At 45.9% G+C, this 52,168-nt stretch overlaps 3 protein-coding genes and 1 pseudogene across 4 annotated transcripts in view; 2 read left to right on the top strand and 2 right to left on the bottom strand.

The window, feature by feature from the left end:
- Positions 1 to 354: 354 nt before the first annotated feature.
- Positions 355 to 22,763, bottom strand: LOC106574628 (eukaryotic translation initiation factor 5B). Its single transcript, XM_045699006.2, has 22 exons — positions 22,603 to 22,763; positions 19,397 to 19,519; positions 19,175 to 19,241; positions 16,448 to 17,291; positions 15,714 to 15,934; positions 15,367 to 15,616; positions 15,179 to 15,265; positions 14,970 to 15,041; positions 14,561 to 14,862; positions 14,256 to 14,474; positions 12,180 to 12,247; positions 11,952 to 12,093; positions 11,568 to 11,699; positions 10,912 to 11,094; positions 10,385 to 10,546; positions 7,965 to 8,096; positions 7,151 to 7,282; positions 6,949 to 7,025; positions 6,660 to 6,824; positions 1,998 to 2,136; positions 1,724 to 1,885; positions 355 to 1,495 (listed from the first exon to the last, which is right to left on the bottom strand). The coding sequence occupies exons 1-22, from the start codon at positions 22,635 to 22,637 to the stop codon at positions 1,388 to 1,390; spliced, it is 3,822 nt and encodes a 1,273-aa protein (XP_045554962.1). The 5' UTR covers positions 22,638 to 22,763; the 3' UTR covers positions 355 to 1,387.
- Positions 22,764 to 24,020: 1,257 nt separating this feature from the next.
- LOC106574630 (lipoyl amidotransferase LIPT1, mitochondrial-like) lies at positions 24,021 to 25,320 on the bottom strand (annotated as a pseudogene).
- Positions 25,321 to 26,070: 750 nt separating this feature from the next.
- On the top strand, positions 26,071 to 35,175 carry tsga10 (testis specific, 10). The gene is made up of 20 exons (XM_014150623.3): positions 26,071 to 26,159; positions 26,640 to 26,843; positions 26,953 to 27,018; positions 27,140 to 27,296; positions 27,387 to 27,595; positions 28,518 to 28,673; positions 28,796 to 28,981; positions 29,118 to 29,195; positions 29,325 to 29,476; positions 29,636 to 29,751; positions 29,913 to 30,067; positions 30,234 to 30,289; positions 30,447 to 30,615; positions 31,014 to 31,124; positions 31,537 to 31,722; positions 31,944 to 32,111; positions 33,874 to 34,055; positions 34,252 to 34,356; positions 34,432 to 34,584; positions 34,771 to 35,175. The coding sequence occupies exons 5-20, from the start codon at positions 27,515 to 27,517 to the stop codon at positions 34,799 to 34,801; spliced, it is 2,085 nt and encodes a 694-aa protein (XP_014006098.1). The 5' UTR covers positions 26,071 to 26,159; positions 26,640 to 26,843; positions 26,953 to 27,018; positions 27,140 to 27,296; positions 27,387 to 27,514; the 3' UTR covers positions 34,802 to 35,175.
- A 5,185-nt stretch (positions 35,176 to 40,360) lies between these two features.
- LOC106574634 (uncharacterized) overlaps positions 40,361 to 52,168 on the top strand; it is a 12,725-nt gene continuing 917 nt past the window's right edge. Inside the window, exons 1-10 of one of the 2 annotated variants that reach the window (XM_082963506.1) lie at positions 40,361 to 40,571; positions 46,712 to 46,789; positions 47,003 to 47,159; positions 47,296 to 47,431; positions 47,529 to 47,690; positions 47,949 to 48,017; positions 48,148 to 48,342; positions 48,484 to 49,885; positions 50,172 to 50,216; positions 51,646 to 52,168. The exon at positions 51,646 to 52,168 is cut by the window's right edge and continues 97 nt beyond it. In XM_082963506.1, coding sequence (XP_082819632.1) covers positions 46,741 to 46,789; positions 47,003 to 47,159; positions 47,296 to 47,431; positions 47,529 to 47,690; positions 47,949 to 48,017; positions 48,148 to 48,342; positions 48,484 to 49,885; positions 50,172 to 50,216; positions 51,646 to 52,168 — 2,738 coding nt within the window. In that variant the 5' untranslated portion in view covers positions 40,361 to 40,571; positions 46,712 to 46,740. Of the gene's footprint in view, positions 40,572 to 46,711; positions 46,790 to 46,996; positions 47,160 to 47,295; positions 47,432 to 47,528; positions 47,691 to 47,948; positions 48,018 to 48,147; positions 48,343 to 48,483; positions 49,886 to 50,171; positions 50,217 to 51,645 lie in introns of both variants that reach the window. The other variant, XM_014150627.3, reaches the window with a different exon arrangement.

Genomic DNA, 52,168 nt, shown 5'->3' with positions numbered 1-52,168 from the left:
GGAACTCGACCTCACTAATAACAGCATATGAAACCAGGGGAACTCGACCTCACTAATAACAGCATATGAAACCAGGGGAACTCGACCTCCCTAATAACAGCATATGAAACCAGGGGAACTGGACCTCCCTAATAACAGCATATGAAACCAGGGGAACTCGACCTCCCTAATAACAGCATATGAAACCAGGGGAACTCGACCTTACTAATAACAGCATATGAAACCAGGGGAACTCGACCTCCCTAATAACAGCATATGAAACCAACTTCATATGTATTTTTCATAGAATTGAATTCAATGCATATTCCATTCATACCATTATCCAAAATATACAAGGAGGCAGAGGGGGCAGAGTTTGCGACTTCTATAAATAGGTCTTTATTGATGTAGATTTGTTATTATCTTTTACATTTTGAACTCAAGTATAGAGGAGAGGGACCGCCTATTTTGTCACCTAGTTCATTCATGGTAAAAAACATCCGTAGGCACCAGTCGAACTGCGCTGACAGGGGGGGCTGGTGATGGGTGGTGGTGATGTCAGAGAGGGAGGGGCTTTTTAAAAGGACCATAAAATAACTGCATTCAAGAAAAGAGAAAACACTGACAAGGTCGTATTATTCAGACGTCTAAAACTTCTGGTAAGAATGCCTCCCCTCTCCCCTCTTCTAATTGGCTCAGGCCTTTGGCGCACAGCTCCCCTTGATCCGTGATAGATATAAAGAGTTCAGCAAACTAGCCTCCGTGTTGGCAACCAACGTGTCAAAACAATAAGCTTCTCATTTGCATTCTCAGTGGAATGTCATTCTCCTTGCGACTTCCGGTGCCAACATGGCGCCCACGGAAACTTGTCAAACCCAGTTTGCTGAATTCTGTAGATCTGTGGTTCCGGTGATGCCTGACCCAGCTTTCTTCACTCCCACTCGCCCCCTCTCCTGTCTCACCCCAGCCTGAACACCAGAGGGATTACAGGGGGCAGGACTCCAGCAGCAGACGGATGTGGAGAGTGAGAGAGAGCGGCAAAATGAAAAACAACACTCAAGATGATTCCAAACAACAGGCACGTTGGAATAGTGTGTGTGTCGATGCTGTCTAAACTGTCACTGTTAACAACAGCAGGAAATAGTTTGGTTTCTCACAGAAAAACACTGTTTTCCCCTCTAAAAATACACTCCCCCACCCACCAGAGGGGAGGGGATGGGGGAGAGGGGGAAAGTGGGACACCGCACTGCTCCCACCATTTATGAATGTATGTATACGTGGGTGTGATGAACAAGTGTGTGTGTGTGTGTGTGTGTGTGTGTTTGATCAGGTGTCACATGATCAGTGGTGTGTGTGTAAGTGTGCTGCGGCCGCCTGAAGACATGAAGGTGTGTATCCGTTCTTCCGTTCAGATGATTTCAAAAGTCTTCTTGAGCTCCATGATGAGCTGCCAGTCAGATTTGCCCATCTCGTCTCTGAACCAGTTCTTCAGGGCATCGATGGACGCTCTGGTGATCTGGAGAACAAACAAAAAACCACATTCAGAACTCCTAAGTCTCCCTGTTCTCATTATGGTCCACTAGTTCTAGTACAGAACCCAATGTTGTTAGAGTTTGGGTACCTGTCAGTACAATGTAACAGTGAGTACTTACACCTGATACCCTGTATTGACCTGAAAACCCACCACACGGTAATTTGAACATTGCAAAGAAAAGTGTTGCCTTTTTCCTCTCTGTGACTGTACCTTGCTGACGAGGATGTCGGTGGCCTCAAAGTGTCGGCCGAACATCTTGGGTGCCTCTCCGGGGATCGGTTCGATCTTTATACAGATCTCCTGGCCCTTCTTGGCACTGTCCACCATCTTGTGGTTGATCTCAATGCTGGTCACGATGCCAATGTCCACAAACTGACAGGGAGGAAATCAGTGAGATAATAATATTACACGTTTCTATGTCCTACCAAGATAGAAACAGGTCCCACAAACACACACTGCACTCTACACATACACACACACTCACCCCCTTGCTGGGCACACAGAGTGGGGTTCCCTGTCTGAGGACCCCAGCCTCCACGTTGACTCCCATGACTATGGGGTCTCTAGAGTTGAAGATGAACTGAGGCAGGATCTTCAGCTTAGTGGGGAACACAGCAATGTGTCTGTGGAGAATGACAGAGAAAACAACTGTTACTACACCACAAACCTACTGTCCTGTCTGGAAACCTGAACCGGGCATACCCCACGCCTACTGTCCTGTCTGGAAACCTAGCCCAGGCATACCCCACGCCTACTGTCCTGCCTGGAAACCTAGCCCAGGCATACCCCACGCCTACTGTCCTGTCTGGAAACCTAGCCCAGGCATACCCCACGCCTACTGTCCTGCCTGGAAACCTAGCCCAGGCATACCCCACGCCTACTGTCCTGCCTGGAAACCTAGCCCAGGCATACCCCACGCCTACTGTCCTGTCTGGAAACCTAGCCCAGGCATACCCCACACCTACTGTCCTGTCTGGAAACCTAGCCCAGGCATACCCCACGCCTACTGTCCTGTCTGGAAACCTGAACCGGGCATACCCCACGCCTACTGTCCTGCCTGGAAACCTAGCCCAGGCATACCCCACGCCTACTGTCCTGCCTGGAAACCTAGCCCAGGCATACCCCACGCCTACTGTCCTGCCTGGAAACCTAGCCCAGGCATACCCCACGCCTACTGTCCTGTCTGGAAACCTAGCCCAGGCATACCCCACGCCTACTGTCCTGTCTGGAAACCTGAACCGGGCATACCCCACGCCTACTGTCCTGCCTGGAAACCTAGCCCAGGCATACCCCACGCCTACTGTCCTGCCTGGAAACCTAGCCCAGGCATACCCCACGCCTACTGTCCTGCCTGGAAACCTAGCCCAGGCATACCCCACGCCTACTGTCCTGCCTGGAAACCTAGCCCAGGCATAACCCACGCCTACTGTCCTGTCTGGAAACCTAGCCCAGGCATACCCCACACCTACTGTCCTGCCTGGAAACCTAGCCCAGGCATACCCCACGCCTACTGTCCTGTCTGGAAACCTGAACCGGGCATACCCCACGCCTACTGTCCTGTCTGGAAACCCTGTCCTGCCTGGAAACCTAGCCCAGGCATACCCCACGCCTACTGTCCTGTCTGGAAACCTAGCCCAGGCATACCCCACGCCTACTGTCCTGTCTGGAAACCTGAACCGGGCATACCCCACGCCTACTGTCCTGCCTGGAAACCTAGCCCAGGCATACCCCACGCCTACTGTCCTGCCTGGAAACCTAGCCCAGGCATACCCCACGCCTACTGTCCTGTCTGGAAACCTAGCCCAGGCATACCCCACGCCTACTGTCCTGTCTGGAAACCTGAACCGGGCATACCCCACGCCTACTGTCCTGCCTGGAAACCTAGCCCAGGCATACCCCACGCCTACTGTCCTGCCTGGAAACCTAGCCCAGGCATACCCCACGCCTACTGTCCTGCCTGGAAACCTAGCCCAGGCATACCCCACGCCTACTGTCCTGTCTGGAAACCTAGCCCAAGCATACCCCACGCCTACTGTCCTGCCTGGAAACCTAGCCCAGGCATACCCCACGCCTACTGTCCTGTCTGGAAACCTAGCCCAGGCATACCCCACGCCTACTGTCCTGCCTGGAAACCTAGCCCAGGCATACCCCACGCCTACTGTCCTGCCTGGAAACCTAGCCCAGGCATACCCCACGCCTACTGTCCTGTCTGGAAACCTAGCCCAGGCATACCCCACGCCTACTGTCCTGCCTGGAAACCTAGCCCAGGCATACCCCACGCCTACTGTCCTGCCTGGAAACCTAGCCCAGGCATACCCCACGCCTACTGTCCTGCCTGGAAACCTAGCCCAGGCATACCCCACGCCTACTGTCCTGCCTGGAAACCTAGCCCAGGCATACCCCACGCCTACTGTCCTGCCTGGAATCCTAGCCCAGGCATACCCCACGCCTACTGTCCTGCCTGGAAACCTAGCCCAGGCATACCCCACGCCTACTGTCCTGCCTGGAAACCTAGCCCAGGCATACCCCACGCCTACTGTCCTGCCTGGAAACCTAGCCCAGGCATACCCCACGCCTACTGTCCTGTCTGGAAACCTAGCCCAGGCATACCCCACGCCTACTGTCCTGTCTGGAAACCTAGCCCAGGCATACCCCACGCCTACTGTCCTGCCTGGAAACCTAGCCCAGGCATACCCCACGCCTACTGTCCTGCCTGGAAACCTAGCCCAGGCATACCCCACGCCTACTGTCCTGTCTGGAAACCTAGCCCAGGCATACCCCACGCCTACTGTCCTGTCTGGAAACCTAGCCCAGGCATACCCCACGCCTACTGTCCTGTCTGGAAACCTAGCCCAGGCATACCCCACGCCTACTGTCCTGTCTGGAAACCTAGCCCAGGCATACCCCACGCCTACTGTCCTGCCTGGAAACCTAGCCCAGGCATACCCCACGCCTACTGTCCTGCCTGGAAACCTAGCCCAGGCATACCCCACGCCTACTGTCCTGCCTGGAAACCTAGCCCAGGCATACCCCACGCCTACTGTCCTGCCTGGAAACCTAGCCCAGGCATACCCCACGCCTACTGTCCTGTCTGGAAACCTAGCCCAGGCATACCCCACGCCTACTGTCCTGTCTGGAAACCTAGCCCAGGCATACCCCACGCCTACTGTCCTGTCTGGAAACCTAGCCCAGGCATACCCCACGCCTACTGTCCTGTCTGGAAACCTGAACCGGGCATACCCCACGCCTACTGTCCTGCCTGGAAACCTAGCCCAGGCATACCCCACGCCTACTGTCCTGTCTGGAAACCTAGCCCAGGCATACCCCACGCCTACTGTCCTGCCTGGAAACCTAGCCCAGGCATACCCCACGCCTACTGTCCTGTCTGGAAACCTAGCCCAGGCATACCCCACACCTACTGTCCTGCCTGGAAACCTAGCCCAGGCATACCCCACGCCTACTGTCCTGTCTGGAAACCTAGCCCAGGCATACCCCACACCTACTGTCCTGCCTGGAAACCTAGCCCAGGCATACCCCACGCCTACTGTCCTGTCTGGAAACCTAGCCCAGGCATACCCCACGCCTACTGTCCTGTCTGGAAACCTAGCCCAGGCATACCCCACGCCTACTGTCCTGTCTGGAAACCTAGCCCAGGCATACCCCACACCTACTGTCCTGCCTGGAAACCTAGCCCAAGCATACCCCACACCTACTGTCCTGCCTGGAAACCTAGCCCAGGCATACCCCACGCCTACTGTCCTGTCTGGAAACCTAGCCCAGGCATACCCCACGCCTACTGTCCTGCCTGGAAACCTAGCCCAAGCATACCCCACACCTACTGTCCTGTCTGGAAACCTAGCCCAGGCATACCCCACGCCTACTGTCCTGTCTGGAAACCTAGCCCAGGCATACCCCACGCCTACTGTCCTGTCTGGAAACCTAGCCCAAGCATACCCCACGCCTACTGTCCTGCCTGGAAACCTAGCCCAGGCATACCCCACGCCTACTGTCCTGTCTGGAAACCTAGCCCAGGCATACCCCACGCCTACTGTCCTGCCTGGAAACCTAGCCCAGGCATACCCCACGCCTACTGTCCTGTCTGGAAACCTAGCCCAGGCATACCCCACGCCTACTGTCCTGTCTGGAAACCTAGCCCAGGCATACCCCACGCCTACTGTCCTGCCTGGAAACCTAGCCCAGGCATACCCCACGCCTACTGTCCTGTCTGGAAACCTAGCCCAGGCATACCCCACGCCTACTGTCCTGCCTGGAAACCTAGCCCAGGCATACCCCACGCCTACTGTCCTGTCTGGAAACCTAGCCCAGGCATACCCCACGCCTACTGTCCTGCCTGGAAACCTAGCCCAGGCATACCCCACGCCTACTGTCCTGTCTGGAAACCTAGCCCAAGCATACCCCACGCCTACTGTCCTGCCTGGAAACCTAGCCCAGGCATACCCCACGCCTACTGTCCTGCCTGGAAACCTAGCCCAGGCATACCCCACGCCTACTGTCCTGTCTGGAAACCTAGCCCAGGCATACCCCACGCCTACTGTCCTGTCTGGAAACCTAGCCCAGGCATACCCCACGCCTACTGTCCTGCCTGGAAACCTAGCCCAAGCATACCCCACGCCTACTGTCCTGCCTGGAAACCTAGCCCAGGCATACCCCACGCCTACTGTCCTGTCTGGAAACCTAGCCCAAGCATACCCCACGCCTACTGTCCTGTCTGGAAACCTAGCCCAGGCATACCCCACGCCTACTGTCCTGTCTGGAAACCTAGCCCAGGCATACCCCACGCCTACTGTCCTGTCTGGAAACCTAGCCCAGGCATACCCCACGCCTACTGTCCTGTCTGGAAACCTAGCCCAGGCATACCCCACGCCTACTGTCCTGCCTGGAAACCTAGCCCAGGCATACCCCACGCCTACTGTCCTGTCTGGAAACCTAGCCCAGGCATACCCCACGCCTACTGTCCTGTCTGGAAACCTAGCCCAAGCAGGACAGGTGTAGCCTTACAATGGGCTGAGTGTGGATCACTTGTGCTATGGCCTATGACATCAAAACAAAGTTATGGTTGGTATCATGTAGTGTGTGTGTGTGTGTGTGTGTGTGTGTGTGTGTGTGTGTGTGTGTGTTCACATACTTGAACTCGTCCTGCTTGGCCTTCTTGTAGTCCTCTCTGTACTTGGTGAAGGCATCAAACAGGTGGTAGATGATCTCAGCGCTGAACACCCTGACCCCCAGACTATCAGCCATCTCCTGAGAGTCCCTCTCCACCTTCACATCAAACGCCAGGATCGTTGCATACCTACAACAGAACAGCATCGATTTGTTATTGTCCAGTTTACACAGACAGGGTTAATTACGCTGCGACAGTAACCAATCAAACAAATGTATGACAGGGTATAGGAAGGAGAGAAGAGGTGACACACTGTGGGTCATGCTCCAGCATAGTGGAAGCTTTCATCACGTCTTTCTTGTGGACTGGACCGATGTTGATGCCAGCGTACTGTTGGAGGAGACGGAAAAACATGAACATTACAGCACATTATCTCATTACTCTATTTTAGTTTGATACGGTGTGTGTGTGTGTGTGTGTGTGTGTGTGTGTGTGTGTATGTGGGTGATACTCACAGGCACTTTGGACACTCGTAGGAACTCGAGCAAGGCTTCCAGGGATCCGAGAGTGGAGGCCTGGACGTACACACCCTTCTCCTCCAGCTTGATGGAGTTCAGCGTCTGTTTCAGCTCCCGCACCAGCTCATCCTGTAGGGGGATCACAACGCAGAGGATCTCAATACACCGTGTGTGTGTGTGTGTGTGTGTGTGTGTGTGTGTGTGTGTGTGTGTGTGTGTGTACACTAGTAACTAACTCAGAGATGGAAAAAAAGACAAGGAGAGGAAGCTGGGAGCCATTCATAACTATTGACATGTAGCCGTAGGTGGCAGAGGGATCCAGTCTAACACTATTGAGACACAGCCCTGTTATCATACACAGCAGGGTTTCTTCAACTATGGGTCGGGTTCCAAGTGGGTCGCGAATTATGAGAATACATCTATAATCCCACACTATTTCTTCTTAATTTGGGTCGTTGGAGGACGATTTGCTTCTCGAGCTGAACATTTTTAAGAACCTCTGATATACAGTACATTATAAACTGGGTGGTTCGAGCCCTGAATGCTGATTGGCCGAAAGCTGTGGTATATCAGACCATATACCCAGGGTATGACAAAACATTTATTTTTACTGTTCTTATTATGTTGGTAACTAGTTTATAATAGCAATAAGACACCTCAAGGGTTTCTGGTATATTGCCAATATACCACGGCTAAGGGCTATATCCAGGCACTCTGCGTTGCGTCGTGCTTAAGAACAGCCCTTAGCCATGGTAAATTGGCCATATACCACACCCCCTCGGGCCTTATTGCTTAAATGTGCCAGTCTCACCCTGAGCACGGCCACCTCGTCCTCCTTGTGGGCCACCAGCAGGGGGAGCCCTGCCAGGGTCTTCTCCAGGTCTTTCCCCAGGATCTTCACTCCCTGGGCCGTACACACCTCCTTATGCTTCTCATACTGGTTCTAAAGAGGACAGGGGTTCAGATAATTCATTAATACTACCTACTGGTTCTAAAGAGGACAGGGGGTCAGATCCTTCATTAATACTACCTACTGGTTCTAAAGAGGACAGGGGGTCAGATCCTTCATTAATACTACCTACTGGTTCTAAAGAGGACAGGGGGTCAGATCCTTCATTAATACTACCTACTGGTTCTAAAGAGGACAGGGGTTCAGATAATTCATTAATACTTCCTACTGGTTCTAAAGAGGACAGGGGGTCAGATCCTTCATTAATACTTCCTACTGGTTCTAAAGAGGACAGGGGGTCAGATCCTTCATTAATACTACCTACTGGTTCTAAAGAGGACAGGGGGTCAGATCCTTCATTAATACTACCTACTGGTTCTAAAGAGGACAGGGGGTCAGATCCTTCATTAATACTACCTACTGGTTCTAAAGAGGACAGGGGGTCAGATCCTTCATTAATACTACCTACTGGTTCTAAAGAGGACAGGGGGTCAGATCCTTCATTAATACTACCTACTGGTTCTAAAGAGGACAGGGGGTCAGATCCTTCATTAATACTACCTACTGGTTCTAAAGAGGACAGGGGGTCAGATCCTTCATTAATACTACCTACTGGTTCTAAAGAGGACAGGGGGTCAGATCCTTCATTAATACTACCTACTGGTTCTAAAGAGGACAGGGGGTCAGATCATTCATTAACACTACCTACTGGTTCTAAAGAGGACAGGGGTTCAGATAATTCATTAACACTACCTACTGGTTCTAAAGAGGACAGGGGGTCAGATCCTTCATTAATACTACCTACTGGTTCTAAAGAGGACAGGGGGTCAGATCCTTCATTAATACTACCTACTGGTTCTAAAGAGGACAGGGGTCAGATCCTTCATTAATACTACCTACTGGTTCTAAAGAGGACAGGGGGTCAGATCCTTCATTAATACTACCTACTGGTTCTAAAGAGGACAGGGGGTCAGATCCTTCATTAATACTACCTACTGGTTCTAAAGAGGACAGGGGGTCAGATCCTTCATTAATACTACCTACTGGTTCTAAAGAGGACAGGGGGTCAGATCCTTCATTAATACTACCTACTGGTTCTAAAGAGGACAGGGGGTCAGATCCTTCATTAATACTACCTACTGGTTCTAAAGAGGACAGGGGGTCAGATCCTTCATTAATACTACCTACTGGTTCTAAAGAGGACAGGGGGTCAGATCCTTCATTAATACTACCTACTGGTTCTAAAGAGGACAGGGGGTCAGATCCTTCATTAATACTACCTACTGGTTCTAAAGAGGACAGGGGGTCAGATCCTTCATTAATACTACCTACTGGTTCTAAAGAGGACAGGGGGTCAGATCATTCATTAATACTACCTACTGGTTCTAAAGAGGACAGGGGGTCAGATCCTTCATTAATACTACCTACTGGTTCTAAAGAGGACAGGGGGTCAGATCCTTCATTAATACTACCTACTGGTTCTAAAGAGGACAGGGGTCAGATCCTTCATTAATACTACCTACTGGTTCTAAAGAGGACAGGGGGTCAGATCCTTCATTAATACTACCTACTGGTTCTAAAGAGGACAGGGGGTCAGATCCTTCATTAATACTACCTACTGGTTCTAAAGAGGACAGGGGGTCAGATCCTTCATTAATACTACCTACTGGTTCTAAAGAGGACAGGGGGTCAGATCCTTCATTAATACTACCTACTGGTTCTAAAGAGGACAGGGGGTCAGATCCTTCATTAATACTACCTACTGGTTCTAAAGAGGACAGGGGGTCAGATCATTCATTAATACTACCTACTGGTTCTAAAGAGGACAGGGGGTCAGATCCTTCATTAATACTACCTACTGGTTCTAAAGAGGACAGGGGGTCAGATCATTCATTAACACTACACACATCATCATTATGGGGCCAAAAAAGGTTTTATTGTCACATACACCAGATAAGTGCAGTGAAATGTGTTGTTTTACAGGGTCAGCCATAGTAGTACAGCGCCCCTTGCTCAAAGGCACAGACAGATTTTACACGTTGTCGGTTTGGGTATTCCAACCAGCGACTTTTCGGTTACTGGCCCAATGCTCTAACTGCTAGGCTACCTGCTGCCATTGACATCAGTGAATTATTTAGTGAAAATGAGACGTGGAAGTTAGGATTAACCCCTAGCCAAGTCATGGACAGCATGACATTCCTGTTGAAATCAGGTCATAACTGTTTGCTGCTCCTACAAGTGCACTTTAATAAAGAAAGGTCCAACAAACATTTCCTCCATACCTTGACCCTGAGCTCCTTCATGGGTGGAGGCAGCAGCAGCCCCCTGATCTGGGTGACGATGGGTCCCTCCACCCCCGGGACGATGACAGTCATGCCCTCCCGGAGAACCCCGTTGATCAGGATCACGTCTATCGTGGTGCCCATACCAGGCAGGGCCTTCACCTGAGGACAGACAGGGACACATGTTGACTTTAATACAACATTAAGTGTTAGATTACGCAACGGTAATGACACTGACGCAACAGTAATGACACTGACGCAACAGTAATGACACCAATGTAACGGCAATGACACCAATGTCACGGTAATGAAACTGACGCAACAGTAATGACACTGACGCAACGGCAATGCACCAATGTAACGGCAATGACACCAATGTCACGGTAATGACACTGACGCAACGGTAGTGCGACTGGTGTAACGGAAATGACCCTAAAATAACAGCAATCTAACCGTGACAACAACAGGGAGGATTATTCTTCCTCGTCCCCATAAACTGTGACAGTAATATAGTAATTGTCCCTCACCTCCATGACCTGAGCCCTGAGCTCATCGCAGTGTGCCAGGCGTCGTGCCAGCATGGTCTGGGTGAGCTCCACCAGCAGAGCGATCAGGTTGCCCATGCCGTCCCCGGAGTGGGCCGACGTGGGCACCAGAGACACAAAGGTCCTAGGGTCCTTGTTCTCATGGAAGAGGGCTGCGTTCAGACCCTGTACGAATACACAATCAAATCAAAGTTCATTGGTCGCATACGCAGATTTGTAGATGTTATGATGCAGTGAAACGCTTATGTTTCTCGCTCTACCATTGAAGTCATGTCTAACACAATAACATATGAATGAAATGAAGAAATATCAGAACGAGCAATGTCAGAGCCCGGTAAATCAATATATATATACATACGTATAATAGTGTGTATAGACAGTATATCAATAGAAAAGGTGTGTACAGCAGTAGTTATATTGGATGAGTCTTGACTACAATACAGTATATACATATGAAGTGGGTAAAACAGTAGGTAAACATCATTAAAGTGACTAGTGTTCCATGTCTATGTACATAAGACAACAGTCTCTAAGGTGCAGGGTCACTCAGGGTTCACACAATAGGTGCATCGCAATAGTGAAAAGTGCTGTCAACTCCAAATCTCTTTCCCCCCTCCTCTGTTCATATAGTTAGTGACCTGCTGGGCGAACTCCACGATGACAGCTTTGGCCCTCTCGTCAAACTCATCCTTGGTGTTCTTCTTCTGCTTCTTCAGTGTGGCCACCACGTCTGTGTCCGGACTCTTCTTCCAGTCGTACAGACGGTCAATCTGGAGTAGACATAGAAATGGAACGAATAGAAGGGACAAAAATACACATCATGTCACATGGATGGGCAACCAATTAACTACTTGTGCAACAACAAAAAAAGACTTCCGCAAGCTAATGTAATCTGGTAGCTTTATTCCCAGTGAATTGTGGGCCATTGAGTGCCTTTAATACATGCCAGTCCTCTACTAGACATCCATCCATCCGTCTATCCCAGAGGTAAGCTATGAGCATGTCTGACCAGACAGACTGACCTTGTTAAGTGCTACAATGAAGGGACACTTCTTCTCCTTGAGCAGGTTGATGGACTCCAGGGTCTGAGGCTCCAGGCCGTGCATGATGTCCACCACCAGGATGGCTATGTCACACAGAGAGCTTCCCCGGTTCCTCAGGTTACTGGACACACAGAGAGATGGAGCGAGATGCAGTCAGATCAACACATTTAGGGCAGTGGACACACATTTTTCTGAATGAGGGTTTACCTGAAAGACTCGTGGCCTGGGGTGTCGATAATCAGCATTCCTGGGATTTTAATGGCCTCGTTGTTGAACTGAAGAGGAAACAATGAAATGATTAAAGATCCATTAAACACCAACTATCTATTCAAATCCAATGACATACATACACTGAGTGTACAAAATATTAGTCTGTCTTTCCATGACAGACTGACCAGGTGAAAGCTTTGATCCCTTATTGATGTCACTTGTTAAATCCACTTCAATCAATGTAGATGAAGGGGAGGAAACAGTTTAACCTGTTTAGGATAGGGGGCAGTATTTTCACGGCCGGATAAAAAACGTACCCGACTTAATCTGGTTATTACTCCTGCCCAGAAACTTGAATATGCATATACTTGTTTGATTTGGATAGAAAACGCCCTAAAGTTTCTAAAACTGTTTGAATGGTGTCTGTGAGTATAACAGAACTCATATGGCAGGCCAAAACCTGAGAAGATTCCATACAGGAAGTGCCCTCTGACCATTTCTTGGCATTCTATAGCCTCTTTATCGAAAACAGAGGATCTCTGCTGTAACGTGACATTTTCTAAGGCTCCCATAGGCTCTCAGAAGGCGCCAGAACGGGGAATGATGACTCTGCAGTCCCTGGGCGAAAAACAGTAGGGGTTTTGGAAAGTGGTCGTTCTGAGAACAATGACACGGGGCCGCGCGTGCATGTGAAGACTCCATGTTTGAACGAAAACAAGGTCTCCCGGTCTGATTTTAAACAGCATTTGACATGCTTCGAAGTACGGTAATGGAATATTTTGATTTTTTTTGTCACGATACGCGCCGGCGCGTCACCCTTCGGATAGTGTCTTGAACGCAAGAACAAAACTGAGCTATTTGGATATAACTATGGATTATTTGGAACCAAAACAACATTGGGTGTCCTGGGAGTGCATTCTGACGAAGAACAGCAAAGGTAATCCAATTTTTCTTATAGTAAATCTGAGTTTGGTGAGTGCCAAACTTGGTGGGTGTCAAAATAGCTAGCCATGATGGCCGGGCTATCTACTCAGAATATTGAAAAATGTGCTTTCACCGAAAAGCTATTTTAAAATCGGACACCGCGATTGCATAAAGGAGTTCTGTATCTATAATTCTTAAAATAATTGTTATGTTTTTTGTGAACGTTTATCGTCAGTAATTTAGTAAATTCACCGGAAGTTTTCGGTGGGTGTGCTAGTTCTGAACGTCACATGCTAATGTAAAAAGCTGGTTTTTGATATAAATATGAACTTGATTGAACAAAACATGCATGTATTGTATAACATAATGTCCTAGGATTGTCATCTGATGAAGATCATCAAAGGTTAGTGCTGCATTTAGCTGTGGTTTTGGTTTTTGTGACATTATATGCTAGCTTGAAAAATGGGTGTGTGATTATTTCTGGCTGGGTACTCTGCTGACATAATCTAATGTATTGCTTTCGTTGTAAAGCCTTTTTGAAATCAGACAATGTGGTTAGATAAAGGAGAGTCTTGTCTTTAAAAATTGTGTAAAATAGTCATGTTTGAAAAATTGAAGTTTTGGGATTTTTGAGGAGTTTGTAATTCGCGCTACGCTCTATCATTGGATATTGGCGAGGCGTTCCGCTAGCGGCACATCTAGATGTAAGAAGGATTTTTAAGCCTTGAGACATGGATTGTGTACGTGTGCCATTCAGAGGGTGGATGGGCCAGACAAAAGATTTAACTGCCTTTGAATGGGGTATGGTAGTAGGTGTCAGGAGCACCGGTTTGAGTCAAGAACTGCAACGCTGCAGTGTTTTTCACATTCAACAGTTTCCTGTGTGTATCAAGAATGGTCCACCACCCAATGGCCATACAGCCAACAAGACAGCTGTGAAACATAGGAGTCAACATTGGCCAGCATTCCTGTGGAACGCTTTTGACACTGTAGAGTCCATGCCACGACAAACTGAGACTGTTCTGAGGGCAAAAGGGGGTGCAACTCAATATTAGGAAGGTGTTCCTAATGTTTTGTACACTCAGTGTACAGTCACTGTTCAGTGTATGACTGGGTCTGAGCTGAAGGGAGAGGCGCAGCAGTACTCACGTTCTTCACCATCTTGGTCTGCTCTACGATGGCCTCCAGCGGTACGTTAGTGGCTCCGATCTGCTGGGTGATCCCTCCTGCCTCTCCGTCCTGTACGTGTGTATGCCTCAGCTTGTCCAGGATCTTGGTCTTGCCTGTGTCTACGTGGCCCAGTACACAGACGACGGGGGAGCGGAGCTTGTCCAGGTTTATGTTCTTTATGTTCTCTGCTCGCCGTTTCTACACAGGAGGAGCACAGAGGGAACAACATTACACTTCTCTACCGTTTAACAATGTTGATAGGATGTGTGTTTGTGAGAGACTACCTCAATACGCTTCTTGGCCTTGTCGTAGATCCGCTCCTCTTTAGTGCGGTCGTCATCTGAGTCGCTGTCACTACTGGACTCTGAGCTCTCCTTCCCTCCCTTCCTCTTAGTGGCTGGGGCCTGCTGCGGTGTGTGAGGCTGACTCTCCTTCTCCTCCTCCTCCTCACTCTCCTCCTCTTCGTCATCCTCTTCCTCGTCCTCTTCCTCGTCGTCGTCCTCCTCTTCCTCCGGCTGTGACGAGGGTTTCTGTTGGGGCTGCTTTGGTGTCTCTGGCTTCACCTCAATGTGGACCGTCTTCAGCTCTGTAGAGGGAGAAGAGACGTTATGTGAGGTGTAAGCACCGAGACAATTCCACCAAGCCTTTGGGAGAGTGCCATATCGCTAAAACCCGAAGTCTGTCCTGTCCTACCTTTGTCCCGATCGATGGTCTCAGCGATAGCCTCCCAGTCATCAACTGCAGACTCAGCTTTCTGCTCTACCTCTGGGGGGAGGGACAGGAAGACATGACACAAAATGCGACTGAGGCAATGAAAGTTGTCTGGCGTTACACCCAGATCTGGACAACAAGCGGAGGACATGAAGGAAGGCTCCGTCTCCAAGATCTATGGTCCATTTTACCTGCTGCTACTTTGGGAGTTTCCACCTCCATCGGTGAGATGATTGGCTCTGCTGTCTCCGACGTGGGAGACATGACCTCTGAGATCTCTGACCGGGGAAGAGGAGGAATGAGGGATGAGGCACAAACAAATAGACAGGTGATTTTGCAGTTGGACATGTATTTGACGTGGATTGGAAGAGGCTGTTACCTTCAGGGGTCTGTGCTTGTTGGGGCTTCTTTTTCCTCTTGTCTCCGTACACTGGCTTCTTCTTTGGCACTGAGTCGTCTTTGGATGGCACTTCAATACCCTGGGCCTTCAGGAGTTCAAGTGTGGCCTCAGCCCTGGCCCGGGCCTCTTTCTGGGCTTTGGTCAGCAGTTTGCCCTCCTTCTTCAGCCTCTCCTTCCTCTCTTTCTCCTTCTGTTTCTTCTTCTCCTTGCGCTCCTGTTCCAGACGCTCCTGTAGGTGTTACATTGAAGAGGTCAGTTGGTAAGAGGTCAGTGTGTGTGTGTGTGTGTGTGTGTGTGTATACACAGTGTGTGTGTGCGCGCTTAACCTGCTCCAGTCTCTGAGCCTCCTGCTCTTCCAGGCGACGCAGGTTCTCCTCTTCCTCCTTCTTGGCGCGCTCCTCTTCCTCCTTCATGCGAGCCAGAGCCTCCTGCATGGCCTTTACCGTGGCCTTGCTGGGACCCTTCTTCTTCTCTTCTTTCTCCTTCTCCTTGTCCCCCTTCTTCTTCTTCTTGTCTTTCTTGCCCTTCTTGTCTCCCCCTTCCTCTTCTGAAGTAACACAAAACCCCAGACAGAAATCGGTCATAGCACAGTAACTGTACAAGCTATTTCTACATTTTGGACTAATTGCATTTAACTACACAGTAACGCCACTTTGAACTACTTTGAAAACATTACCATTGGGTTCATGCATTGTTTCCACCACCGCATCGGCAGCTAATGGGTACAGAGTTAAGATGAGTAGACTTCTACTATTGTAACTGCATGCAACTACACATTAACACGTGTATTAGTATGTATTATGGATCCCCATTAGCTGCTCACCCTGGGGTCCAGCTAAATTAAGGCATGTAACAAGCTACCCTGAAACAGAAATCTGTTTGTTTCCTTCCCTTACCATTAATTGCTTCAAGCACCTCATCAGCAGCTAATGGGTACAGATACGCATTTACAAATTCTTAAAACCAAAGTAGTTCCTACATGGCATGTGGGCAACTCATTGTAAACTGTTGCCATTTAGGCTGTGGAATGGATACAATATAAACCAATTGTAAATCTCACCCTCTCCTTGAGGATCAGCCCCTTCCTGATCTTCAATCTCTGCTGCTGCCTCCGTCTCTGCTGCTGCCTCCGTCTCTGCTGCTGGGGTTGGGGCCGCTGCTGGGGTTGGGGCCGCTGCTGGGGTTGGGGCCGCTGCTGGGGTTGGGGCCACTGCTGGGGTTGGGGCCACTGCTGGGGTTGGGGCCACTGCTGGGGCCGCCGCTTGCTCACTCTTCTTCACTACCTCTTTCTCTTTCTTAGGCACTGCTGCAACCTCAATACTCCCCTCTTTCTCCTCCTCCTTCTCCTTCTGCTTCTTCAGCTTAGCCCTGTCCTCCTCTTTCTTCTTGCGGTCTCTCTCCTTCTTCTCTGCCTTCTTCTGAGCTGCCGTCTTCATCTTGAAGGTTCCCTCCTCCTCTTCCTCTTCTTCACTGTCTGCCTTGGCTTTGCCCTTCTTCTTCTTGCCTTTCTTTCCGGCCTGCGACGCGTCCACCGAGTCGTCATCATCTGAATCATCCTCCCCTCCCCCCTCACCTTTCCTCGCACCTCCATCGTCATCCTCCTCTTCCTCGTCCGAGGCCTCCTTGCGACCTCCCTTCTTCCCTGCCTTGGGTTTCCTCCGGGTCCGTGAGGCGTCGTCCTCCGAGTCTGAGCCAGCAGCAGCAGCAGCAGCGGGGGCAGCAGACGTCTTCTTGTCCTTCTGCTTGTCTCCGTTTTCCACGTCACCCGTACCCGAAACCTCTTCGTCATCCCCGTCGTCATCCTCCAGGCTGGCTCGCTTGCCCTTCCGCGTCTTCTTCTTCTCCGCTTTGGTGGGCGGCGGGGGCTCGGCGGCGCTCTCCGGCTCGTCTGTGGCGTCTGGTTTCTGTGGATTGCGGAAGTGATGAGTACTCCATAGAAGCATGTGCTTCGCCAGACAGGGTCATTACATATGCATATTAGCATTTGGCTATAGCCTGGTGCAGGGTCATTACATATGTATATTAGCATTGGGCTATAGCCTGGTGCAGGGTCATTACATATGTATATTAGCATTGGGCTATAGCCTGGTGCAGGGTCATGGAGGAGGAAATTATAGTCCAAAAACTAACTTTTAAGTGACACTGACCCGACAATGATAAAGAGTGAATATGAGCAATGCGCACTCAACGGGGATACGGCCGATGCTCTCTGCTGGTGCCAATAAGATAGCCTAGAGGCCTACTGTTGTTCGCTCAATTGAGTTGAGAATTTACAGCTAAGAGTATTTTCATTGTCTTCTCTTTACAGCAATAGCCATGCTTCGTTCCAAACTATGCTTTCCCAAGATTTAATTTTGAAATATTCCGATATGCCTGGCTGGGCCTCTTTTCATTGACAATCATAACTCAACAATAATCTATTTGGTATTTGCCACGTGTGCCGCCCAAATTCCGTGCGCTGCCTTTCCTTCCAACGGTAGGCAACGGGATTTAAAACAACTTATTTAATTTTTTAAGGCTAGGGGAAGCTAATGATGCTCTGTGGTCAAATCCTGCTTAGTAGCCTATTTTGAATGATTTTATTTATTTCTGTATAGACAGGAGTAGGCTAATTAGGCTATATCATTTTGGCAATTCAATAAAATTTACTTAGGGAAACCTTAGCTTCCCCTAGCCTTATTGCTGTGCATGAGCCTGTCAATCTACTGTCCCCCATAGTAGAAACGTTTTGAAGCAAGGTAAAACACGCCTCATAATATGTAGTAAAACATTGAGGTTTCAAACAATGAAGTAGCTATACGTTTTCAAAATGCATACTGCCTCCAGCTCATTGCAAAGTGGTGTGTGAAGCGCTGAGCCTGCCTTCCGTTGCCTGTGCATTTGAATGACGAATGGGAAGCACACTTCAATTACCAGTACAGAAATAAAAAAAATAGCAGGTATTTTTAATCGTGGCCACAAAAATGTCTTTAACACACGATTGCATTTACAATTGTTGTGCAATGATTGGGCTTATAAAAGCTCTGTCTGGCAGATTTTCCTGCTCAAAGGCTCTGTATCTGTATGCTGTGCACATGTGATTAAGATACATAACGAATATACACAAGCAGCAATTTAATTACACTAAATTATGCAAATTAACCCATAGACAGAATAAGCATGAACGGTCAAATGTATTTACATCAATTGGTATTTCCGTCAATTAATAGGCTAAAAGACATTATTTCGAAATGGGATCTTTTTCCTTCTCCCGGTGCCAATTTAATTTATCAGCTTTTCAAAAAAAAATAATTGAAGCCAGCTTTTACTGGCTAACAGAAACCCTGTTATAGCCTAGTATAAGGTAATTATATATGCAGATTAGCATTGGGCTATAGCCTCATATAGGGTCATTACATATGCAGATTAGCATTGGGCTACAGCCTGGTACAGGGTCATTACATATGCAGATTAGCATTTGGCTACAGCCTGGTATAAGGTCATTACATATGCAGATTAGCATTGGGCTACAGCCTGGTTTAAGGTCATTACATATGCAGATTAGCATTGGGCTACAGCCTGGTATAGGATCATTACATATGAAGATTAGCATTGGGCTATAGCCTGGTATAAGGTCATTACATATGCAGATTAGCATTGGGCTATAGCCTGGTATAAGGTCAGAACATATGTAGATTAGCATTGGGCTATAGCCTGGTATAAGGTCATTACATATGCAGATTAGCATTGGGCTATAGCCTGGTATAAGGTCATTACATATGCAGATTAGCATTGGGCTACACTTCACCTTGCTGCCTTTAGCTCCTGTGGTTTCAAGAGAGAGTTCCTCCAGCTCCTTCAGGATGTCGTCTTCACTGTTAAAGATCAAAACATTATGATCAATACACAGTAGGCTGCAAAGTCCAAGGCAAGTGTAGAAATATTTCCGTCCAACAGTTGGTTCTTATTTCCATAGTTATTTTAAAATGGAGCGTTCATTACTGTCGAAGAGAGAGAAATAAAGACTTACTCAAAATCGTCTTTCTTTTTGTCTTTCTTCTTCTTGGCCTTTCCTTTACCTTGCTCCTTGGAGGCTCCCGCTCCTTCGATTTCTGCTGCTAGGGCGTCAAGGTCGATGCCATCGTCTTTGGCACTGAAACAAAGTCATGCAAATCACATATGATGCACATTACACATGGTAAAAGACAGCATTATCAAGCATAGCTGGGAACCACATGCTTCTCCATGCAGATTTCTGCCATATGTTATGTTACAAAAAAATGCAGGCTTACAGGCTGACTACACCGCTCGCGTTGCGTGCGCTGCGAAAATAAATGTAGAAATCTATGATATTAAATTATTGCGCCAACGAGCGTCTGCGTTGCCAAGGGCTAAAATAGAAGTCAATTCTATTTCTGACGCAGATCACGCTGCAACTCCTGCCTCTCCTATCTCCTCATTGGTTTATAGAAGCAGGTACCCACGTGCCATCTCCTCATTGGTTATACCCACATGGATGACTGAAAGACGAACAAGGTCAATGGCGGTAATGTACCTAATTTATGAAAGTTGCCAATCTCAATATAAAGTCAAGAGAAGAAAAAGCCTGGAAGGAGGAGAGATGACTAGAAACGATTCGGTTGGTCGTTATATGTGTGGATTAATTGGCGGAGTAGAGAACCTTGTGCATTTCAGGTAAAATAACAACTCAATATTTACATCCCAGAACAAATTAGCTAGCAACAGCAAGCTAGCTAAAAAGGACAAATTAGCTAGCAAGTGCAAGCTAGCTAGCTAAATTGCCATAAATGTTTAATGCTTTTCGACCTGTCCACAAATTAATATAATTGGTTCAGAGTTTGTTTTGATATTTTAACCTTCGTGTCGTGATCGCGTTTGGTGTGGGGGGACAAAATACATTTATGCACGATGGCGCACGCGTGCAGCCGGTTTGGGTTCCGTGTTAGCAGCAAAATGATACAAACTAGCAATGAATGTGTGGGATTTCAAATATTTGCAGCCTTGATTAAATTAGCACATTTCACGCAAATGTGATTTTCATATCCAGTCCGACAAAAAGACAGACCCAGTCAGTCAGTCCGACAAAGACAGAGCCAGTCAGTCAGTCCGTCCGACAAAGACAGACCCAGTTAGTCAGTCCGACAAAGACAGACCCAGTCAGTCACAGGACACTAAAAATTCTGTCAACAGAAAATGTTGACAGATTTGAAGGATTTACTGCGGTCCTAAAATGACTCGCTGGTGGCCACAAATCAACCCTGACAGTGGGAAGTGTGCATCTAACAAGAACAGCACCTCCACCTGAATGGCAGCTGCACACTTGACACTGTTACGCCTTCAGTCCAAAAAATGCAATAACTAATTCTAGACCTTCAGTCTTATGTCAGACGGGTGAAGATGAAAACCAAACATGAAAGACAAACAACTTCAGTCCCTAACCTGTAATGACCATTATGATCATCTCAACTAGTAACCATCCACAATCCAACCACAACAACCTTACCTGAAGCAGCACATGGATCTTTGAGACTAAAAGCCCTATGTCTGCTCAGCCTCAGACTTTATACAGAGGGTGAGGCGAGCCTCCTTGCATGCCTGTTGCATCAGCAGTGGAAAGCACCTCTATGTTAGAATGAACAGGGACCAACCCCGGGTAAAACACACAGTGCACACACCCTTGCCTCTGGGTAATGAAATCATGAAGAAGCAGCTGATAGACAGGATGTTGATGGAGTTATCCTGTTCAATCAATGTTATTCCTTTCACTTATTTACCTGTACTATGAATATTGCTTATATACAAGTGCCTTTAGGGTTAGGGGCTAGTGGTTGTTTCTGGACCAGACCTGTAATAGTTGTTGGTTATGGGGAACAAAGAGGACCATAGTTAATGAAGCTTTAATATCCTTCCGCCATTGCTGTTTTGCGCCATCTTTTGCCCTGGCCTGGTATCATCTTGACCTCACAGCAGAGTTGACTGGAGCAGGAGCAGGCTGCAGATCAGCAGTATACAGTACAAGGGGTGAGAGCTCACCATCACGGCAGGTCAGTCAATATATATGCCTCAATAATCAACTTAAATGGCAGCTGCCGCCACCAAGCCAGCACAACACTTAGCCTACTGTCTCTCTGTCTATTATCTGTCAAGGCTCATTCCCACAGTCAAAAGTAGACACCTGGTCATGACTTACAAAGGGTGGATAAGAGTGCCTACTACAAGGAGTGAGTGTAGATTTGTGCACTTGGCAGACAAGCATCCATTGTTGGGCTATGTCGTAATGAGACGTGAGTCAGTGTCAATTGACATCTCTATTCAGGAATGTATCATAATTTATGAACAACATTGGTCTTAATGCCTAATACTTGGCAATGGAAATAATAATAATAAATATATATATATATTCTAGTCATTGAGATCAATATACTGCTTTATTCTGAAGCCCCCCCCCCCCCCCACCCCAAACTGAGGACAACAACAAATCTCTAACTGGGGTATCAATCGCAAATGACCGTGTTTACTCACACGGGGACACAGCCATTGGATGGATACTCAAGCCATAGAGGCGACAGTTGGGACAATGAATGAGGGCCCTTTCTGACAGCACAATGAAAAGGGATGATGTTGCAGGCATGGGGCATAGCCAGGCTGGAGGTCCTCACTTGTGTTGTCAGTGACTCAAAGATTCAGCAATAGTTCGCTGACAATGTCCTCCTATAATTGCATCATATATAGCTAGTTATCTGCGTTTCCCTATTAGTGGGCGAGCAAGCTAGCTAAGTTAGATAGCTGACGAGCTAATGGAAATGAACTTTAGAACGTGACTGCATGGAGCCTGGCTAGCTAGCTAGCTAGTTGGTAGTAGGATGCCAATGTAGCTGCATAACATATGCTAACTAATAGCGAGAATAATAGGTTTCGTGCCTCTGTTGTTCAGCATCAAGTATGTTTATACGAGATATAAATTGGTTAATTCATTGTCAATATGAAAGGTAGAAAACAAGAGCGCGAGGATAACGTTAGCTTAGTAATAAGCCCGAGACAGGAGGCCTAGCCAAAGCAATCTGCCGCCACATGAAACTCATGGCTTCACTATCATGCTAATGCTAGCCAGCCCAGACTGTACGACTAGCGTTAGCTAGCTATATTCATAGAAGTCTGTTGCATACATCACAACTTTCTCAACTCGTATGACATACGGGCCACACTATCATGTACCTGTCATCGCCTGACTTTTTCTGTTTCTTCCCCATTCTCCTTGTTTTTATTTTTATCCACAATGTTCAGCCTCGTTGTTCGCCGATACAGCACATATGGTTAGTCCAATGGGGGTTTGTCACACATCCTGCGCAGTTGCAGAGCGTTTTCTATTGCCTGTACTGAAGTGAAGGGCATCTTCACTGCGCAAAATGCGCAGGTATAATGGAGTAACACATTATTATTATTATTATTATTGTTGTGACAGGTGCAAATAAATGCGTTGTTTTACAGGGTTAGCCAGTAGTACGGCATCCCAGGGGCAAATTAGGGTTAAGTACCTTGCTCAAGGGTACATCGACAGATTTTTCACCTTGTCGGTTCAGCTATTCAAACTAATAACCTTTCAGTTACTGGTCCAACACTTGAAGTCATAAACAGCACAATGCTTGAAGCATTGCACGAAAGTGCTGTTTGAATGAATGCTTATGAGCCTGCTGGTGCCTACCACCGCTCAGTCAGACTGCTCTATCAAATCATAGACTTAATTATAATATAATAAACACACAGAAATACGAGCCTTAGGTCATTAATATGGTCGAATCCGGAAACTATCACGTTTATTCTTTCAGTGAAATACAGAACTGTATTTTATCTAACGCATCCATAAGTCTAAATATTCCTGTTACATTGCACAACCTTCAATGTTATGTCATAATTACGTACAATTCTGGCAAATTAGTTCGCAACGAGCCAGGTGGCCCAAACTGTTGCATATACCCTGACTGCGTGCAATGAACGCAAGAGAAGTGACACAATTTCACCTGGTTAATATTGCCTGCTAACCTGGATTTCTTTTAGCTAAATATGCAGGTTTAAAAATATATACTTCTGTGTATTGATTTTAAGAAAGGCATTGATGTTTATGGTTAGGTACACGTTGGAGCAACGTGTACCTAAGCGATTATATGCAACGCAGGACAGGCTAGATAAGCTAGTAATATCATCAACCATGTGTAGTTAACTAGTGATTATGATTGATTGATTGATTGTTTTTTATAAAATAAGTTTAATGCTAGCTAGCAATTTACCTTGGCTTCTTACTGCATTCGCGTACAGGCAGGCTCCTCGTGGAGTGCAATGTAAATATATATATAAGAAATAAGGCCAGGGGGGTATGGTATATGGCCAATATACCACGGCTAAGGGCTGTTCTTATGCACAACACAATGCTGAGTGCCTAGATACAGTCCTTATTGCTATTATAAACTGGTTACCAGCGTAGATGTTTATGCAGAATTTGTGCCATGGAAATACTTTGTGTGCATATAAAGTCAGAGTCTACAGATAACTTTCTAGAACGGCTATACAGAGAGCACCCCTTCCCTTGGTATATTGGTGATTAAACTATCCCAATAACAAAACACTGAACAACTCAGTATGTCATGCAGCAGTGCTTTATTCACATCACGAAGACAACTCTTCGGCACAGATTATACATCTTTCTTTCAAGTTCTTTATTCTGTGGGATTGTCCTCAGCAATTCTGCTGCGATTACTGATGTCTCGTAGGGACATAATTTCCCACCTATCAGGTGTAAGGAGAACTCTCGAGACAAATCCACAGGTAGCCAGTCTGATGGAACCTCAATGTCACAAGATTCTATAATGCCAATCTTGATGTCCATGTTTAGAGTTGCATTGCAGATAGATGTGTCATTTTTCAACTCAAAAGTCATACAGATACTGAACTTAGGAGTCCTTACAAATGTCCACTCAAAAGGCCAACAGTTCACGGGCCATTATTTGGATACCAGGCAAGGACAGCTCATTACTTGGGTCCACAAGTGTTACAGGGCTGCTGAAACCAAACTCTGTGTTGTACTGGGATGCCACTGAATCCATGATAGAGTCACAGTCCAACGTCGGGTCCTCATCCAGCAGGTTTTTCACAGGGGATGGCACGCTTTGTGTTGGATTGCTCTTGATACCCTGGCAGGTCGGTTTCAGCACCGCAGACAGCAGTGCCCTGTCGGCCGAACACAGCAGAGTGCAGTGATGGTAAGCTGCTGTCCTTCCCAATTTAGCAGCGGTTCCTGAAATCTTATGGTGGCCATTCAGCAAGATGTCAAACCTCCCTGTTGCACGTACATCCATGTCTGGCCTGAGTCCTTTCAGAGCACTTGTCAGGACTTGGAGATTCCTGTGAGGGTCATAGTTTTTCTTGGACGTGAAGAAAGTCAAATTGACATTTCCTAAATCGTGGAATACAGTCCCGTCCCCACTGCGAGCGGTATCCCTTTCTGTCTCATGATCTGAAGGTTGCACTCTTGCCACGGGTTCTGATGTCTCCCTATCACCACCGCTGGGGCATTCCTCCATAAGAAGAGCATACTCCGGTTTTGGAGATCAACATGATCGTGTATCCAGTCCTCCAATGCTAAGTTTTCAAATATGTCTGTTGTCAAAGATTTGAGGATAAGTCCTGATTTACCAGTCTCGTCAATGACAGCTGACAATGCGCTCTTGCCTCGAGCCGATCGAAAACAGACTTGGGATTGTGCGCACAAATTCGAGAATTTTCTTAAAATCATCGTGCCTCTATCTGTCGTTTCTTCTGTGCATCTGAAAATAGTTTATCACTTTTGTGGAATGAAACTTTTCCAAATACATGAATGGAAACGTTCAGAGTGAATACGTTTTCAGATCTAATTCATTTTTACACACATACTTCCGCTTTTCTTCCTCTTGTTTTTTTAAAGGCAGGGTTTATTTACCCTATTTGTAACACTGCCACCTGCTGTGCTGGAGCGATATCGACTCCCTTGTTGCTCAAGTCATTTTCGATGCTGGTCTTACAGCGCCACCCAGCGGTTTAATTTGTATCTTAAATCAAAAAGGATTTACTAGTTCCTGAGGGGCTGGGTTGGATTTTAAATATTATTTTGGGCTTATTTTTCAAAATCAACAACCTAACAGGTTAACACTTGCCCCTCTACAAAAGCAGGCACAAAAGGCTCACTATATGGAAGTATCATGTACTGCAGAGAGACAACAGCTAGGCTCCCACAAAACAGATTGACAGTGCAATTTATTATAGTAGCCTACTTTTTAATCCTGACAAAGGCAAAATAACTTTGACTTATTTGAAGCCTGGGGTGCATTTATTTTATTTTAAAATGGTAGCATAAATTGCATAGAACACTGCAATGCATTTAGAAATGCATTCAAATCAGTCATTTTGATGCATAATACTTTTGCATTTAGACTTGGAATTACACTAGGCTAACATTATCTTCTGCTAACATTATCAGCACGTGTTGTCAGTGTGGTGGAGTACCGGGTATGCTACGTTGTCAAGGTAATGGACGCACACTGTCAAGAAAGGGCCTTTGCTGATTGGCTTGCGACATCTCGAATTCCGATCGAGTCCTGACATCTGATTGGTCAGATCGTTTATCCCGTATGAAAAGCGGTTTAGGAGCCATTCGGGGTTTACAACAGCAAACCCCAGTGATTTATCGAGATAACCTCACGTAACTATTTACTAGCTACAGCTATAACTATTTCATCCATAAAGTAAGTTGAAGATCTCTCTCTCAACCATGATTTGTTTTTGTTTACATCTAATGTTTTACTTAGACAAGCAGTAGCTTTAGCCTAATTCTATTTAAGTGTTTAGCGAGCAATTTTGCCATAATAAAATCAGTATCGCTTTCGACAATTCAAGGCTAGCGTCGTTAGCAAGATTGCTGTGATTTGGAAGACACTACTTTGCAAACTAGCAATCTTTTGACATCCAATATAGTGCTATAATACATTCATAACCAGTAGCTCGATTAAAAGCACCTGTTCGCCAAATAAGGAACTTTAATGCAATGTTTTGGTTAGCAAGGTCAAGTTTAAATAGGCTTGGTTACCATGACAACATCAATTGTTTAGAACAGTGTGTCATAAATCAAGCACTCTTGTTAGTTTTTTTTATCTATCAGCTTGATACAGACACATTTTCTTATTTTATTCATTTTCACCTAATCCCCATTGCCCTTCCTGTGTCAGGCTGCATCAGTTAGTGTGGCTGGTGTGCAGGCTGAGGAGGTGCAGCTTCAGCAGGGGGAGAGGGGGGAGGAGGAGGTGGAGGAGCTGTCGTTGGGGAACCAGCAGGAGCCAGGCCATATCAGTACACCAGCTCAGCTGCAGGAAGAGCAGGACCAGCAGGGCCCCACACTGGAGACAACAGAGGACCACACACAGCATGCAGAGGTAGACTTACTGTGTGCCTAAGAGGGGATGCGATGTGAATACTGAACACAATGGATGAGTGAATGTCTGATTGAATCAATGCAAGATTTCTTGGGGTCTGGTTTTGTAGAGCATCATCGAAAACCTGCAGAGGAAGATCACATCACTAGAGGGCGCTATCACCAAAGTGACACCTGTAAGACCACGACTGATACCACTATATTGCATTCTAATTCAACAGGCATAAAGAAAATAGTATAATCAATAGCCTACATTTACCATCCACCCTGGCTTCTGGGTTCTGGGCTATGTCTCAGGATAGCGAGTCGGCAGACACTGAACCAATAGAACTTGAGACCCAGCTGAACCCCACAGTAGAGCAGAGTCAGGAGCAGGACCTGCAGGCCTTACTGGACCAGTTGCACCAGGAGAGAGACAGTCTGAACAGACTGGTGCAGAAACTCAGCCTCACAGGTGAGTTACTCTGGGGCTGGACTGAGAGGAGAGAGGGTAGTGGAGAACGAGATGCCAGAATGTGATGTAACATGGTTGGCTATCCTACAGAGAGAGAGCAGGTCCTGTACACAGAGCCAGACGGCAGGGGGAAACGTGGCTCTCGTCTGGACAGCTTCTTGCGGAACGTGGAGGAGGAGAGGGACTACTACAGACAGGAAGCAGACAGCCTGAGGAGGATGCTGAGGGGCAGGTGCTCCTGTAGCCCCTGTCGGGGGCCCCTCCAGAGCCGCAGCCCCACCCGCCAGTCCCCTGTCAAGGTAAAGGAATGGCTGTCTAATATTAACTACAAATGTAAATAGGGATTTGTTACACCATCTTCAGTATTATAAATGTATAAATGACGCTATATATCAATTTTCAGAAATGTTGGTAAATTAGCTTTTATTGCTTAAAGAAATTATGAAAAAGATTGGTGTGTTTTTTCACTCTCTAATCATGGCATGGGGTTCTTCACTGACAGACATGTATTTGTTTAAAATATATTACTTGATGGTTTCATTTCAGAGAGACAAATAATCATATTTCTTAGCAAAATGCTATATATCCGGCTCCCTCTCAGAGAAATAAGTAGTACTGCTAGGTTTCACACAGTCAAATGTAATACATGGTAACATTTTTAATAAAGAAGTGTAGAAATGATACATTTTTGACATCAATATAATAAAACAATTAAATAAAAATGTATTCAGTAATAGAAGACCTGTGAAACATTTACATTTTACATTTTAGTTGTTTAGCAGATGCTCTCATCCAGAGCGACTTAAAGTAAGTGCATTCATCTTAAGGTAGCTAGGGGAGACAATTACATATCACAGTCAAATATACAGGATGCGAACATTCCATTCCAGCGAAACAATATAGCGTTTAGCAAAAAAAAAACATTTTCATACACACTAAAATCTATTAATTAAACATCTGAGAACAGTAATATTTTACACACGCATGAAGGTACCCATAAGCAATAATTTCTGATGAAAAAATACAAATGTGAAAAATTGGTGAACATAGCATTTTGTAAATAAACTCTTCAAATATTACTTTTTCCATATTAATCAGAAAAAAAATCTAATTTCTGACCAATGTCTCCTGGACTGCGAGCACTTTGTCATAATACTAATGTAACAGCTGATGTACTCTTTAGAAATCTGACATCATGTCTTGTTCCCCTGTTTTGGGCAGGGGGGAAGCTATGATTCTGAGCTGATGAGGGTCTTGAGAGAGCGGGACGAGATGCAGAACATGCTGGATAAGTATGAGCGCCACTTGTCAGAGATCCAGGCTAACGTGAAAGTTCTGACTGCTGACAGAGACAAGACCAGCATGCACTACCAGCAGGCCAGTACCATTCTTAAAGGAATAGTTAACTCCAACAAAACACGTTTTGTCCGACTTTTTCTTCGCTCAGTTCCAAATGAATGGGAAATAATTTTGCTGATAACAATCCCATTCTTCATCAGGCCCAGCAGGAGATAGCGTCGCTGCGTCGCGAGGTACTGAAATCCAAGTCGTCGCGTGCAGCTAAGAGCAGTGTCACCGTGTCAGCTCAGAGCATCCTGAAGCGCGTGGAGGCGGAGAGAGACGAGGCCAAGGTCGACCTCCACCGTATGAGCACAGAGAGGGACAGTCTGAGGGAGAGACTCAAGGTCAATATATTAACCAGATTGGACAATAATCTACTTCTGAGTGTTCCAGCATGGCCATCTATTGACTACCAATGAAAGTGTGTGTGTGTGTATCCAGCTGAGGGAAAATGTCTATGTGTGTGTTGCGTGTTGTCAGATCTGTCAGGAGACAGCCATCAGTGAGAGGGCTCATCTGGAGCAGAGGGTGGAGGACCTGCAGACAGCTATTCTCACTGTGAGTGAGGAGGAGAAAACCTCCATAGAAACACAATGACTAGAACAGACACACTCTTTAAATGTCCTCAGTTTGGAATGGAATGTTCGTTCTGCTAATTGCATTTCATGGTGATTCTCCTTGCTGTAGCTGGAGCATGAGCGGGGGGACCAGAAGAGCCGTCTTGCCCTGATGAGGGAGTCCATGATGGGGCTAGAGGAGGAGGTCCACACCCTGGGCAGGAAGCTGACCGCTGCTGAGGACGAACACAGCAGGACCAGGAACGAGTGTGTCATGCTGAGGTAAGCAAGGAACCAGCACTGACGTATGAAGTCATGTGGTTGGGGATTCACTTCCTGCATCAGCCACATACTGGACACGTGTGGGAACTGTTGCTTCTATAGTGTCTATTTAATCCCTTTTATAGCATCCTTTAAGTGTGTGCGCACGTGTGTGTTCAGACTGTCCAACAGTGAGACACAGAGCGCCCTGAGTGACAGCCAGCGCAGACTGACCTCCCGCATCGGAGAACTACAGAACTCCCAGGAGAGGAACAAACTGCTGGACGAGAAGAACGGTGAGGAGACAAGGTCTGCCTCTCTCTGTGTGTGTGTGTGTGTGTGTGTGTGTGTGTGTGTGTGTGTGTGTGTGTGTGTGTGTGTGTGTGTGTGTGTGTGTGTGTGTGTGTGTGTGTGTGTGTAATAACCTTACCAAACTGAGCCTTATCTGTTGTGTCAGACTCTCTACTGAGGCAGATGTCTGGTCTAAGAGAGGAGGTGAGCAGTCTACAGTCCACCATCACTGACCTGGACCAGAGGAGAGACTCCCTGCAGGAGCAGCTGGAGAACCAGACTGACCTCCTTAACTCAGCCCACAACCAGCTGGACGACAAAGTAATCAACTGAACACTAACTACACACACAGCCAATTGTACCTGGCAGCCACTATGTTTAGGAAGTTGAAATGCCCACTTGGATATCACCTCATGACATGTGACACATTGGTCTAATATCAGTGATTGAGTGATGGTCTCTTTGGTTTCTATGTGTTTTTCTTCAGGAGAAAACCATCAGGAACCTCAGGTTGTCCATAGAGGATCTGGAGACATCAGCAGAGTGAGTCTGAGTTGTCCAGTACCACAAAGCTTCACACAGCAGCATCAGATGCCAAGTCACCATACTAAGGTTCACTCAGAGACGCATACGGATTGCGCCACCTGTGTAAGTTAACCTCGAAACTTTGACCCCTGGCTGTGACCTTTCTGTTCCCCAGGAGCGTTCGTGAGGCGCTGGCAGGGCGGGAGAGGGAGCTGGATGCTTTGAGGAGGAGGCTGGGGGATGCGGGGGAGGAGCTGGAGGCTTTGACCAAGGTGAAGGATTCCACCCTGAGGGAGAATGCTCAACTCCGAGACGAACTGGACACGAGCCGTCTCAACAACCAGGTCAGATACAGCACTTTCTGACCAAACCACGAGCACAATTATTCTGTTTTAACTTTCAAATGATCAACCTTTTAGGGCTCATATTATTTAGGGAGGATGGTATGTAGCCTGGTATCTGTCTCTGTTCAGCTATTACATTCCACTCCTTGTACTCTGTGTCATTTGCCAAGTGACAGGAGTGGCAAGGATTGGAATGTTAGCTAAAAAGACTGGAACCCAGACTAGATGCCATGGGCTCATGGTCCAGAATAGTTTTTTATCCCAGGTGATTGGTTAGGGCAAACAGTAGTAGAAAACACTAGGACGCCATATTATTCATGATATACCAAACCTCTTGGCCATTATCTCTTTAGAATCTCACAAACACTTTGTAAGGTCTAGTTTGTTTTGCTGTCCAGGCCCTGGAGCTGAATTCGGAGGACTCTGCCCAGGAGGTGCATGAGCTGCAGAGGAAGGTACAGGACTATGTGGCTGACATCTCCCGCATCGAGAACCTGCTGTCCACCAAGGTACCCTCTGCTGGCACTGTGAATGAATGATATTTCGATCTGTGAGCTGTTAGTTATGTCTTGTCAAACTAATTATCACTCATCCAGAGTAGCTATGGCTTCGTTTACACAGGCAGCCCAATTCTGATATTTAGCCCAAACATTGTCCGAAGAGCTGATCTGATTGGTCAAAATACGTATTAGTGGAGAAATAATCAGAATTGGGGTTCTGTGTAAACGCAGCCTTTGAGTTCCAGATCAATTCCTTTTTGAAAATGTGTTTTTTTCCTTTCCTCCTTGTGCTTACTGTAAGCGGCAATCAACGTTTTCAGACTGGAGTTGGGTAGGGATTGATAGCCAAGACCTTTTCACTTGCACTGATTCATTGTGGAGCTAAACAAATAATCCAAATGTGTGTGTGTGTGTTCACCAGGAGCGGGAGTGCAGGGAGCACCAGGAGGCTCGGCGGCGTGCGTCGGTCCAGGCCGAGAGCTGGGAGGGGCAGGCGCGGCAGGCGGAGGGGACCATCAGCGAGTTGAGGCTGGAGCTGATGACCTCAGACATGGAGAGACGCAGACTCAAGGAGAAGGTGGAGGCTCTGGAGGCCAGTCTGCAGGAGGTCTGTCTAACCTCACTGTCTCTATCATTAGGGATTATCACTGGTTACACACTGGGTCATATTCATTAGACACCAAACGGACTGAAACAGGGTTGGACTACCTGAAGTTGTCCAATAACAAAAGCTCATTTTAGTTTTCTGTTGTAAAAGGTTTTGCGACGTTTTACCATGTTGTGCGTAATAAAGACGACCCTGGACTCCTATAGTTGTGTGTATCCTAGGCGTTGTCTGCAGAGCGGAGCTGCAGCAGCCAGGTGTCTCAGCTCAACAGGAGTCTGCTGCACACTGAGGAGCAGTGGAGACAGGCCCAGGGGGAACACACCGCCACTCAGACTGACCTGGAGAAGACCAGGGAGCTCTGTGTCAAACTGGACGCCAGCAAGGAGGCTGTGAGTCATGGAGGGGATGGTGTGTGTGTGTGTGTGTGTGTGTGTGTGTGTGTGTGTGTGTGTGTGTGTGTGTGTGTGTGTGTGTGTGTGTGTGTGTGTGTGTGTGTGTGGTGTGTGTGTGTGTGTGTGTGTGTGTGTGTGTGTGTGTGTGCGCGCGAACGCATACAGTACCGGTCCAATTTTTTGAACACCTACTCATTCAAAGGTTTTTCTTTATTTTCACTATTTTTCACTATAGAATAATAGTGCAGACATCAAAACGATGAAATAACACATATGGAATCAGGTAGTAACCAAAAAAGTGTTAAACAAATCTAAATATATTTTATATTTGAGATTCTTCAAATAGCCTCCCTTTGCCTTGATGACAGCTTTGCACACTCTTGGCATTCTCTCAACCAGCTTCATGAGGTCTTCTTAAAAGTTAATTTGTGGAATTTATTTCCTCCTTAATGCGTTTGAGCCAATCAGTTGTGTTGTGACAAGGTAGGGGTGGTATACAGAAAATAGCCCTATTTGGTAAAAGACCAAGTCCATATTATGGCAAGAACAGCTCAAATAAGCAAAGAGAAACGACAGTCCATCATTACTTTAAGACATGAAGGTCACTCAATACGGAAAATGTCAAGAACTTTGAAAGTTTCTTCAAGTGCAGTCGCAAAAACCATCAAGCGCTATGATGAAACTGGCTCTCATGAGGACTGCCACAGGAAAGGAAGACCCTGAGTTACCTCTGCTGCAGATGATAAGCTCATTAGAGTTACCAGCCTCAGAAATTGCAGCCCAAATATATGCTTCACAGAGTTCAAGTAACAGACACATATCAACATCAACTGTTCAGAGGAGACTGTGTGAATCAGGCCTTCACGGTTGAATTGCTGCAAAAAAACCATGACTAAAGGACACTAATAAGAAGAATAGACTTGGTTGGGCCCAGAAATACGAGTAATGGACATTAGACCGGTGGAAATTTGTCCTTTGGTCTGATGAGTCCAAATTGGAGATTTTTGGTTCCAACCACCGTGTCTTTGTGAGACGCACTGTGGGTAAACAGATGATCCCCGAATGCGTATTTCCCACCATAAAGCATGGAGGAGAAGGTGTTATAGTGTGGGGGTGCTTTTCTGGTGATACTGTGATTTATTTAGAATTCAAGTCGCACTTAACCAGCATGGCTTCCACAGCATTCTACAGCAATACGCCATCCCATCTGGTTTGAGCTTAGTGAGACTATCATTTGTTTTCCAACAGGACAATGACCCAACACACCTCCAGGCTGTGTAAGGGCTATTTTACCAAGAAGGTTAGTCATGGAGTGCTGCATCAGATAACCTGACCTCCACAATCCCCCGACCTCAACCAAATTGAGATGGTTTGGAATGAGTCGGACCGCAGAGTGAAGGAAAAGCACCCAACAAGTGCTCAGCATATGTGGGAACTCCTTCAAGACTGTTGGAAAAGCATTCCAGGTGAAGCTGGTTGAGAGAATGCCAAGCGTGTGCAAAGCTGTCATCAAGGCAATGGGTGGCTATTTGAAGAATCTAAAATATATTTGGATTTGTTTAACACTGTTTTGGTTACTACATGATTCCACATGTGTTATTTCATAGCTTTGATGTCATCACTATTATTCTACAATGTAAAACATAGTAAAAATAAAGAAAAACCCTTGATGTGTTCTAAAACTTTTGATCGGTAGTGTATGTCAACATGTTCGTGTGTGTGTGTGTGTATTAACAGTACACTGTGTGTGTGCTTGTAGTTGCAGTGTGAGCTGGAGCTGCTCAGGAAGCAGCTGTCCAGTGAGCGTCTGAGCATGAAGAGCCTGGAATCCGTGCTGGTGTCCACCAGGGAGAAGGAGCTACACCGACAGCTCAGCTCCCAGGAGAGACACACAGAGATCCAGCTGCTCAGGGACAAACTCACCGCGGCCGACAGCAAGGCGTGAGCAGACACTTGGTCACTGTTGGAAGGGTTTCTGATTTGTTCGGTTGCCTGTTTTGACAGCTTCCCTCTTTGTTTCTCTCCCTCTTTCTCTCTCTTTTCATCTATCCACCTCCAACTCAATTCTCTCTCTCTCTCTCTCTCTCTACATTTCGGTCTGTCTATCTCTCCCTCTCTCTCTCTCTCTCTCTCTCAGGAGCTCTCAGCGTAGAGAGGTGGCTACATTGAGTACTCGTTCGGCACAGCTAGAGGCTGACCTGGACATGACCAAAAGACAGCTATCTACTGAGCGATTTGAGAGGTCTGTCTGTCTGTCTGTCTCCTTGCTTGTCGTAAAGGCTTGGCTTGTGCTTTACTCTTTCTCTCTCTCTCGTAGGGAGAGGGCAGTGCAGGAGCTGCGTCGTCAGGGTCTGTCGTCATCGTCCTCTGGCCTGCATCCCTCTTCCCCTCACCTGCGTCGCTCCCTCAGCCCCAGCAGGCCCCTGTGGTCCACCGCAGACCACCTGGCCAGAGAGAGATCCCCAGAGAGGTGGGCCCCCTCCCTGAACACCTCACATTGAATACAACACACATATATTTCTACATCTCACTCTGTGTGTGTGTGTGTGTGTGTGTGTGTGTGTGTGTGTGTGTGTGTGTGTGTGTGTGTGTGTGTGTGTGTGTGTGTGTGTGTGTGTGTGTGTGTGTGTGTGTGTGTGTGTGTGTGTGGTGACAGGAGCCTGGGGTTCAAGGACCTCTACGACTGAACAGATCTCCCTCTGGAGGAAAGACAACCCAACCTTGTCTCTAGTCCTCACTGTGCTATGATGTCATTCTTCAACTCAAACCCTGTGATGTCATGATCAGGACCTCAGGTTCAGAACAACCCTCATAGACCGGAAATAGTTTCAACAAGTGTTATCTCAAATGTATTTTTAATACATTTTACAAATGAACTGACATCACTGTGTTTGGTTGTGTGTATTGATCAGTAAAATGAGTGACCATTCAGTATATTTTTTTCTGAAGATTTGATTCAAATGAAATACAGCTAAAATAAGGAAATGGTGTTCTTTCATTAATGTATTCTATTTTTTGTAAATTGTCTGAGAGAAGTGCTTTAATAAAAATAATGATTCTCGTTCTGGTTTACTTTTCAGTCATTAGTCAGCTGAACCTTGCAGAATGGTACTGTAGGCTACATGTTCAACTGGCCACTCAGTCTCTTCCCCTGGGATGCTTTGTTCTCTAAATCAGAGATGGGAGACTGGTGGTCTGCACGGCCCCCCTTTTGTAGGTCCGCGGATCAATTTACAAAATGTGTTATTTTGATGTATTGTTGCCGGGGTCTCAACTTACTGTTGAGCGTTAGAATAGTAGAAGGTGCAATTATGCATCAGCAGTTTGTCTCTTGTAATGTCAGTCACTGATGGTCACTCAATTAGCCCATCAGCAATTTTGAGTTATGATTGGTAAATTAGTCGAGCCATCTGTCGTGTCTTTGGGGTACCATTAAACTGAAGACATGTTTATCAATTAACTCCCTGTAATTATTATCACGCGATTAAACTGATTAATCGTTTAATTGTAATTAACTAGGAGATCGGGGCACCAAGGAAAATATTCAGATTACAAAGTTATAATTTTCCTAATATAACTTTCCTATATTATAACATTATATATTATATTCTATTATAGTATAGGCCGATTATCTTCTGGTTTAAATGGTGTATTTTACCTCGCGTCCAGTCTCATTCCAAACGTCGTAAATTGTTGTATCTGCACGAACCCAGTCTTTACTAAGAGTCATCCATACATCAATTGTCTTAAAATCATTTATTTACTAAACTAAGTAATTCACATAAAGTATACAAACAGTAATTATCATCACAAAGAATTGGTAGAGTAATGTGCCCTAGTGGCTAACAGGCATGGCTGGTGTCTTGTAGAACAATGGGTCATAAAATGTTCAGCTGAGGAGGTACACAGAGTTCATTAATATTAACCATTGACATGCTAATCAATTGCACATGAACGCTCACTCATTTGAGAACAATTGCTATCAATATATATTTACGCTCAGTGTGTCGTCGGGATCCTTGTTGGAGCGTCGTTCTGTTGGAGAGTTCTCTCTCTCTCTCTCTCTCTCTCTCTCTCTCTCTCTCTCTCTCTCTCTCTCTCTCTCTCTCTCTCTCTCAAAGCGACATTCATTAATGTCGTCATAGAATGGATGTTTCGTTGGTCTTCGCGTTCAATGATATAATTTACTTAGCTGCAGACTAATAATTAATATCAAAGACTTGTTCTTATTCTGTCGGTATCGATAGTCTAAAAGTTAACCACGTGGTATAGTTCACTTTCAGTAGAGTACTTGGATGGTCAAACCTATTGGCCAACTCGCAATGGAGTGGAGGCCGGGTCTGGAGAAATGTAAATCAGGGTATAGTTTTATAGTGAACATGTCACATGACGCCTGGTCCTGTTTGTGTCCCTGGGGGCGTGCCGATGACTGAGTTAAGCTTGGTACAGAAATATAATTCTATCACATTAACATCAGTACATAGCATCTCAATGTATTACAAATAGCTTTATCCTTATTAATACATTCTATACAACCATGTGGATGCAAGTCTCATCGCTGAGGCTATTATATAAACAGTTTTATGGTAATATGGCTATATTGTCTCTTCTGAGTATCACAAAATTGTACCAAGCGGACCAGTTCGTAGCTGGATTCTTCACCAATCTTTCATACCTTCTCCAGAACACAAATGTCGCTTGGCTCCCCAATTCTGTGAGTTGGAAGAATTTCCTGTGTCTCTCTATGGGCCATGTGGCAAGAGATTCTCCTCTTAGAGTTTTTACAACCCTTTCACACAGGGCCTGGGTGGGGGAAGGTAGGTTGGGGGATGGTGCAAGGGGGGAGGGGGTCAACTGTCCTCCCTGTACTCAAAGAGGCCAACGTCATGACACATCTAAACTTATAGTAATCATGGTCAAATTACCGACTGGGGGCCCCCATTGATATTGTTATTCACTCTCACTCACATATCATATTAAAAACTGAAATGATTTCTCTCCAACCTATGGCAAAATTCATAGAATTGCAGGAAATTAGCTGCAAATTTTTCTCTGCCCCATTGCATAATGAGTAGAAGTGCATGAAATTAGCCTAGTGGTTAGAGCGTTGGGCCAGTAACCGAAAGGTTGCTGGATCGAATCCCCGAGCTGACAAGGTAAAAATCTGCCATTCTGCCCCTGAACAAGGCAGTTAACCCACTGTTCCCCGGTAGGCCTTCATTGTAAATAAGAATTTGTTCTTAACTGACTTGCCTAGTTAAATAAAGGTTAAATTCATTTTTTAAATAAAATATACAATTTCTAAATCTTCTCTCAGCCCAATGGCAAAATGTTTATAATTGCCTCAAACTTGATTTAAAACTGCAACATTTTCTCTACGCCCCATGGCAAAATGTGTAGAACTGCAGGAAATTAACTAAACCATAAATGTTTTCTCTCTGCTGCCACTAAAATGTTTTGCTCGCAAGGGCCCCCAAAGTGCTATGGCCGGCTCTGACTGCATATGTTCAGTATGCAGACCTGCTAGCTACATGATGAGTTCAGTCTTTTCCCGGCCCACCCCCCAATCAAAGTTGCCCATCCCTACTCTAACTCAACAGAAGGAAGTTACAGTAGGTTATAAGTGCTATGACCGATCACCATGTTTACTGTATGACTAGACAGAAACATGATAATCCAGCAATAAAGTAAATCGATAGGACAGGCACAGTACACCCAACATGAGAAACAGCATTTACAATCATTAGGAAAGATAATGGCACGGGTTTGTGAAACACAAGCGACAATCTATTTGAATATACAGTATCTACGGCATGAACAGACACTCTCACATCACACATCAATCAACAACAACTAAAAGAAGCTTGCACTGTCTCTATCCAGCATTATTTTATGACATTGTGTAATATTATGGTTCATTGGGCGTGGAAAGATGTGCTTCTGAGAGATGAAATAAGACCAATAATAAGACTAATAACCAGGAAAGACGTGAGAACAAGGTCACCTTCAGCCTTAAAATAGGAAAGCCCTGAAGAGTGAAGGAGAACGGAAAGAGAGAGAGACAGAGAGAGAGAGAGCGGTAAAGACACAGTGGGGGGTACCAGCAAGTTATACTTGTGGAGGGTGTTCTGTAGAAATTAGTATTGGTGTGTGTGTGTGTGTGTGTGTGTGTGTGTGTGTGTGTGTGTGTGTGTGTGTGTGTGTGTGTGTGTGTGTGTGTGTGTGTGTAGTTTCATGGTGTGACTAGCAGTGTGCCAGGTGTGTCATAACACTCCTGTTCTGTCTCAGAAGTAGATTGGGTAGGCTGAATGTCTGCATCCTGCCCAAGGTAATGACTATACAAAGGTTGCTGCCAGGCTGCTGCCTGACTACAGGATGCAGGAGAGCCGAGTTTCTAGTCCTCCCAAGTTTTCTGAGCATTTAAAAAAAAATGTATTTCATTTTATTGTTCATTTGGAAATCTGTTACAAAACATTCCTATGCATGCTAGAGATACACAGTGTATGTGATCCTATAGACATGTAAACAAGGGTTGAAAATATTATTTTTTGTCAAATATTAGATATGTTTGGGCTTCTTGCGGATAATCTGCAGTCTACAAATGAATTGTAATTATGTTCTGGCCCCCTGACCATCCGCTCAAGAAACAATCGTCCCGAGTAGAAAGAGTAGAATGGATATCAATGGGATTTTTTTCCACTACAAGACCATGGTACTGGCCTACCGAGCAGTAAGAGGAACTGCCCCTCCCTACCGTCAGGCTATGCTCAAACCCTACACCCCAACCTAAGCACTCCGTTCTCCCACTCCTACAGGAGGGCAGCTCCCGCTCAGCCCAGTCCAAGCTCTTCTCTGTCCTGGCACAGCAATGGTGGAACCAGCTTCCCCCTGAAGCCAGGGCAGCAGAGTCCCTGCCCATCTTCTGAAAACATCTAAAACTACACCTCTTCAAAGAGTATCTTAAATAATCCCACCCCATCGTGAACTAACACTACACTTTACTTTTTCCCTCTTACTAGCTCTGACTTTGCTGATAGCTACTTTATTGAGGAAAAATTTACTTGCTACGGCTGTGATATCTGGTTGTCTCAACTAGCTATCTTAAGATGAATGCACTAACTGGAAGTCGCTCTGGATAAGAACATCTGCTAAATGATTAAAATGTAACATGTAAAAATGACAGTGGTGTTCCCATTATAGTGGATCAACAGAAGTTGCCATTAATTGTTCCATGTATGTGAAGAACACTGAGAAATGCACTGAACTCTGAGGGATGAATGTGAAAAGCTTTGAAAGGGGAAGATACTGTACCTTGCAATACCTTAATTTGGAATTCACCCCATATTCTTCATAAATATGAAAGAAGTGGGTCTCAGTAAGGATAGTTAATCGAACAGATGCTAGCTAGTCTCTCCCTTGCCACACCACTCATCTGGAAACCATGACAGCGAGGTTAATGTTTACACAAGCCTTCTTTGTTGGGGAGCAACACTCAAGACATTGGACATTTCTAACTCTGTTAGCCAATGTGTTCTGGGCTGAGGTGTGCAGGTTCCTCCTTTGCCTGTACAGGCAACATAAGGCCACACTCTTAGAGATATTATTATATGTTTGTATTTTACAATGATTTTCAGAAGTCCTGAAAGTACACTTTGTCCAGGGAGGGAGGGAGTGGAGGTAGTGGTGTCATAAAGGGAAGCTGTCTGACTCCTAACCGTTGATTTGGTGGGTGGGACTGCCCGAGCTGCTTTTGTAAGGCCCGGGGCTAATGTTTCACTCAGGTAACAGTGTACTTGAATTGGAGTAGTCAGAATAATGTTAGATAACACACAGAACACAGGATTAAACAGTAAAGTACACAGAGGGGTGAAAACATCACTGTTTGTAGGGTCTTGTCTTTCAAGCCTATAGAAACCTGGTAAGCCCAGGAGGCTATAAGGTAGACCCAATGCTTACAACGGGTCACTAATTACAACTTAGCAGAAAAGTTACTTATTCACTCTAATTATTAACTCTTTATGAACACATACTGAGATACGTAACTGCATGCAGACATTTAAATACTTTTGAATGGGAGTAGTTAGGAAATGTCTTTAAGTTTAGACATTTGCCGAAGACCCTAAAAGGTATAGAGGGGATAAATGATGCAGGACTACACAACACATTTGTTCTCTGTACACAGTTCATTTAAGACAGCTTTCTCACTCCTGTCACTGATCCTATGAACACTACCCTTGCAGCGCCACTCTCTCTCTCTCTCCACTCCCTCTCTCCCTTTCTGTCCTATCACCTCTCTCCTATCACCTCTCCTTCTCTCGTTCCCTTCATTTGCAGATGGCGGTGGAGTGAGGTGACTGAGGACTAGTATGCGTGGAAGGACACATCCTCCCCTTGGAGAGAAAGAGAAAACAGAGAAAGAGAGAGAGGAAGAAGAAGCAGCTGTTCTTCAGTAACAGGGTAAGACAAATCCACCCGGCTGAACTTGACTCTTACTGTAAATGAACTAGAAACCACCTACAAACAGTTGTATCTGTTGATAAAAATGATCATTGATAAGATCATTTGCAACATGTGATCTTCCATGCTGTTGTACAGTATTTCAACTGTTTCTTGTTTCATAACCTTTGAACTTTGAACTACAATGTGTTGAGCACGAGTTCTGCATTCCTAAATGGGATTAACTGATAAGAATCAAATGGTGTCTGACGACCTAAACAATAACAACTGTTATGATCTCGGGAGTTTTTTCCGGGTAAAAGAGGACGTGCTAGGGTTTTGAAAACTCCAGATTCTGTGTGATTATTCCACTGCCAAAACAGAAGCCTACAGAGAGGCTTCAACCTGTTTCTGTAATAATCCACCATGCACTCATCCAGCAAGAAGGATGATTGCCAATACAGTGTTTGTCTTTCCTAAGTTATCCTTCATTGTCATGTAATAAAACTGCCTTTGGTAAACAACACTGCTCTGTATATAAAGCATCATGCTGGTTGTGAACAGGATCAGAGTAATCGCTGATCATTCACTGGACAATCAGATTTCAGAATGGCTGTTTGGTTAAAATACCTTTATTAAAGGGAGAGCACAAAACCATTGAGTTCTGGTTCATATTTCTTTAGTCTAGTACCCAGAGATAGATTATAGGGGGTAGCTCTCTACCTTTGTCCCTCCATTATCAACAGGTAATATTCCATGTGTTCACTGCACTGCTGTGGTGTGTGGAGACTTGCTGAAAGTGTCAGGTCCCCTGGGCTTGTGTAATTTGGCTCACTGAGGAGTCCCTTGGCTCTCATTGTGCAGTGCTGTTACGTAGGACTTATCAGTCACGCTTCCTTTTTAGAGGCTTTTTCCAGGGAGGGACCATGTAGGTTACCTGGTTTCTATTTACTTACATGGTAAGTAAGCAGCAGTGGGAGCTGCTGAGGGGAGGACAGCTCATAATAATGGCTGTAACGGAGCAAATGGAATGGTATCAAACACATAGAAACCATGTGTTTGGTGTATTTGATACCATTGCACCCATTCCCCTCCAGCCATTACCACAATCTCGTCCTCCCCAGGTAAGGTGCCACCAGCCTCCTGTGGTAAGCAGGTCATACGATGTTAAGATCTTCTATACTTTGAACATTTTAAATGATTTACATAACTGTATGTATTTTCTTTGTTTATTGTTCTTTAGACGTTCAGATGTATTTCACAGCCATTTCCAGTTAATAATTCACTCATTGCTTACAGCTGAAATCTATTTCTATTCAAATGGCCCGATTCATTTACACTCCGGAAGCATTTAATCAGATTGTTTTATTGTATGCGTGGCGCTGTAAAAAGTAGATGGTTTCCTCTTATCTATACAGTAGCTCAGCTGTGGGGTTCCGTTATAGCCTTGGGGGGAACCAAGCTGACGTCCCTACAGGCACTCGAGCACCTGAGGTGTCGCAGCCGCAGGTGTGTGTGTGTGAGGTCTAAAAGGTTACACAAGTTCATCATCTCATTAAACAGTAATACACAGGCTTATCCTCGCCAGATCCACAGATAGACAGAACCATGGATAGCCAGCCATCATATACAGTCTCTTGGCTTGATTTAGAATCTCAGTAGACACCATGTTGACACTAAAAGTTACACCTGAGACATTGACACTTCTGGTTACAATGCAAATTAGAATGTTTTAATCATGGAACGTTTGGTGCCAACAAGGAGGATAGTTAGCTGAACTCTATAGCTCTTAAAGGCTCTTCTACCACAGAGTGCATACGTAGTATACAGATGCCGTATCTTAATTTGAGCCAGTTCAAACAGCATGAACATAATCCTGCAGCAACAGGAAATGTGAATTGTTATGTGGATTATAATTAATGGACATGTTTTGTAGGGGTTGATACATTTATCATTAGGGCAAATCGAGACTGACATTTTAAAGTGGAAATTAAATTAAGATATGGCATCTGTACTGTGCTGTTTGTAGCCAGCTGGATCAGGACTGGCCAGCCAGCTTCAGTAATATCCTGTAGCTGCAGGATAGGATTTCACTAGAGACAGTATTCCCTATTGTTGGGCTTGTTCTCTGCAGATATCCATTCTGCTGGGCACCAGGGTTCAAGGCCTGGTTGCTGAGTGTGGTTCAGTAGTTGGGTTGCTCAGTGAGCTGCACCGACCTTTAGTCTTCTACTCTGCAGGGAGATTATGTTCCAGTTGACAGCTAGATGCAGAGCAGGATTACTGTATTAGACAGGGTTGCTGTATTAGACAGGGTTGCTGTATTAGACCGGGTTGCTGTATTAGACAGGGTTGCTGTATTAGACTGGGTTGCTGTATTAGACTGGGTTGCTGTATTAGACCGGGTTGCTGTATTAGACAGGGTTGCTGTATTAGACTGGGTTGCTGTATTAGACTGGGTTGCTGTATTAGACAAGGTTGCTGTATTAGACAGGGTTGCTGTATTAGACCGGGTTGCTGTATTAGACAGGGTTGCTGTATTAGACCGGGTTGCTGTATTAGACCGGGTTGCTGTATTAGACCGGGTTGCTGTATTAGACAGGGTTGCTGTATTAGAAAGGGTTGTTGTATTAGACTGGGTTGCTGTATTAGACTGGGTTGCTGTATTAGACAGGGTTGCTGTATTAGACAGGGTTGCTGTATTAGACAGGGTTGCTGTATTAGACAGGGTCGCTGTATTACACTGGGTCGCTGTATTAGACAGGGTTGCTATATTAGACAGGGTTACTGTATTAGACACGGTTGCTGTATTAGAAAGGGTTGCTGTATTAGACAGGGTTGCTGTATTAGACTGGGTTGCTGTATTAGACTGGGTTGCTGTATTAGACTGGGTTGCTGTATTAGACAGGGTTGCTGTATTAGACAGGGTTGCTGTATTAGACTGGGTTGCTGTATTAGACAGGGTTTCTGTATTAGACTGGGTTGTTGTATTAGAAAGGGTTGCTGTATTAGACTGGGTTGCTGTATTAGACAGGGTTGCTGTATTAGACAGGGTTACTGTATTAGACAGGGTTGCTGTATTAGACAGGGTTGCTGTATTAGACAGGGTTGCTGTATTAGACTGGGTTGCTGTATTAGACAGGGTTGCTATATTAGACAGGGCTACTGTATTAGACACGGTTGCTGTATTAGAAAGGGTTGCTGTATTAGACAGGGTTGCTGTATTAGACAGGGTTGCTGTATTAGACTGGGTTGCTGTATTAGACTGGGTTGCTGTATTAGACAGGGTTTCTGTATTAGACTGGGTTGTTGTATTAGAAAGGGTTGCTGTATTAGACAGGGTTGCTGTATTAGACAGGGTTGCTGTATTAGACAGGGTTGCTGTATTAGAAAGGGTTGCTGTATTAGAAAGGGTTGCTGTATTAGACAGGGTTGCTGTATTAGACTGGGTTGCTGTATTAGACAGGGTTGCTGTATTAGACAGGGTTGCTGTATTAGAAAGGGTTGCTGTATTAGAAAGGGTTGCTGTATTAGACAGGGTTTCTGTATTAGACTGGGTTGCTGTATTAGACAGGGTTGCTGTATTAGAAAGGGTTGCTGTATTAGACTGGGTTTCTGTATTAGACAGGGTTGCTGTATTAGACAGGGTTTCTGTATTAGACTGGGTTGCTGTATTAGACAGGGTTTCTGTATTAGACTGCTGTATTGGGAAAGGGTTGCTGTATTAGACAGGGTTTCTGTATTAGACTGGGTTGCTGTATTGGGAATGGGTTGCTGTATTAGACAGGGTTTCTGTATTAGACAGGGTTGCTGTATTAGACAGGGTTGCTGTATTAGACAGGGTTGCTGTATTAGACAGGGTTGCTGTATTAGAAAGGGTTGTTGTATTAGACAGGGTTTCTGTATTAGACTGGGTTGCTGTATTAGACTGGGTTGCTGTATTAGACTGGGTTGCTGTATTAGACAGGGTTGCTGTATTAGACAGGGTTGCTGTATTAGACAGGGTTGCTGTATTAGAAAGGGTTGCTGTATTAGACAGGGTTTCTGTATTAGACTGGGTTGCTGTATTAGACAGGGTTGCTGTATTAGAAAGGGTTGCTGTATTAGACAGGGTTTCTGTATTAGACTGGGTTGCTGTATTAGACTGGGTTGCTGTATTAGACAGGGTTGCTGTATTAGACTGGGTTGCTGTATTAGACTGGGTTGCTGTATTAGACAGGGTTGCTGTATTAGAAAGGGTTGCTGTATTAGACAGGGTTGCTGTATTAGACTGGGTTGCTGTATTAGACAGGGTTTCTGTATTAGACTGGGTTGCTGTATTGGGAAAGGGTTGCTGTATTAGACAGGGTTTCTGTATTAGACTGGGTTGCTGTATTGGGAAAGGGTTGCTGTATTAGACAGGGTTTCTGTATTAGACTGGGTTGCTGTATTGGGAAAGGGTTGCTGTATTGGGAAAGGGTTTCTGTATTAGACTGGGTTGCTGTATTGGGAAAGGGGAACTCAGGTCGTCTTTAATTTGTCTCCTTGTTATTTAATGTCATGTCACGTCATCAGTGGACTGCTAGGCAACTCCTATTCAGGTCCAGGCACAGAGTCAACACAGGAGCTGAAAGCCTCGTCTGGTCCGCTTGTTCTAATCAAACGCTCCATAATATCTGCTGAAAGAGAAATACTGTTGAAACTAATTGGAACTGCTGAACTGGCAAACTTGACTTGAGAAAATGTTACATCAAATGAAAAGCGCTGATTTATTAACTATAAATAGCTAGAACAATGACAATAGCAAAGCTAATATCTAACGCCTGATAAAAAGTAGACCATTTATCAGGTTTGTTCGGTTTCATAAACGTTGCCTTTGTTTAGAGGTGTTATCAGCTCGTTCAAGGAAAAGAGTGTGTGAAACTATTTATTATCAATGAAGGGTCTTTGTCTCTGGAAAGAGAAAGTCATTTACTGGTATGTCGGCTGGATAATCAAATGTGCTATTATTAAATATTAAATAAATAAATACATGTTATTCAAATACGACAACTCCAAAATCTGTTGACAGACAATGTATTTAATGGTTTTTAGTATTTTTGACAGAAGTGCAGGAAATGTAGAGGTACACAGCTTGTAAGAGCATAGACAGAGAGTGGCTGAGACAGGGCTCTAACCCACATCGCCAGAGGGGCATAGACAGAGTGGCTGAGACAGGGCTCGAACCCACATCGCCAGGGGGCCATAGACAGAGGGTGGCTGAGACAGGGCTCCAACCCACATCGCCAGGGGGCCATAGACAGAGTGGCTGAGACAGGGCTCGAACCCACATCGCCAGGGGCCATAGACAGAGGCTGGCTGAGACAGGGCTCTAACCCACATCGCCAGGGGGACATAGACAGAGGGTGGCTGAGACAGGGCTCTAACCCACATCGCCAGGGGGCCATAGACAGAGAGTGGCTGAGACAGAGCTCCAACCCACATCGCCAGGGGGCCATAGACAGAGGGTGGCTGAGACAGGGCTCTAACCCACATCGCCAGAGGGGCCATAGACAGAGTGGCTGAGACAGGGCTCGAACCCACATCGCCAGGGGCCATAGACAGAGGCTGGCTGAGACAGGGCTCTAACCCACATCGCCAGAGGCCATAGACAGAGTGGCTGAGACAGGGCTCGAACCCACATCGCCAGGGGCCATAGACAGAGGGTGGCTGAGACAGGGCTCTAACCCACATCGCCAGGGGGCCATAGACAGAGGGTGGCTGAGACAGGGCTCTAACCCACATCGCCAGGGGGACATAGACAGAGGGTGGCTGAGACAGAGCTCCAACCCACATCGCCAGGGGGCCATAGACAGAGTGGCTGAGACAGAGCTCCAACCCACATCGCCAGGGGGCCATAGACAGAGTGGCTGAGACAGGGCTCGAACCCACATCGCCAGGGGCCATAGAGAGGTATATTTGGCAGTGTGTGTACAGTACCAATACTCAGGCAGTAAGTCTGAGGCCAGTCCTGAAAGCACACTTTGTCCAGGGAGGGAGTGGTGTGATAGAGGTGAGCTGTAACCTGCAGTCTACAGGCTCCTGAATGGCACAGGAATAGCCATTGTTCAAACACAACCCTCTGGCATTGCTTAATACGATGTCGTTGAATGGTTTTTGTCTTGCCCTGTCTCTCTTCCTAGGTAAGAGCAGCTAACTTCAGTCTCCTGTCATGGATACTAACGCTGGGGAAGTGGAGGACTCAGGAGAAGAGCTTACAGGTAGAACACCTGTCTTCTTTCTTTTTAAATGATTGACATGCCTAAACCAATGTAAACAGACATACGTAGCTAGCAAATCATTCATTCCCAGCACACCATTCATACACAGTGCATTATGCAATGCAAACAGGAATGAACTTCACAGCAAAAACGTCTCATGTCTGACTCAGCAAACAAACCAAATGTAGGACAGTAACTTTGTGGTAGTTTCAGGGAGGAAGAAGTCTCGGTTCAAGCTGCTGAAGAGTCGTCTGTTTGGCCGTCTGAAGAGGAAGGAGACTGAAGGACTGATGAAGCAGAGCCAGTCCGCCAGTGATGTCACTGCTGATGTCGTAGCTCTGAGGGACGACGACTCAGAGGATGACTGTTTGTAAGTGTCTGACCTCTTTCACTCACTGGAAATAGTAGCATATCAAGTTGATCAAATTATCAAGTTTAAGTAGCATGTCCACTGGGAAATACTGTATGTATGTAGTAAATATATTTTTGACCTGTGTCACTTACAGGGGCGGTCCAAATACACTGGGGTCCAGAGCTCTGTCACATGACAGCATCTTCCTGGCTGACCAATCACAGAGCTCCTCTGAGCCGACGAGGGTTCTGTCTCAGGAGAACGTACACGGCAGGATACGAGAACTGCAGGTGAATCCGTAGGTGGGAGGGTCATTATAGTCTAATCTACTGTTGTGATTGGTCCTGGAGTGTGCTCATCACACATGCACTGCTTCTGATTGGGCAGCTGAAACTGCAGCGGCAGAACATGTGTCTGGGCCCTCCCCCCTTGCTGATCCCTGGAAAGAGAATAGAAGATTCCGGAGCCACCTCTGAGGATGATGGTTTACCCCAGAGCCCTCCAGAGATCTTGTTCCATGACAGAACAGCACAGGGGCCTTCCTACAAGGTGAATGGGGCTGATCACATATACTGCACACACATAGATACAATTGATCTAACTTGTATTTATCCAGGATAGTCTCATTGAGATAACATCTATTTTTAGAGAACAAACCTTGCTGTAGTCAGTAGAGTCTGTTGGTACACTTGCAAACAAAACACAATGTAATCATCACCATTATCATTATCATCATCATTCTTCATTACTCTTCCACCACCTTGTGTGACTGACTGATTGACACCTTTCCCTCCATTCCATCCCCAGTTCCCTGACACTCACAGGCACCATAGCTCTCTGAGTTTAGCAGGGACAGGAAGTGAGGAGGAGGAGCAGGTGATGCAACTTCCTGTCTGCATTACACCACATCCCACATTCACATACTGATCATCCTAACAACATTCACCGAAAACATGTTTGTTGGGTCCATTTCAGTTGTTAATGTGCTTTTCTACTTTCTCCTCAGTGCCTCTCCCAGCCCTCCTCCCGTTCTCTCTCCCCAAATCCTGCTTCCCCCTGTGATCCAGAGCCCTCCCCTGTAGTGGACTTCACCAGCCCAGCCCAGTACACTCCTAGCCTGGACAGCTCTGCTGCCCGTCACCGCATGTCTGTCAAACCCAGGAACCAGAGGGCCAGTGCCAAGGGAAGGAAAGGTCCCTTGGTAAGATCTCACTGTATAGTGTAACATCAAAACACCACATAGTGGGTACTGGGCAGCATTTCAATCTCTAATACCTTGATTACAGTGTAAATATAAGACCATGGTTTAACGGGCTGTTTATCTTGTCTCTGTCATTACTAGAGAGCAAGCCGACTTGGCTCAGAGAGCCTGAGTGACCTGGACCCAGACCAGCCCCTCTCTGAGAGGGAGGAAGAGCAGGATGGAACAGAGGACGAGGACAGAGAGGAAGAGGAGGAGAGGGAGCGACCGTTCTCTTCATCTCCAAAAGACTCTGAGGAGAAGCCCTGGCAGTCAGTACCCCCTGGTGGTCAGAAAGAGGTATTGCAGAGACAAGAGTCCTCTGAGACAGAGGGACGAGTCACCACCAACCCTCTCTACCTCCAGGCTATGACCTCTCCTCTACCAGAACCCATGACCAAGACCTCCATCCTGAAGACCCAGAGCCTGCCCACTCCCCCTTCAGCAGCAGTGGAGGAGCCACAGAAGCCCCCGGAACCTATCCGGGTCAAACGCCCAAGAACTCTCATCCAGGATAATTCAGACCAGGGAAGTCGGCCTGGGTCTACATCTGAAAAGACCCTCTCCAGGCCTTTCAGCCCTGTCTATGGATCAGATAATGTCAATTCCACTACAAATCAACTGCCCTCAAAAGAGAAGCCAGAAGAGAATATGACCCCAGCCACCTCTAACAAGGGAGACAGGTTGAGCAGAAACACACAGGGTGTGAGCCTAGCAGACACCAGCAGCTCTACACACCACTCTGCTCTACCTACCCCTGCCCCTCGCGTTATAAGACAAGCACAGAGACCTGCTTCTGAGAGAGAGTCTGTCAGAGAGACTACAGCAGACCCACTGTCGGGCGTTAATGAAGAAACCTCCAAATTGGACCTGGTGCAGAGGACTACAGGGCTACCTACTGGCCATGAAGACACACTGCCTAGAGCAAACAGTTTCTCCACCTCCTCCTCGAGACAGTGTTCCAAGAGCGCCACTGGCAGTGCCCACACAGGGATGAGAAACAAGGAGATGAATGCAGAAGGAAAAGGAGGGGAGGGTTTGGTGGCCAAGAACCCTCATCAGGAGTCTGTCAGAAGGCAAGAGGTAAAACCAGAGCAGGCCACATTTAAAGACCTGAAGGAAAACCAACCACAAGCCTCTCCTCAGGAGAGAAAAGTACAAACAGAGTTAGAAGTAGTGGAGGAGACAGGACTGAAGGGAGGAGAGAAAAGGGATGGGCAGAGCGAGGGAAATGAGGAGAAGGAGCAGGAGAGGAAGAGTACTTTCGGAGTGAAGCTGCGCACCATTTCTCAGTCTCTGAAGTATCGCTTGGAAAGGGACCAAGAATTCAGGGTTAAGTGTCATATTGTCTCAACAACTGCAGAACCAGTCAAAGGCGAAATTGGCACAAGTTCAAAGGTCAGGGGTGACTTGGCAAATAAGGCTTTGAGGAAGGGCCCGTCACAAGTGTCTGACTGCCCCCCCTCATACTCCCCTGACAGAAACAGACTCAACGAGAACCAAGGTACGTATGTCCTCTAGAACATCGTCGATAGTTCAGCGGAGAAGTTGAGCCTCGCGTTCAACACTCTGAGTTGTTGCGGAAATTGACCCACTATGCTGTTTACTTTCTGAATCTCCGTCATGTCGCTGAGTCTATATTGAATAACTATTAACTTGGACTATGCACTAACTAACTTTACACTAACAAGGTGTTCCAGCTCACACGGCTGCAGCTATGTCAGTCTACTGAGGGACTTGTTTCAATAGCATGTACTCACCTCTAGGCACTGTCTTGGTTCTATCCTTAGATGATGATGATACTGACCTGGAAGTAGATGCCTTTTTAGACCCAGGTAACATATATCTACTGAACCACTGAACACTTCTCCATTAATCATACAATAGTAGTTACAGTATAATGAGCAATTCTGAATCAGAGTGGGCAATTTCCCCTCCAATCAAAACTGGATCCAGATCCGTATAATAATACGTGCCCTTTGTAATTATTGGGACAGTGAAGCATTTTTCTTCCTTTGGCTCTATACTCCAAAAGTTTGGATTTTAAATGATACAATGATTATGAGGTTAAAGTGCAGACTTTCAGCATCCATTACAGGTGAACAATTTAGAAATTACAGCACTTTTTGTTCATAGTCCTCCCATTTTGGGACAAATTCACTTATATGTTTATTAAAGTAGTAAAACGTTTAGTATTTGGTCCCATATTCCTAGCATTCAATGACTACATACATTTTGTGATTCTACAAATTTGCTGGATGCATACATTTGCTGTTTATTTTGGTTGTGTTTCAGATTATTTTGTGCCCAATGGAATTGAATGGTAAATAATGTATTGTGTCATTCTTCAGCCACTTTATTATAAATAAGAATAGAATATGTTTCTAAACACTTCTACATGAATTTGGATGCTACCATGACTATGGATAATCCTGAATTAATCGTGAATAAGTAAGAAGTTACAGATGCACAAATATCATACCCCCAAGACATGCTTACCTCTCACCATAAATATTTTTGGTCGTATGATATTTGTGCATCTGTAACTTATTCACTCATCATTATTGACGATTCATTCAGCATTATCCATAGTCATGGTAGCATCCACATTCATGAAGAAGTGTTTAGAAACATATTCTATTCTTATTTACAATAAAAGTCACTCCAAAATGACACAATTCATTATTTAGCATTCATTTCTATTGGGCACAAAATAATCTGAAACACAACCAAAACAAACAGAAAATGTACAAATGTGTAGAGACACAAGCTTGATGTAGTCATTGCGTGCTATGAATATGGGACCAAATACTTAACTTTTTACTACTTTAATACACATAGGTGAATTTGTCCCAATACTTTTGCTCACCTAAAATGGGGGAATATGTACAAAAACTGCTGTAATCTCTAAACGGTTCACCCGATATGGATGAAAATACCCTCACATTAAAGCTCACAGTCTGTACTTTAACCTCATAGTCTATCATATTTCAAATCCAAACTTTTGGAGTATAGAGCCAAAAGAAGAAAACATGCTTCACTGTCCAAATAATTACAGGGGGCACTGTTTGTAATAAGATCTCTGTTTCACCTCAATCATAATATTGCCAATATTGACCAAACCAAATGAACCACAGAATAAATTAAGATGATCTGATTAAATAATGGATTCACAACTCCAGTCCTCAAACACCACAGTATCTTTTAAATACACTTTAAATAAAGTTTGATTTGATTTCAATAATGTCACCCATTGTTCCTTAGACAAAGGCCCATCCTCCAGACCTGCTCTGGGGCTCCCAAGAGGGGCTGAGACCCCTGGGTCTAATGGGTTAGCTGGATCGGAGCCTGTCTGGATGTCCATGGCCCGGGAAAAGACCAGGAGTCTCCAACAGCATCTCAGTCCAGAGACAGAGCCTGGGACATGGGGGACAGGGGGGACAACAACGCCCCAGTACACCCCATCACCACGGCCAGCTCCAACCCCAGCCCCACAGCCTAGATTACAACCAACAGCTCAGCCATCAACACAACCTCCATCACAATCACAGCCAAGCACAAAAACCTCCTCGCAAAAACAAACATCACCCGCAGTGGTACAACCACCATCTCCACCAATACCAAGCGGTAGACCAATCCTACGGGGAATGCAACTGACAGCTAAACTCAAAACATTGCCTTCAGATCAGCCTAACACACAAACAGCATCACAACCGACACCACAAGGAACAGCTCAACAGCTGACACAACCGTCCTCCCAACCTCACATGCCAACCAGACCAACTCT

Source organism: Salmo salar, chromosome 17 (genome assembly GCF_965601325.2).
Source record: "Salmo salar chromosome 17, fSalSal1, whole genome shotgun sequence".
NCBI classification, from domain to species: domain Eukaryota; kingdom Metazoa; phylum Chordata; class Actinopteri; order Salmoniformes; family Salmonidae; genus Salmo; species Salmo salar.
Note: the sequence above shows the minus strand (reverse complement) of the source record. Positions and strands in the feature narration are given on the sequence as shown.

Bases quoted from the DNA above. Each gene is read 5' to 3' on its own strand.
- LOC106574628 (XM_045699006.2), bottom strand. From the start codon at position 22,637: ATGGGGAAGAAACAGAAAAAGTCAGGCGATGACAG. The intron at 17,292-19,174 runs GTGAAGTGTAGC...CGCAATCCACAG, and splicing joins CAGGAGCTAAAGGCAGCAAG to AAACCAGACGCCACAGACGA. The intron at 14,863-14,969 runs GTAGGACAGGAC...CTCCCTCTACAG, and splicing joins GACCATCGATCGGGACAAAG to AGCTGAAGACGGTCCACATT.
- tsga10 (XM_014150623.3), top strand. From the start codon at position 27,515: ATGCTGAGGGGCAGGTGCTCCTGTAGCCCCTGTCGGGGGCCCCTCCAG. The intron at 29,752-29,912 runs GTGAGGAGACAA...CTGTTGTGTCAG, and splicing joins ACTGCTGGACGAGAAGAACG to ACTCTCTACTGAGGCAGATG. The intron at 32,112-33,873 runs GTGAGTCATGGA...GTGTGCTTGTAG, and splicing joins TGGACGCCAGCAAGGAGGCT to TTGCAGTGTGAGCTGGAGCT.